Raw genomic sequence first — 72,089 nt, forward strand, 5'->3', positions numbered from 1 at the left:
TTAATGGCATTCCAGTGGTAAACAGCCTGACCTACTTGCCACTGAATAGTTAATATGCCAAGGCATATTTTAAGCAACCTTTGTTTCTTTTGGGACCCAAGAAGAGCTTAGCTTCTCACCCTTGCCTTTGAGTTTTTTAACAGGAGGGAGAAAAATGAGAGATCCAATTATGTACATATATCTGGTCAACTCAAATTGATTTTATATAATGAAACAAGAAATTGGGGATGCCCAGGTGGCTCAATCGGTTGGGCATCTGCCTTTGGCACAGGTCATGATCCTGGAGTCCTAGGATCGAGTCCCTCCTCGGGCTCCCTGCTCAGTGGGGGGCCTGCTTCTCCCTCTATCTGCTGCTCTCCCTGCTTGTGCTCTCTCTCTCTCTGACAAATAAACAAGTAAAATCTTAAAAAAAAAAAAAAAAAAAGAAAGAAAGAAAGAAAGAAAGAAAGAAATTGAGTTTCCCCTTACAAGTTTATTCACCTGTGTTGTTACCCAAAGGAGCCTTACTTTAAGGACTAGGACATTCTCCCTGCTCTCTCAAATAGAAGTTGAGACTCCTTCATGGGCTCCCATTCCTTCCTCTCCTGTTACTTTAAGGTTATTGCAGGGGATGGAGATGGAAATGCTTCTCTAATATGTGGGCTCATTGTTGAGATTGATAGGTTTTACCCAAGTGGACTGATCAGTAATACGCCACCCTTATCTCAGGGACTGGGGACATTCTCCATTATTGCAAAACACCTCCCTGACAAGTTTTCAGTACTTGATTCTAAGAAAGGCATTTGGGTGACTGTAGTGTACATGCTGGAATTTGCTCTTTTTTTTTTTTTTTTTTTTTTTTTTTTTTTTGGCATTTCTCCTTTTCCTTCCGATCCCCTTTCCTACCCAGGGACCATTATGTTCTTCCTTTTTGGAAAGGAAACTCTTAAATTTCAACCTACGGTCATCCTTGGATTATTGGACCTTGCTCCTCATGTCCTAAATAATTTCTTTGATTTATTGATATTCCCATCTTCACACAGATGCTTCACTTGCTGTCCCTTCAGCGAACAAAGTCTGAGCGATGTATCTTTTACTATTCTCAAAGAATCAGTGATTTCAGCCATTTCTTTTTCTTAACTTTATATTTTGTTCCAGGGGCTTCTAAATCATGTGGAACTGAGAAATGATATTTGATATACACCGCTAGGATCCCATAGAACTGAACTGAAATGTACAATTCGGGGTTTCAAAAAGAAGGGGGAAATAACAGTCTTGAGTTGTTCTCTTAAATAATATTAAGATTAGAATTAATTTTAACAAACATGGTAGCTTTCAACGTCCAGTGGAAGAGGATCCATTGGGACACAATGTGACAGTGTTTCTGAAGAGAGTGGGCTGAAGACGGCTAGCGCTTTATGCACATCTTTCTTTATGGGGCTAGACTGACATGGCCGACAGGGTCTCCACAATTTCCGTAAGGACAAATCAGTACATTTTTTTTGGGGGGGGGAGTGTGGGAGGGTTGAGAGGCACCCTTGACAAGGGTGCAATCCACTAGTTAAAATGCTGTTATCTGGTCTTTCCCCATCTAGTCACAGCCACTAGACCTTTCTATAGTATTCCTGTCTTTGATTTTTGGTTAACACTTTCCCAGACAGATCTGCCAAAGGGGCATTGTCAGCCAGCCAGAGAAAGCCTGTGTCCCAATAAGGATGTCACCGGTGAGGGCTTGGCCACGGGGTTCTTCGGCCGCCCTGCTAACGTCATCACTCTCTGAGGTGAGGTGTGGATGGAGAACATATGATCCAACAGTCGCTGGAGGGCAGGTTTCTTCAACTGAAAGTCAGAGCTCTTTGTAACATCAGTTGGGATTTGGTTGGAAAGGAGCCTGTACCGTCCGTATGGTTCGTGCTCGCTCATCTCTGGATTGTTCTTGTGAGGAGTGTTCAAGGTTTCATGGCTTCGCTCCCTCCCTGCTTCGATACCAGCAATAGTGAAAAGTAGAGAGACATCACTGCGATGTAGTTTATAATGTCACATCCAAGGAGAAAAGGGGGAAAAAAAGGTGACCAAGCGGTATTTCTGGCTTGAGGATTTGGGGAATTACCAAATAGTTGAGCTTCTAGTAATTCAGGAGATGCAGCAAAAAGATTTCTGTTGTTAAGCAGGAGGCGAATGATCTAGCAAAAATGTACCATTTCCAGGCCAGGCAATTAATATCCTTTAAATCAACTAGGGAAGGAAGGGAGCCCAGTCAAGGTGTTGTAAAATTAAAAAAAATAATATATATATATGTATATATACACACATATATATGTATATATATTTAATGTGTGTGTGTGTTTTAAATTTCCTTTTGTATTAAAAATTATGTTAAAACTGAATTTCTTTCGTGTTTCCAGACAAAACCCGGGATAACCGAATGTCTTGGCCTTCCTGAGTAGAACTGTGGGCGTGATTGTCAAGTAACTGTTTAAAGATGCTTACAAGAGGTATTTATTTCAATCAGGACCTAAACTTGTATGAAAGCCCCTTTCTTTCCTTCCCTGCTTCCGCTGCCACAAGTGCTTCTACCCAGATGGGTATCAGAAAGTGGGATTCAGGTTCGGGCCCTGCTGAGCCAGGGGAATACTCGGTCTCCTCATTTAAAGCAACTGGATTTTTCGCTCTTCGAATGTAGGAAACCTAATTACACCCTGGTAAATTCTCTTCAGTCTACCAAACACAGAAAAAAACAGTGACAGAATCTAAAAGGCCAGAAAAGAGAAAAGAGTCCCTCAGACCTAATGAATCCAAACTAAACACCTCTCCACAGAAATGTCAAACATTTCTCTTAGCACAAAACAAGGCTTAAAGAATGCCCTGCTTTTGTCTCTGGCCTAATTCCTTAAGCAGAGAGGGGGATTTTCCTCTGGGAGTGTTATTTCACAAAGAACGAAACAGCAAATAAACAAAAGACTCTCAAAGAGAGAGAGAGTATAAATAAAATTCATGACTCTTTAAAGAGTTTACACTGAAAGAATGTGGGGGATTATTTACAATTAAAGCATAGCCTCTGGAATACAGTTATTATAGATATAAAACAAAGAATAAGAGTTCATTTCATTTTGTTCACAGGAAAGTGCACCTGACTACTCGGAGTTTGAAAAAAAAATCACAAAACTTCACTTTCTCAAGTTCTTTCTCTTATTTTTGTTGTACGCACGTGTAAAACTTCTTACGTGACGGACAGAGCGTTTCTCATTTATTTATACATTCCTTTTAAAAGCGGCAGGTGATACCTACTGCTATTTGATTAAAAAAAAACCCAAACAGGTCGAGAGACAAAGTTCCAAGAAAAAGTTTTGTTGTGGATGTGTTTACAAGGAATTATCCACATTTTCACACTTTGAAAATGAGCGCTTTCGGTGGCAAAAGCGTCTTCAGTTGAACAAAGGAAAAGTCGTAAGCCACTAAGAAAAAAGTTGGAATTAAGAGAAAAGTAAGAGAAAGAACAGATTTAGGACTATCTGGTTTCCTGGCAAATCATCCGATAACACAATGGGGTTGTTAATAACAGAAATGGGGGAAGGGGTAAGTTGAATACGAAACAAATGCAAGATTTTGGTATTAATGTAATAGGCAGACAGAAATAAATGGTTATTAAGATAAGAAGCAGAGGCTAGAGAAACCACTTGATTATAAATTATAGAGCAATTAGTCCCCTTTTCAAGTGAGTGTGTATGCGTGTGTGTGTGTGCGTGTGTGTGCGCGCGTGTGTATTAGGCATTTGAATTCTAGTTTTGGTGTGACTTAAAAAAAAAAAACGCAGATGATAATGTTAAAAGCCATGAAACGGGGACCCCTTGGACAAACGGCGTTTGAAGGTAGAGGTCTAGTAAAAGTATGGTCTTCTTAAAAGCTTCAGTCATGAGCCTGGGAGATGGGGTGAGGATTTAAGCCCTTGCAGAGTTTACAGCAAAGTTTAGATTGAGTCTTATCCTGACGTGCCTGTCTCAGTGAAATGTCTGAAACATTTGGCCCCACGAGATTAAAAGAACAGAGCTTATATTTAGCATCTGCTCCCCCCCTCCAACTCCAACTTTGCTACTAATAAAATTCAGCTCTATGGAAAAGAATTTGAATTCCAGCTGGGCAGTTTTCAAAATAAGATGAAAAGTTAAGCAGGCAATTGGTGTGTATTTAGGGCTCAAAACACCTTGCCCCCTAGAAGACTTGAAGGAGTTAATCCCTTCTCAAGATAATCCACTAAAGAGCATCCTTCATTATGATGTTAAAAGCAAGGATCAGTGCTGGGGAGTCTAACAATAGGACAGGGGGCTTTTCAGTCCCAACCACATTCTTCCTAGGTTAGAAACAGAAACTGCTGTGATTGCAGCAGAAAAAATAGAGCAGGACTTTTCTCTTATGTTAAATATTCAGATGGAAGGAAGGGGAGGGGCGGGGGGGGGAAACGTACCACATGAACTAAATTCCTCATTGGATAGTTTTTCTTGGAGAATTAATATTTCAGATTATTTTAAAAATTGTACTCTCATGAGAGGAAAACAAGTTTTTAACTCCACAGTTTGGGAGCACTTTGAGTTCCTGCAGAAGTGCATTTTTGATGAAATCATACTCAATTACATGCCCCCTCTCAGCTCACTACAGCCCCCCACCTTGATATGTTCAATGAACACAAAACTCACTCTAAACTTTTTACCAAAGATGCAAGCTGAAGTTATTTGGTCAAAATTTGATCCTGTGACGCATGATGTTTCCAACTTACGGCCAGATTTGATTTCTCAGAGTCTTAATCATTTTCCATAAGTGAGAAGACAAAGTATTTAGTGTTTGTAAGCAAATGAATCTTAAAAACCCGGTTTAAAAATCTCGTTTTCACTATATTTTAGTACATTTCATTGTGTTGATAATACAATTTACTGTTTGTTCTTGCTCTCAAAATATTGTGTAAGAAGGTAGTTTTAAAACTAAAAAGGATTCCTATAAAAATCTTCAATATAAGCGCATATCTTAGGTAACTCAGGACGGCAAAAGTTGGCTATCCCAGGCTATGGGAAATGTTTTTTTTTTTCTCCCCCTTTTGTAAAGTGTAAATACATTATTTTGTAAAGCATATTTGTTTTAAGGAATTCATCCTTACCAAAATTGAAAAAAGACAGGGAAAGTTTTTTTTTTTTTTTTAAGTGTGTTTGAAGTGGAATCAACCCGCAACTCATGAATGTGTGTTCGTGTGCTTCGCCTTCCATGATCTCTTTTGTGTTCCTATGGTGTTCCAGGCATCTGGGCTCTGAAGACCCTGAGCTCTGGTTGCAGCCCTCAAGGGGCCGAAGGTGGACAAGCACAGCTCTGGGGGTGTGTGACCGAGCATGCGCTGGAGTGGTAGTAATCATCAGAGCTAGAAGAAAAAGAGAGAAGGGTTGATGGGATTTGGACTTGGATGAGTTCAAAGAGCCATCTGGAAACACTGGGAAGACAAAGAATTTGAAAGGGAGAAAGTAGGAATGCTAAATAAATAGAAGCCCTTGAAATGTGGTCGAAGACCTGCTATTATATAGAGAAATATCAGGAGCTAGTATTTCAAACAGGATTTGATTAATATTTTATTTCCATGAGAAGCACCATGAAAAAGGAAGGACTTTCGAGGTCAGAATTGTGGCACTTATCAACCGTAGGACTTGCTTCTCTACTCTTATTTATATTCAATGAGAATACTTATGCCCGCACTATAGGCTAGCATGAAGATTCTCAGAGACGGACCATCAAAGCCTACTTTAATCATGATACACTGGTGCTAAAAACAAAACCAAAACCAAAACCAGAAACCTGGAGTTGGGCAGACTCTGTAGGTGTTCACTATGTGACTTGGGCAGGGCCCCTGCTCTTCCTAAGCCACAGTTTGTTCATCTGTGAAGTGAGAACGGTACTAACTCAAAGGGTCGCTAGGAAGATACAATAATATGGTCCATAAGGGACTCAGTGCGTGGCTTATAATAAGCTCTTAATTAAGTTCAGTCAAAGCTGCAAACACATATATTGCAGAATGTCAAACATAGAGAAAATGCATTTGAAAACTTAGATTCTGTCTTCCTTTGTAAATGTAGGCTTCCATATTTTCAAGTCATATGCAGAGGGTCAATTCAAGGAGTGCAAGTGTTACTAAGATTTTGCTCTTATAGCCAAAGTATTTTCCTTAGCCCATATCCCTGCAGCTGAATTTTATTAAAAAGATGTAAAAAGTAAATTAATTAATGTGAACTCTTCCCTTCATCATACATTGATTGAGCCGCCATTCATTATGAAAATGAAGCAGGATTTATATAGTTTACCTTTTACCTGTTGTTACCTCATTTAATCTTCCTGACGTTTATGTAGAATATTAGTCTCAGTTTTTATTTTAATAGATGAAGAAACAGATTAAAATGCACCCAAGAGCACCGAGCTGATGAGTAAGTGGCAAAGCCAGAATTGAAACCTCAAGGCTCCTAGTTTGGATATCTTCTCCATGGAACATGGAGACAGCATTGCAGTCTTCTTCCACTTGGTTCTCCCAAAGCCCGACATCCAGGAGGTTCTAGGAGATGCTGGTGGGCTTGGACCCTCTGCTTTCATTAGCTGCTTTGTGAATGGAGCCTCCTGGGTTCCACCATTGTTCTATGACTAATCCTACCCGTACTGTCCACACGGAAACTACACCTACTACCACTGTCTAGAGGAAGGCTACTCTCCTGATGGAACCGAGGGATTCTGCTAAGGATCTAAACATACTGTATGTGCACAGGCCCTAAGACAGAATGTTCTATAAGTGAATGACCTAGACTTTTGCCTTGAGAAGCAAGTGGGGTTGGATTGGAAGAAAGCCCTGACATTACTTAGGCAAACTATGTTCCTGGCAAGCAGGCCGAAGACTGAATCTGAGTATTTTTCACCTTCCTAGAGTACCATGCATCAGATAAGTGTTCAATACTACTAATTGAATTGAATTCATTTGACAAAATAAAAGAAAAAAAAGTATGGGTCAAGAAATGTTCTTAGGTTAAGAAGCGATCTTGAATTCACAGCTTAATCAATAATGATTTGCAGATTCATTATTTCCCAACTTTAAGTGGGTGCTGCTGTCTGCTTAGTTATTTTTAAACCTTTACTAGATACATAAATACTTTCCTCTTTAATGAGAATGAAGCTGGGCAGTCTGTGCCTTATCATGAAATTCCATTTTACTCACAAATGTTTTAGTTTAGACTTTTAAAAAGTCATTAATTTATTGCCTTTTTTCTTATCGTCTTAAAAAAAGGGAGGAGTATAAAGGAAAGAAGCTCTTATTGGCGAGAAGACAGAACACATTTCCATCAGTCGAGCCAATAATTCAAGCTGCTGATTATGGCAATTAAGGGCCAATCTGGAGAAAGGTGGACAGCCCTGGGCTACACAGGGATGGATTTTCAGCAGTGGGAACCCAAAATCTTTGGTGAAATGGGGAAAATATTGTGCAGATGTAAGTAAACTGGGACATTGACAGCCATCAGAAAATTGATCACCTAATGTCTTTTGTCATCAGCCCCTCTTCCTTATGACTGCATGTTTCTGTACGTGCATTTGACTTTAATTATTTTATTAAAAAAATTTTTTTTGATCATTGAAGTGTAGTTGATATATAATGTTATATTAGTTTCAGGTGTATGATGTAGCAATTTGATAGTTCTATACGTTGAGCAATGCTCGTTTTAAATGCATTCTTGAAAGAGATTAATAGAGATAGTTTTCAAATAAGTACTATTTATTAGCAATAATAGAACATTTATATCCCATAAGTACTCTTGCTCACATCTGTATTTTGAGGCAAACATCAAGTTGACATGCAGTAAAAGCCGTATTTTAATAGATTTTTTTTATTTTCGAAAAACAATAAATAAGGTGCTTAGTTTAAGTATGTACACACTGGCTGCCTACCAATTAAGATGTTTTAAATTCAATTAAATTTTAAATTATGAAAGCCACGAGGGGCAGCGCAAGGATTCTTTTTAACATCTAAGAAATTTAAATGTTTTTTGAAAATTACAGAAATATCCAAATCAATCACTTTTTAAAACTAAAAAAATAAATAATTAAAAACTGAGAGTTATTAAAGATGAACTTTTTTCCCCTGTCACTTCGCAGAGCTGAATTAAATATCTCCTATCATAGCCAGAGATAGCTTTTCTATGTAAATACACCTTACCAACATTTCTCAGATTATTTTAACATCTTCAATCTTAGACCCACAGTGAGAGGCAGAGTATAAAACGGTCCCCAGTAATCCTTGCCTGCTGGTATTCATGCTCTTGCATAATCCACCCCCCACCCCCTTGAGTGTGGGTCTGCGTCTTACTTCTAACCGATAAGGATAGAGCAAAGGTGAAGGAATATCATTTCTCTGATTATATTATGTAAGATGAGAACTTCTGTCTTCCAAGCCAACTCTCTTCCTTGCTGGCTTTGATGAAGCGAAGTGCCATGTTGGATAGATCTTTGTGGCAAAAAGCTGAGAACAGCCTTTGGCCAACAGCCAGGTAGGAACTAAATCTTTCATCCCAACAACCCAAAAGAAATTGAATGATGCTAACTGACGACCACATAAGTGATCTTCCCAACCGAACCTTCAGCTCCGGTGAAATATCAGGTACTATGAGATCAAGATGCCAACATCCTGAAAGAGAGAACTTAGCTGTGTCCAGATTCCTAAGCCACAGAAAAGAGATAGTAAATGTGTATTGTTGAAACTGCTAAATTTGTGGTCGTGGGTTATGCAACAAGAGGGGACTAATGCAGGCAGATACATACACATGAATGGACACTATTTGGTTTTTGAAATAATTGTGTAAGTTTCAAGTGTGCAGTGTATTAATTTGATATATATTGCAAAAATGATTACCACCATAGTATTAGCTAACACCTGTGCCACATCACATAATTAATATTTCTTTTTTGTGGTGAGAACATTTAAGATCTACCATCTTAGCAACTTTCAACTATATAAGACAGGATTCTTAACTATAATCACTATACTGTACTGTAGATCCCCAGAACTTACTTGTCTTATAGCTGGAAGTTTGTACTCTTTGGCCAACATCCCCATTTTCCTTCATCTGCAAGCCTTTGGCAATCATTCTAGTATGATTCTATGCATTTGGCTTTTTTTTTTAGATTCCACATATAAGCGAAACATACGGTATTTGTCTTTCTCTGTCTGACTTATTTCACTTAGCATAATCCCCACAAGAATCATTCATGTTGTTGCAAACAGCAGGATTTCTTTCTTGTCTCATGGCTAAACATTATTTAATTGTATGTATGTATCATCTTTTTTATCCATTCATCCATTGATGGACGCTTAGGTTGTTTCCATGTCTTGGCTATTTTGAATAATGTTGCAATGAACATGGGAGTACATCTCTTCAAGGTCCTGTGCTCATCTACTTTGAATATATACCCAAAAGTGGGATTGTTGGATCATACAGTGGTTCTATTTTTAATTTTTGGAAGAAACTCCATACTACTTTCCATAGTGGCTGTACCGAATTACATTCTCACCAACAGTGCACAAGGGTTCCCTTTTCTACAGATCCACTCCAGCACTTGTGATCTCTTGTCTTTTTAATGATGGCCATTGTGATAGATGTCAGGTGGTATCTCATTGTGGTTTTGGTTTGCATTTTCCTGATGATTAGTGATGTCAAGCACCTTGTCATGTACCTGTTAGCATCTAGATGCCTTCTTTGGAAAAAAAAATGTCTATCTAGTTCCTCTGTGCATTCTTAAATCAGATTGGTTTTTTTGTTGTCATTGAGTTATATGAGTTATTGATATACACCTTTTGAATATTAACCTGTAATCAGATATATGTTTGCAAATGTCTTCTCCTATTCCACAGGCTATCTTTTCATTGTATTGATGGTTTCCTTTAATATGCAGAAGTTTTTTAATTTGATGTAGTCTCACCAGTTTATTTTTGCTTTTATGGTCTTTGCTTTCTGGGTCAGGTCTTTCTTCCTTTTTTTTTTTTTTTAAAGATTTTTATTTATTTTAGAGAGACAGCACATAAGGGGAGGAGCAGAGGGAGAGAGAGAGAGAATCTTAAGGAGACTCCCCGGTGAGCACGGAGTCTGACTTAGGCCTTGATCTCACCACCCTGAGTTCATGACCAGAGTCAAAACCCAGAGTCAGCCGCTTGACCGACAGCACCACCCAGACACCCTGGTTTTTCTTTTTTCAGCAGAAAAATTTCTGGAAGAATGTTTATGATAATACTATTTTTTTCTTTGGATGGAGTAAAATCAGACAGACAATATTAAACTATCTGGGTTTTCTTTATTTTCTGCAAGGGATATGTCCTGAAATGAATGTTTCAAGGCTTGTATTAGGTTCATAGCTTGAGGTGAATTGAGACTGTTACCTATAGGACTTAAAATATATTCCAATCCAATTTCCAGGCCTATCCTCATTGTCTCAAGTATGGTTGTGTGAAACGCTTCTCACTGTGGTGTCTTTTATTTTTTTATAATGAATAAATTCAGTTCCATTTTTTTTCATTCAAGAAGAGGAAAAGACAGGAATATCAAACCATACTCTCTTACTGGCTCTTAGGGATCCACTTAAACTTTAATAAAGTTTAAATTTACTGATGACATCAAATGCTTTTGAGAGCTAATGAGCATTCTCTCCAATGCTATTCCTCCTTTATCATATAGCTATTTCAATTCTTCTATTATCTAAAACACATGTCTAACTCCTAGTATTTTTCTGGAAGTAAATTTTTAACTGTTAAATAATGGAAAGCCCAAATATGTATGATCCTTTTCTATAAATCGAACTATGTACAATGTGGTTACTCCCTGGATTCATTAAGACTTATTCTCAGCAAAGTTTGTGCCATCTTAATCACAGTGATCATCCAGAAGGTGACCAACAGTAGTTGAGCAAGTTGGCTACTGTACCGGGGATACATATAGCTTTAGAAACAGTGAAAATATGTGCATTCAACAAGCCACATAAATGTCGCTCTTCGGAAAGTACCAACTGGTAATCATTGCTTTTGGCGCTAAGGCACATTGATTTAAAAAGTCTGGGAAATGTGTCCGTACACATGAAAAAACTTCATGACTTTTCCTTTAATCTTCATTTTTACTTTGTTTTCTAGAAGAGTTCCATGTGACCTGTGCCGACATAAGGCATATTCAGAGCCCTTGGCTTTCTAGTTGGCAGAAACAAACATACACACTGCCAACACCATAGTACATTTACTTTTTTATGAAGTTGAAAGGCTCACAGGACTCGGACATGATTGGAAATTGCATCATAAAGTAACTATGAAAATATAGTTCACTTTATTCATAATCCATGTATCTCACAATCTCGCTGAAATGGCCTGTGTTTCTTAACTTGATCACGCCACCTTCCCTCTCTTGGGCACACTTGCCTCCAGCCTCTCTTATTTATTCCTTAGTGTCATGGCAGGGGTCTTTCCTAAGTGGGCTCAGACACTCCAGCAGAGGAATACTGTTGTGTTTCCCAAAAGAACAACTTGCATGAGACCCTTGGTCACCAGGGCAGCCTTGCCACAGGGCCATCTCACCAACAATTTCATGACACATTCCTGGCCGTGCACAGAATATTTTACCAAAGACAAGCAACCAGAACACGATGCCTGCACAATAAAGCCTCCCCCCCCCAGCTTCAGAAATGAGTGACAAGAATTTCATTAGTCAAGGAGATGTCTATTGAAGCAATGCAACAGTGATTTTATTGCCGCTAAGTGGGAAGCTTTATTGTGTATGTATGTGTTTGCTTTTAATCATTCCGTGGTACTCAGACGGGTGGTATAGAAATGTAAAGATAATGTTTGTGAAAGGTTCATGCTGTTGTTTAAAAACATAAAGGAATAAAACTTAATTAACAAAAAATAAGTTCTACTGTTGTGTAGCCTATCTTGGAAAGCTTGAGGATAATAGAAGAGATTTTCTTATTAATTATTAATACCAATCATTAGTTATTATATCCTTTAATCTGGAAAGGAAAACAAGAAACCTGACATTCATCCTGAACAGTTGCTTTTGTTCTCTCGAATTTTTATGGAAAAGGGACATCATGGATTTCGAAGGCTGTCTTGTCTTATATGAATAGGCCCTCTTACTGCATTTTTGGACATCCAAGTACCCTCTCGCCTTCAGAATCCCAGGGCACAGCCCAGGGAGCCTTGTCCTTGCAAGCACCAAGTGACCCATTGCTTCCCCTGCCCCAAATCCACAATACTTGTTAATCAACAACTTTTGAGGCATCTCATTTTATTCCAGTTATCTCTCGCAGTCTTAACAGTGTCTCTTTGGTACCCAGCATACGTATCATTTCAAGTTTCAGTTCTCAAGTCTGATAAAAGTAATAAACCCACACTGCCAGCGGTGGCACATTAAGCTGGTAAAATGGGTTTCATCTTAATTGGATATGAGCACTGTTATCGCTAATAACCCCAGGATACTTCTAATTGGACTCTCTCTCTCTCTCTCTTTTTATTTTTGAAACACTAATCGCATTGACCAGCCTAATTTCTTCATCCCCCCACTCTTCGAACCCAAATTTTGAAATGCAGTATAGAAATATTCTCATTTCAGGAGGTTATTTCAGTATTATTTCTTTGTATTAAGCCAAAAAAGGTGAATGCTTTTGTAAAAATAAATAAATAAATAAATGGTTCCTTTTTAAGTTTTCACAAAAAAAGAAATGGTAGGAAGACTCTGCTATTGGCATCGCAATGATGTCTTTAATGTCGTTCGGTTAGCTGCCAGCTTCACCTCAGGACACTAAATTCTCAATTTTGAGTCCTTTTTAAAAGATAATGGTTTCCTCTGTTGAATTATTTAATGTAATTTTAGCTCAAGTTATATATCAGGAAAAAACCACTATTTTAGAAGTTATCACATGCGCAAATATTAGATTTTTGTCTCATCTTGATTTTACAAATATTGGTGAATATATATGAACATTATAGGAATCTGGATGTCACGATTTTGGTTAAGAGAAAAAGGATGTGACAAGACTTCTTCCACAGGTAGCTATAGTTTGGCTGCTTGTAAGCACACACTGACATACACACAAAGGTAGGAACACTCGATTCCACTATTCCATGAGATCAACTTGAAACTAAATTTCAACACGCAAAATCAACCCAATATTTCTTTGTATGAGTCTTTTCAGAGTCGGTAGGCACATCCTTGGCACCAACAGAATAAGAAAATAAGAGTCTTAAGAGGGGTTAAAGGAATGAAAAACAACAAAAAATTTTGGATTTCACAAACCAGCAATTTTTTCTTCGATAAGTATAAAAATGGAACACTGCATATGTTTTAATTGTTGAAAAATGTCATGTGAGCCATCCACTGGCAGAAATAATTCATTTTTAATGGACATCATAATTTTTCTTGAACAATATATATTTTTATCGGCTGAGTGCGGGCCTTTATAATTATTATTACTATTCCATATAATTAAAAGCCTTTATGTAGATATCATTAAATAATTATAGATGTGCGAAAGAAATGCTTACCATTTTTTCCAATCCATAAAACGATGATCAGAAAAAGTATTCATTAATTTATATTTACATTTTTAGCAATTAAATTAGCAATACCTGAAGCACAGATGAACGTGGGTGAAAAGCTTTCATATAATCTTTTCTAATATCAAAGATATAGTGACATCACATATGCCTTTTATGTTGACTTGGAAAATTATGCATCATTGTGCCTCTGAAAGGCATTTGAACAGACAGTCGTGTGTTGTGTGTATGTGTGTGTGTGTGTGTAATATATGTGTATGTCTTATATGCGGGAGAGATGGTATATTATATACACATATATGAATGTGCATATATGTACATATATGAGACATATAAGGTGTATACAGAAGAAAGGATATACATATTGTATAAAACAAACATATATACATGCACACATATGCATATGGTGGTGATGATAATGATGATGATGATTTTATAGCTGGCAAACATTTTAGTTCCTCCGGGACTCATTCTTGTTTTTCTTCAGTTTAAAAGACCAAAATTACATAATTTCCTAATGAGATTTTGGAAAGAGTGAAGCATATCCAAACTCCAACATAAGAAAGGGCACTCCTCCACTTTTCTTGAAGGAAGATGGTAGAGAACAAACTCTCCTGCTCTATTTCTCCCTCTCATGGTGTGATCTCAGAGGGATTTGTTTATTCTCCATCCATCAGTCAACCAGAACTTCTGGAATGCCGGAGGTCTCTCTGGAAGACACTCTGCTGGTCTCTGTGGAAAACAGAGACTGATGGTGGATGTGTGACACATGCGCTCTCTCTCTTTTTATATATACGTTGAGAGAGAGAGTGAAAGCAGGGCAGAAGGGGCAGAGGGAGAGAGAGAATCTTAAGCAGACTCCATGCCCAGTGCAGAGCCCAATGCGGGGCTCGATCTCACGACCCTGAGATCAAGACCTGAGCTGAAACCAAGAGTCAGACGCTTAACCAATTGAGCCACCCAGGAGCCCTGACATGAGCTCTCTTCTTAATGAACGCATCATCTGGTTGTAGAAACATTATCCATACATTTAAAAAATATGATTGAAATGTAAGGTGGAGTATAAAGTTATATATGCATCATCAAAACTAGTCATAACTACAACTTTGACCAAAAACTTTATCAGGAAGGCAAAAGAAAGAGCTGCAATTGTATGTAGTCTTGCTTTGGGTATATGGTCTTATATGTGTTTTACATCCGTTACTCTAATGTGCGCATTAAACATAGACAAAAATTGCAATAAATAATGAGACAAAAATCAATATTCATAAGAGTTCTAATACTCTGTTGCTATTCACCCCGTGGGGCCATTTCCCAACTCTCAAGACAACTGATACAGACAATACATGATTTTTTGATGCTTGTTGTGGGTTAGGTCATTACGTTCCACTTCACTGGTGTGGTAGTCCATCCTGATGGAAGACAGAGGGTCACAAAAAGCATTTCCAAATTATCAGGGGTATATTCTATCTCCTACCATAACTGCAGGTTCTACCATTCCTTGCGCTATAATGACTTTCATTTTCACAGGACATTTCCATCACCTATACACCAAACAGTTCCTTCCCAAGGTATCAGACCTTACTTGTCCCACCTTTCTCCTTCCCAACATTCCAGTCCCTTGTCTTCAATTTCTGCTCTTTCCTTTCTAATCTCATCAAAGGTGCTAGATTCAGCCTCTTTCCTAATATCCCACTTTATGGTCTGAAAAAAGTCAAGTACCTTGCCCAAGCTCAAGCAGACTGTGAAAAGCAGGGTAAGAGCTTGTGTTGCCTCTACCATTGGTATTGTCTTTCGCTTAGAATCAATGTGATGATGATATGCAGAGTATTCATTCAACAGGCCACCTGTTCTGGGACCGGCATTGTACTGGGCCGTGAGGACACACTGGTTAATAAGATGGGCTAGGAGCCTATAGAATAGGAAACTCATATTCTAAAAGGGAAGGATGTGAAATAAATAAGCATGCAAAAAAGGAACAAGGAAATCTCTGACAGCTCTAAGAGTTCGGTAATTCAAAAGAAAAGAACCTTGAGTGGTAAGATAGATATTTGCTGGGAGGTGGGGTGTATTATTTACGTGACCGGGAAATTGTCTCTGAGGATGTGGTATTTCAGCTGAAACCTGGATTATATAAAAGAGCTGGTGTGAAAGCATGGGGACATTCCAAGCAGGTTGTAAGACTTTCAGGTAGAAGTAAACTTGTTGTGTCTAAAGAACACAGAAACGATTATGGTGGCTGGATCCTAGCGAAAAAGGAGGAGAATAGCATGAGATGAGGTAGGCACTGTGTAGGACCAGAAAAACTGGGATGAAGTTTGGATTTCATAGTAAATGCAGTAAGAAGTTGAGGGAGATTTTTAAAATGGGGAGTGACATGGTCTTACTTACATTGCTTAAAGATCACTCTGCCATGTGGAGAATGGATTCTAGAATTAAGGAAGTAGCGAAAGGGAGACCAGGTAGGAGGCAAACAAAGGGAGCGTGATGGACCAGGGTTATAGCAAGAGAGTCAGAAGAAGTGGTGATGGAAACAGAAGGATTCTTTGGTTGGGGAAAGAAAACAGTCAGGAATACTAGTCTGGGGCTAGAGTCATACACTAAGTATACCGAGTACGCTGTCACAGACTAAGAAGAGTGAGAATGGAAGTTTGAGGGGTGGGGAAACCATGAGATCTGATTTGGCCACAGTAAATTTAAGATATATATTTAAGATCTAAGTAAAAGTGACCAGTAGGCTGTTGGATTCGAGTCTGGAGCTCAGTGGAGAGGCAAGGTCTAGAGAGACCTTTGCGAGTCAAGAACCGATAGATGGTGTTTAAAACCAAGAAATGGAATGAGAGGGGCCCCTGGGTGGTTCAGTCAGTTAAGCATCTACCTTTGGCTCAGGTCATGATCCCAGGGTCCTGAGGTCAAGCCCCGCATTGGGCTCCCTGCTTAGCGGAGAGCCTGCTTCTCCTTCTCCTTGTGCCCCTCCCCCTGCTTGTGCTCTCTCTCTTTCTGTCAAATAAATAAATAAAATCTTAAGAGAGAGAGGGACGAATGGAATGAGACCATCAAACATGAGTGAAAATACACAGACAGAGAAGGGATGAGAGTCAGGGTTATTCCAGCCATTACAGATGAAACAGGGGAAGAGGGTCTAGAGGAGGGAGCTGACACAGAGTGGCCAGTATGGTATACCTCTGTGCTTTAAAAAAAAAAAGGCGCCCAGTGGCCCCCAAATTGTATTTGCTCAATCACACCAACATCTACGTGAGTGTATGCCCTGGGATAGCACTAAAGTAGATTTGGGGCTATAAAAATAATTCAGACTCAACCACCTATTGGGAAAGAAAGATGGAAACATAAATGTTTGCAGTACTGTTCAGTAGCTTGCTTTCTTTCCTTGTCCTCTTTAGACCTTAACACTGCAACATGACACCTGATATCTTAGCAAAGACAACTCCAGTGGGGGCATCGGTCTTCTGTCCTCTTTTCCAGACTTTATCACGATGAGAATGCAGACACCTAAAGACGTGTGGGGTGAGTTGATTGACCGTTTTTGAGACGCCATGAAGACACTTAATGCTCTTAGGGGGAGGAGGAAGGAAGCTGCAACAGATCGGCTGGGTGGTGGTAAGGCCATAGTGGGAGGGGAAGGGGCCCTGGGAAGAGGGGTCCAAGTTGAGCCCAAAGTGAGTTTTCTTCCCAGTTTCTAAGAGTTTATACCCCCTCCCTACCTCCTTGCCGTTGTGTCCCCTTATGTTCTGCTTTCCTCTATGGAATGTTAATTGAACTAAACATACCCCAACCATATATTGTGTTTATTACGCAGGTAACGTAGATTCTCCAGTAGTTTTTAACAAGACTCTGTATGTAAAACAGGGGTGAAAACTCAAAACGCCTCATCTGACCAGGCAAGTAAATAAATGATCATAGCTACCATTTATTGCACACCTACTGTGTGCTGGGAACATTTTGATGTTATTTACACATATTATTTCATCTAGTCTTTCCAAAAGCAGTGAGTGAAACAGCCTTGGGGAGTCAAACCCGAGACTGGAGGAGAAGCCACGCCTCCATCTACCATTTGCACGTGAGAAAGGGGGTCCTGATGGTACATTATCTATAATTTTAAAGACAGAATCTCTAGATTGAAAAAATATTGGATATATATGTATATATACACACATTATCCATATACGTATTATACATGTATTAGATATGCATATTATTTTATATATGCATGTTATTTTATATATACATATTTCATATGTATGCTTTCGTTTGTATGTACATTTTAGTTTATATGCATACTTCATTTTACGTATCATATCGTATCATACTCTGTGAGAGCCAAACCAGGTGCGTTTGTGGGCTGCTTCTGAACTCAGTGGGTAACCTCTGGGGCATAAGGTGTACAGTCAGTTCAGGGTTGGTAAGAAGAGCCTTGGAGTTGGGGGAACCGTCATATGACAGGGCATCTGGCTCTTCATTTCATTGTTCCGTGAGGCCCTGGATTGACCTAGAAGCTAGGGCTACGCTGTCAGCTAAATAATGCTCTGCTGGGCTTCGGCTGTGTATGTCTCAGGTTTATTGCAATATTAGGGGCTCAGTTAATGCTGTAAGAACTGAACTTCGAGCTGCACCTGCTCACAGGGAATGGGGACCACACAATGCTCTTCCCTACTTCCGACCTCCATGGGAGCACCTGACCCAGCTCAAGAACTAATTATTTATGTAATATCTACAAGCCAATCTATGCATTTTTCACACTAGGTATAAATGCTTGATAAGAATACAAATGGGTAGCCTTAAACGGGACATTTTCAGGTTGTCCCCTTAAAGGGGACATTTCAGGACAGGGATCGGTGCCTTTTAGTGGCTTTTAAAAGGTGTTCTTTGGGGCTCCTGGGTGGCTCAGCCGGTGAAGTGTCTGCCTTCAGCTCAGGTCCTGATCTCAGGGTCCTGGGATCAAGCCCCACATCCGGGTCCCTGCTCAGCAGGGAGCCTGCTTCTCCCTCTCCCTCTGCCCCTGCTTGTGCTCTCTCTTTAACTCTCTCTCAAATAAATAAATAAAATCTTAAAAAAAAAAAAGAAAGGTGTTTTTCCAAGCCCCAGAAGGCTGAAAGAGGGAGGATGAGGACACATCCTTCTCCTTCCGCCCAGCACCCCTCCATAAACTGCCCTGGCTGTTTATTTTTGCTATCTAACTGAGGCTCTGAATAATATTTCCTTTGAAAAGGGGGGTTCTTTGGCACTGAGAAAAGTTATCTGGAAAATTAAATTCTAACGCTGAAGTTTTAAGCATCAATTATTTTTAATCTTCACTTCCTGTGAAAGTCGTGGGTTTTTTTCCTGCTCATGAATAAATCCTCGAAAAATAAAAAGATGCACAGAGAGTAGCCACATTTCTCCCCCCCAGGCATAGAACGATAGGATCCAAACTTCTCAGCTGGAATTCGGGGATGGTGAGTCTCCCTCTAAACTGCTAACACGAGACACATACTATTTTCCTGGCAGGATGCTATCGTGCCATCTGCTCCGGAGCGCCATGCCAACCGGATGGGGCCACGCAGGAGAGCCAGTGGCGCTGGGAGTGAGGCCCGAGTCAGCGCGAGGACCCCGCTCGTGCAGCAGTCCCTGAGTCAGAGCGCAGGCTGAGCACAAGAGATCACATTTGTGGATACTGTAGAGAAAGTCCTAGCAGCAAACATCCCGATCCTGTGCCCCATTTCCCCGTTCACCTCTCTTCTGGCAATCCGCAAAGCTGAACCCCACATAGACCTGGCTATCTGGGGGTTACTGGAGACTTCCCTGTTTGCATTTATCCCTTTTGAAAAAGAACAACTCGTATCTTTTTTCTTCCCTTATTTGCCCGTAGGGAAACCATTGCAGCCAGTCCCCAGAGCAAATCTCTTCACTTTGCAATTGAATCTTGGTGTATGATCAGGTGAGGTCGGGGGTCATAGAGCTAAAGAGAAACAAGTAGGTGCTTGACTAATTCTTAGACCTTCCTTTGTGTGTTCTCTCTTTGTCTCTTCTTTTGCCTCCCCTCCCTTTCTGTTGACTTCTGCTGAGTTCATTTTCTGGAAATCAGAGGGCCCATGACCTCAGTCCAACGCAGGCATTTTTCCCAAAGGGGGTGGGGGAGACCTGCAGGGTGAATGGTTACTGATACTCCATGAAGCTGGGCCATACACAGGCGTCTCCCCCCCGCGTGGCCGTGTGAACTATGTGCGTGCAAGCTCACGTTGTCCACGGGCTCTTCAGCCGTGTTATATGCTCTAGTTCAAAGGCCACTTTAATTATCTGGTTCTGACTCCCCGTGAATATCATTAATTGAAAAATACCCCCACTGCATTTATTAAGTACACTGTGTGGCTTCCTTGATCAATGTGGGGTTTCATAGGCGTTTCCAACTATAGGAAAAGACTGTAGGGTTTCCACTGCTCCCTCTGGGAGTTCTTAAGAGCTATGAGGACCCCAATTTGGGGGCCACTGTTTTAAGTGATGGCATCCTGGACAGGAAACCCAGAGATTTGGACTTCGCTGGATCTGCAGCTGAGGACCTGGCCTAGAATCTTTCCTTTTTCCTTCGTAAAGTGAAGTACAGATGCAGTTTTAGGTAAGGCCCCTTCTGGACCCATGGTTTTGCTTCTCCTGGATCTGTGCCCTGGGCGAGAGATGGGCAGATATCTACCTATTTCGGGGCCATTTCTAGCTCCCTCTCCAGCCAGAGCTGCTTCTGATAGGAAGCGTGTAGCCCTTTCCCCATTCCACATGCGTAGAGCAGCAGAAGAACCCTGGGAATCCTGAAGGAGATCCCAGAGGTGTGCAGGAAGGAACCGAAGGCCAGAAATGAGATCTTCTGCTTGGGAAGCGTGAATGACCAGCAATGCACCTTTCTGCCTCGAAGAGCTCTCCGCGATTAAATGCCTCTGAACCTGACGACATCAAAGACAACTCAGGGTGTGGGGCTGTGTTGTGGGTGTATGATACCTGTTATCACTACTTAAGTCTTTCTTCAAACATGGTATTGAGTCCAAGAGTCTACTTAATTATTATTAAACTAAAAACATGTTACATTCCAAAGATATTTTGGAAACAATAGATTTGGATATTTACTGGTGGCTTCCAACATTTCAACAAACTTGTATTTAGGGAGCAGCTGGTGTCTGCAAGCCTGAACCATAAAACTGGTGTTTAGAGATGAAGCTGATAATTCTCCCACTCATTTACAAGATTACACTTGGGGGAAAGATTTCACCTGAGCGCATCTCATGCCAGAAGCCAGAGAAATGCACAAACTTGGGAAAACCTGGGACGTGTGTGCCATGAACTTAATGTATGGGGTGATTTTTGTCTGGGGTAGAAATAAACAATTATTGAGTGGATGTGCATGTGGCGAAAATCTGATTGCCGATGGGAAGTGTGTGTATATGTCAAGAATGACATTGGTGGTAGAGATCACGATAAAGTAACCCAATTGAAATCTAGTGGGAAAACATCTTCTAAAAGTTATAGTAAATTCTTAACCCGTTGGACCACTTCTACTGGAATCAACAGAATGAATCTCACAGGTCTTTTTTAAAAAACTCTAAATTCCACGATTCTATGTAGACCAAATTAAGAAAATGTTAAATGGGATATGGAGCAGTGCATAATCCTTGCTACGAGTGAGTCAGTTTTGGCCTTAAGATACAACGGTTTCATGCTCCAGTCATGTCCTGGAAAAGAAGTTCTAATTCTAATTACTTAAACTAAAATAATGAGTGTAGTTTTATTGCTATCATAGGTGAATCTAGGATCCGAAGAAACGTTTACATGAAAAGCAACACATCTCTACTTCTCTCCTGGATGGACATGAAACAGATGGGTAACAGGCTGGTGACCCTTAGCCTTCGATGGTGTGAGGTCAGGTGGGGAGGTGGGGAGGATTTGCTCCAGGCTGCACTCCCCATGGCAGCCCTGACCACATAACCCCTGTCGGTAGAATGGCCACAGCACAGTACTTAAGCTTAGAGATACACAACCTGTCTTTCAATCTTAATCATCTCTGTGTCCTTTTCACCAGTTACTCCATTTCTCCAAATTTCAGTTTCTTTCTTTGTAAGTAGGTAATTAAAATTGCTTTTCTGTGGGGATTAAATGAGATGATAGGTGTCAAGTGTCTGACACACAGGGAGTGTCGGAGAAACACGCTAATGTTATTATTGTCATCTATTTATTTTACTTACTTACCTTGAAACTAAATGAAAAGTTAATTTGAGCACTTTACGAAAAAGTCCTTGCATGAACTCAAGCTATCACTGGTGATAGAATTATTTTTCCTTCTCAAATTAAAACTTTTCAAAACACCAATGAGAGGAGAGATTATCTATAAAGACTTGAAACCTTAAGTTTTTATTTTCGGCATGTCTTGGGCCTGCTTACTTTTTCTGTTTTTTTTTTTTTTTTTAGTATGTTATGAGCATTACAGAATTGGAAAAATGATTAACAGCCTAAAAAAATATAGGCTTTATAAATCCACTTAGCTTGAGAATGACTTTCTGGGGCAACTGGCCTTTCCAAAATAAATTTGCGAACTGCATCCTTATAAAAAAAAATTGGAATTTGGCGAGGCAAAAGAATTTGGGCCGTATCAGCTTGTCATTCCAAATTTAAAAATATTTAGTCTTACTTCAAGATAAATAGCAACAATTGAACTTAAGCCACCAAGAAAAATAAACATACAACTTCTTGAAAATGTACAAATAACTAGATGGTTTAAAAAATGTTATCAGGACTGTCTTTACCGCTAACAAGGTCTAAATGAAGCCGTGGCCATAGATAATGTTTGTCTCTTGCGTTGTGACTGTCCTGACAGGGGGCTGCCTAGTCGGGGGATAGATGAAGCTCAGCATTCACACGCCTTGGGAGCCAGGATGGAGAGACTCCAGCTGTCTGCCAACAAGAACCTGGCAGATCTTTGGCAAGGTGGTCGACAAGTCCTACTCTGAGATATCGGGAAGGCTTGGGGAGAAGGTAAGATTGGAACTGAGTCTTAAAGAATGGTAGGACAAGATTATACTGTCCCCCTCCAGAGATAACAATGTTCTTTCCTTCCTCCTCTCCACCTTCTCCACAGACCCACTTGCTTAGAGGCGTGAGGGTTGGAACCCACAGACAATCATGGCAGATGGGTGATCATAGGAAAAATCAGCTTGACCCCTGAAAGCCCTGACTTGAGGGTAGTAAAAACCAGTATTGAGGGGGAGCCTGAGACTGATGATGATTTCCTGAGGTGACCTTGTCTTCCTCAGGTTACCTGATGAAGGGCAGAGCTCTGGAGTGAGCCTTGAATTTGAATCTCTCCATTGCCAGTTGTTACCTATGGCCCTGGGGCCACATGCATGCTGGTCTTTGACCGACGTCTTTCGCATTTGTAAAATAAGTATGTGAAAGTTGGATTATTGTGAGGCTAGGTGATTTATTATTATAATAATTATTGTTATTATTTTTTAGTCTGCAGTCAGCCAAGTACATTACCCTGATAGGTAGTTTTATTTATATACTAATATTTACTTTGAGTCTAGTTTCTTAATGAACTCAGCTAAAATCACAGGTGCCACAGACCTATGTCCTAGGATACCCTATTAAATCTAGGACACTTCTTTTGGAGTCAGAAATAAATTTTTAAAAAAATCTCAGGAACCTCTGTTACCAGTGTTTAGTTGGATAATCACTTCAAGGAATATCTGGGGTCATTTTGTTTACAGGAAATGGGTTTAAGAGAATGCTTTTAAGGACATATTTCTTTTCAGTTTGTTATAACTTTTTGGTACTCAGTACCCAGAGTTTTCCATATTAAGATTTATTCTCTCTAAAAGCATTAGTAAGTACAGAATTAAACCATCGGGTAATAATTTAAATGATTGTGATGAAAAATGTGACATTTTTTAAAATCCAAATTTCTAATAATTTCCTGTTGTTTTAAAACTCGTAATACTTTTCGAGTTATAATAATCAAACTGGAATTTTAGTTCTAACCACAAGTAACGATATCTCAAGCAGAAATTAGAGAACACAAAACAAAAATTTTGAAAAGAGTCTGAGTTATTGTCAGAGTGGCAAAAACTGTGAAAAAATAAAAATCTCCATCACTTGGCTGTTTTGACATATTTTCTCCTGCTGATAACACAAATATGAAAGAATTGACTGGATATGTCTGATCTCATACAATTAACTAACTTAACAGAACAGCTACTTGCCTTACATCTATGGACCCCTGGATTGAGCAAACAAAACTTAATCTAAAATAAGAAGAACCAGGGGCTCCTGGGTGGCTCAGTCAGTTGAGCATCTGCCTTCAGTTCAGGTCATGATCCCAGGGTCCTGGGATCAAGCTCCGTGTCTCAGGCTCTTTGCTCAGCAAGAAGCCCGCTTCTCCCTTTCCCTCTCCCCACCTCCCGCTCGTGCTCTCTCTCACTATCTCTCTCTCTCTCAGATAAATAAATAAAATCTTAAAAAAAAAAACCAAAAAGAAGAACCAGATTATACTTTATGCCTTTTTCCCTTTATAATATTCAAGAATGTTGTGGTAATAGTTGTTGTAGCTATTTTCATTGACAAACTTGAGATTGTTCTGGTAACTGGTCCAGCTCCTGACTTCAGAGTGAAACACGTGGCACAAACTGGGAGGATCATATTCCCCATTCCCTGAAACCAGAGTGGCTGGCACAGAGTGCGGCATGTGGCCCACGCTGGACCGATCAGAATTCTTTCCTGGGGTTTGTTTTGCTGCAACTAGCAGAGCATACAGGTCTTTCTTCCTGGGTTGATAAAGATATGACGCCATGACTCAGGATGTGCAGTAAAGGGCTAACCTTGCCTACAGAAAGGTTAGCCCATTTGCCCCCAGCTCCAAGGAGGCAATCTCGAAACCCTTGGAGTGTCCTGATTGATAAGAGTGTCTTTGTTTACCTAAAGGTCTTGAGCCAGGACAGATATTCTATGCTAACAATGTAATTTTTGGTGGAAGGCCTTGGGCCATGTGGGCCAAGCTCTAGAGGGGTTAGAGACTAAGATGATTGACGTGAGTGATCAGCCTGTCTACATAGCCAACTCCTAATAAAAACTCTGGATAACGAAGCTTGGGTGAGCAGTATTATGTACATGTTGCTACATATTGTCACTAAGAGTAATCTGTGCTCTCCAATCACGCCATTCCGCGGGGACAGAACAACTGGAAACTCCGTGCCTAGTATGTGTTGGTTCTCACCCTATGCGCCTCTTAATCTATATCCTTTCTCTGTGATAAACTATAACCACGAGTATAATGACTTTCCTCAGTCCTGTGAGCCCTCTACTAGTGAATTATTGAAACTGAGGGTGGTCTTGGGGAACCTCTCTGACATTATATGGGACATCTGTGTTCTCCATCACTGGAGAAAGTTCTCCACTATCCCGGTGAAAGGCTCAGAGAGAGAAGCAGAGATGAGACATATGATAGACGAATGGAAGAGACGAGAATGAGAGAAAAAAGTAATGTGTGTCTGGTTCTAATTCTTGAGACACTTCAAGGTGCCTTAATCATTTAGTTATTTCTTTGAATCTGTGGAATACCCCAGTATATTTCCAGGAATCCAGTCTCTCTCTCTCTTTTTCTCATTTTCCTTCAAAGAGTTTATACTGCATTCTTGAAAGTTTTTAAATTACTCTATCATTTTCCAATTTCAGTTATATTTAGCTAAAACTATGTCATTTTCCATCCTTAGAGAAGTGAGTGTGATTAGTAGTAAAGTCCAAACAAAATAAAGCCTTGTAAATATTTTTGGACCTGTCAACAAAGTTATTGAAAAATATACTCATTTCGAGCAAATTAATCTAGAAATGTGTACATTACTTTGATAGGCCTCTTGAACCCTCAAGTTATTTCTGAGATGCTGTTAGAATAAGAGATTTGAAAACAGAACTTAGTATATAGTATGCTAGTTTCATACTTTTTGTGAGAATTTTCTAATAGATAATTTTCCGCATTTTGAGCTCTCAGCATTGCTTTTATGAAATAAGAGATAGAGTTTCATTTGTCTAGGGATCTTAAGCTAGACATCAGTGATGATGCTCAAAAGAGACTATTCTAAACCCAAAGAGACTGTTTTTATAGAAAATGTTACATTCTTCCACAACTAAATCCCAAATATTAGCCCACAGAAGAGCAATTAGCAAATATGTCATCTATAAAAAGTATGAACATTTAGACATTTATATTGTTACTATTTATCATTCCATTGATGGACAATGGACCACATTCATTTTGTGCCTGATACCAGGCCAGGAACGATAATTGAATTTCCGCAAGTATTATCAGCATTCCTTGAGCTTTATGGAAACAAAAGGAACTTTCTTAATTTGATAAATTTATCTACAAACACTTCAAAGAAAAATAATGTTTGATGAGAAAGTATCAGGAATATTCCCTTCAAAGTGCAGAATAAGACAATGAGGTTCCTTATTACTGTCTCTAGATCCTAGACAGCACATTATACAAGTAAAAGAAATATGAACCATATTACTGCAATGAAAAATTACCATGATTACAGGCAGTTTCAGTTTTTTGAGAGTGTAAAAAATTTTGGAAACTTGACCGGCACAAGGTCAAAATTCAAATATCAATACATGTATTTAATTGTGTGGTTAAATACCAGCATGACCCATCAGAAAATACAATCTTTCAAGGATTCCATGCCCAATACCCACCAGGTATCGAAGAATAAATCTAAGAAATGGATGATCTGAGTGGAGATTATTGTACAATAGTATTGAAAGGACACAGAAAAGGACTTACATAGGTGGAGATATATTACATAGATGAGAAGATTTATTTTCCTAAAGAGATCAATTATACCAAAACTAATCTAAAATTTTCATTAAAATCTCAACCCCCCCCCACACACAGAGCTAGTCAGTTCATATGGTACTAGTTCTTGCATCTTAAAGAGTCAGGGCCCAAAACAGCCCAGGTGATTAAGAGAAAGAATAATAAGCAACACACACCTAGTTAGGGATGCACTTATTTTAAAGCGATCATACTCAAAGTAGTGTTCTGGTGGTAAGCTGAAGGTCTCTGAAACAGACCCACATAGACATGGGGAGTGGATAAGAGGTGGTCTTGCACACCAAAGGGGAGAGGACAGGCTTGCCTGTGAAAGGAAACAGATAAAGATGTACATAGACAAAAATTAACTTCAGCTGTTCAAATCAGGAAGCAAAGCTTTAAGATTCTTTTATTTAAAGATTTTATTTATTTATTTGACAGTGAGAGAGAGAGAGCACAAGCAGGGAGAGCAGCAGGCAGAGGGAGAGGGAGAAGCAGACTCCCCGCTGAGCAGGGAGCCCCAAGCCGGGCTTGATCCCAGGACCCTGGGATCATGACCTGAGCCCAACGCAGACAGAACCACCCAGGCACCCCGAAATTCTTAGACAAAAATGAAAGAATATATTTATGATGCCATGAGAGGAAATGTTTTAAACATGAAAAGTGCAAATCTGAAGAAGATTAACGAATTAGATTAGATTAAATTAAAATTCTTCTATGAAAACTCTTCTCTTTGTTTACGGACACCCCATAATATTTTTAAAACCCTACATTCTAAGATTATAGATTTTAATACTTATAATTCCTATTAAGGGCATATTAAAAAGTCTTCCAAATTAATCAAAGATAAGTAGTCCCTAGAAACCTGAGCAAAGGATATGAACGTCAGTCATGAAATAGGGTGCCTGACTCAATAAGAAACATTTGGAAGAAATGCATCCCTTCCCCTTGCTCTGTGATGAGGGGAATACAGATTAAAATGACAAAGACAGATTGTTTCAAACTCAGCAGATTGGCAAAAAAGAAAAAAAAAAGGAACCTGAAAACACCAAATATTGGAGAAAATGTGAGGAAAAGGGAGGTTTTTTTCTTTCTTTGTTTTTTTTTCTTTTTAGATTTTATTTATTTATTTGAGAGACAGGGAAAGCAAGAGAGATCACAAAGGGTAAGGGAGAAGGAGACTCCCCGTTGAGCAGGGAGCTGAAGGCGGGACTCGATCCCAGGACCCTGGGATCATGACCTGAGCCGAAGGCAGATGCTTTTTTTTTTTTTTAATGTTTTTTTATTATATTATGTTAGTCACCATACAGTACATCCCTGGTTTCTGATGAAAAGTTCGATGATTCATTAGTTGCGTATAACACCCAGTGCACCATGCAATACGTGCCCTCCTTACTACCCATCACCAGTCTATCCCATTCCCCCACCCCCCTCCCCTCTGAAGTCCTCAGTTTGTTTCTCAGAGTCCATAGTCTCTCATGCTTCATTCCCCCTTCTGATTACCCCCCCTTTCTTTATCCCTTTCTTCCCCTATCTTCCTAGTTCTTATGTTCCATAGATGAGAGAAATCATATGATAATTGTCTTTCTCTCCTTGACTTATTTCACTTAGCATTATCTCCTCCAGTGCCGTCCATGTTGCAGCAAATGTTGAGAACTCGTTCTTTCTGATAGCTGAGTAATATTCCATTGTATATATGGACCACAACTTCTTAATCCAGTCACCTGTTGAAGGGCATCTCGCTTCCTTCCACGATTTAGCTATTGTGGACAATGCTGCTATGAACATTGGGGTGCATATGGCCCTTCTCTTCACTACGTTTGTATCTTTGGGGTAAATACCCAGTAGTGCAATGGCTGGATTAGAGGGTAGCTCAATTTTTAACTTTTTAAGGGATCTCCACACTGTTTTCCAGAATGGCTGTACCAACTTTCATTCCCACCAACAATGTAGGAGGGATCCCCTTTCTCCACATCCTCTCCAACAATTGTTGTTTCTTGCCTTGTCTATTTTTGCCATTCTAACTGGCGTAAGGTGGTATCTCAGTGTGGTTTTGATTTGAATTTCCTTGATGGCTAATGATTTTGAACATTTTTTCATGTGTCTGTTAGCCATTTGTATGTCTTCATTGGAAAAGTGTCTGTTCATATCTTCTGCCCATTTTATGATTTGTTTATTTGTTTCTCGTGTATTGAGTTTGAGAAGTTCTTTATAGATCTTGGATACCAGTCCTTTATCTGTAGTGTCATTTGCAAATATCTTCTCCCATTCCGTGGGCTGCCTCTTAGTTTTTCTGACTGTTTCCTTGGCTGTGCAGAAACTTTTAATCTTGATGAAGTCCCATAAATTCATTTTATCTTTTGTTTCTCTTGCCTTTGGGGATGTGTCATGAAAAAGGTTGCTTTGGCCGATGTCGTAGAGGTTGCTGCCTATGTTCTCCTCTAGAATTTTGATGGATTCCTGTCTCACATCGAGGTCTTTCATCCATTTGGAGTTTATCTTTGTGTATGGTGTGAGAGAGTGGTCAAGTTTCATTCTTTTGCATGTAGCTGTCCAATTTTCCCAGCACCATTTATTGAAGAGACTGTCTTTTTCCCACCGGATGTTTTTTCCTGCTTTATCAAAGATTAGTTGCCCAAAGAGCCGAGGGTCCATTTCTGGGTTCTCTATTCTGTTCCATTGGTCTATGTGTCTGTTTTTGTGCCAGTACCATGCTGTCTTTGTGATCACAGCTTTGTAGTACAGCTCGAAATCCGGCATTGTGATGCCCCCAGCTTTGTTTTTCCTTTTCAACAGTTCCTTGGAGATTCGGGGTCTTTTCTGTATTCATACAAATTTAAGGACTATTTGTTCCAGTTCTTTGAAAAATGTCCTTGGTATTTTGATCGGGATAGCATTGAAAGTGTAGATTGCTCTGGGTAGCATGGACATTTTAACTATGTTAATTCTTCTGATCCATGAGCATGGAATATTTTTCCATCTTTTTGTGTCTTCCTCAATGTCTTTCAAGAGTGATTTATAGTTTCTAGAATATAGGTCCTTTACGTCTCTGGTTAAGTTAATTCCAAGGTAACGTATGGTTTTTGGTGCTATTGTAAATGGGATGGATTCCCTAATTTCTCTTTCTTCAGTCTCATTATTCGTGTATAGAAATGCAACTGATTTCTGAGCATTGATTTTGTATCCCGCCACATTACTGAATTGCTCTATAACTTCTAATACTTTGGGAGTGGATTCTTTTGGGTTTTCCATAGACAGTATCATGTCAGCTGTGAAGAGAGACATTTTGACTTCTTCTTTGCCGATTTGAATACCTTTGATCCCTTTTTGTTGTCTGATTGCTGTTGCAAGGACTTCTAGTACTATGTTGAATAATAGTGGCGAGAGTGGGCATCCTTGTCGTGTTCCTGATCTTAAGGGAAAGGCTTCCAGCTTTTCCCCATTGAGAATAATATTTGCAGTAGGCTTTTCATAGATGGCTTTTATGAGATTGAGAAATGTACCTTCTATTCCTACACTCTGAAGGGTTTTAATCAGGAAAGGATGCTGTATTTTGTCAAATGCTTTTTCGGCATCGATTGAGAGGATCATATGGTTCCTGAGTCTTTTCTTGTTGATATGATGTATCACGCTGATTGATTTGCGAATATTGAACCACGCTTGCATCCCAGGTATGAATCCCACTTGATCATGATTGATAATCCTTTTAATGTACTGTTGGATTCTATTAGCAAGTATCTTGTTGAGGATTTTGGCGTCCATATTCATTAGGGAAATTGGTCTGTAATTCTCCTTTTTGAGGGGGTCTTTGCCTGGTTTGGGGATCAAGGTAATATTGGCCTCATAGAATGAGTTTGGCAGCTTTCCTTCTGTTTCTATTTTTTGAAATAGCTTTAGGAGAATAGGTATTATTTCTTCATTGAATGTTTGGTAGAATTCACCAGGAAAACCATCCGGTCCTTGAGTTTTGTTTTTTGGAAGGTTGTTTATCACTGTTTCAATCTCTTCATAATTAATTGGCTTGTTTAAAAAATCAATTTCTTCCTGTTTCAGCCTCGGTAGTTTATATACCAAGTTTATAAACTTGGTAGTTTATAGTTTATTCCTGTTTCTCTTGGTAGAGAAGGCCTCCATCTCTTCCAGATTGCTTAATTTATTGGCATAAAGCTGTTGATAAAAGTTTCTAATAATCCTTCCAATTTCATTGGTGTTGGTTTTGACCTCTCCTTTTTCATTCATGATTTTATTAATTTCGGTCCTTTCTCTTTTCTTTTGGATAAGTCTTGCCAGTGGGAGTGAGCCTTGAATGGCTATGTATTTCCCCCTTAGGACTGCCTTTGCAGTATCCCATAGGTTTTGGACTGTTGTATTTTCATTCTCATTGGTCTCCATAAATTGTTTAATTTGATTTTTGATTTCCTGGTTTATCGAGTCATTCCTGAGCAGGATGGTTCTTAGTCTCCAAGTGTTTGAGTTTCTTCTTGCATTTTAGATTTTTCTATTCTTTTGAGTGAGGCTTGGATGGCTATGTATTTCCCCCTTAGGACTGCCTTTGCAGTATCCCATAGGTTTTTGGACTGTTGTATTTTCATTCCCATTGGTCTCCATAAATTGTTTAATTTGATTTTTGATTTCCTGGTTTATCGAGTCATTCCTGAGCAGGATGGTTCTTAGTCTCCAGGTGTCTGAGTTTCTTCCAAATTTTTCCTTGTGGTTGAGTTTCGATTTCAGAGCGTTGTGGTCTGAGAATATGCACGGGATAATTTCAATCTTTTGGTATCGGTTGAGACCTGTTTTGTGTCCCAGAACATGGTCTATTCTTGAGAATGTTCCATGGGCATTAGAATAGAATGAGTATTCTTTGGTTCTGGGGTGTAGTGTTCTATATATATCTATGAGGTCCAACTTGTCGAGTATGGCATTCAAAGCCTTTGATTCTTTGCTTAGTTTTTGCCAGGGTGTTCTGTCTATTTCTGAGAGTGGAGTGTTGAGGTCCCCTACTATTAATGTATTTTTATTTATATGTCTCTTTATTCTGGTTAAGAGTTGGCTTGTGTATCTTGCTGCTCCCCTGTTGGGGGCATATATATTTATAATTGTCATATCCACTTGTTGAATACTTCCTTTAAGAATAATATAGTGCCCTTCTGCATCTCTAACAATAGTCTGTAGTTTAAAATCCAATTTATCTGATATGAGAATTGCTACCCCAGCTTGCTTTTGAAGTCCATTTGCGTGAAAGATGGTACTCCATCCCCTTACTCTCAGTCTGAATGCATCTTTGGGTTCGAAATGAGTCTCTTGTAGACAGCAAATGGATGGGTCATTTCTTTTTATCCAATCTGCAACCCTGTGGCGTTTTATGGGATGGTTCAAACCATTTACATTAAGACTGATTACTGAGAGATATGATTTTAATGTTGCCATGTTGCCAGTAAAGTCTTTGTTTGTATTGGCTGTGACTTTCTGTTCTGTATCACTCTTGGGGCCTTTTTACTTTTATAGAACCCCCCGTAATATCTCCTGTAGGGCTGGTTTCGTGGTTACAAAATTGGTTAGTGACTGGCGATTCTGAAATGTCTTTATTTCTCCATCAATTCTGAATGAGAGCCTTGCTGGATAAAGGATCCTTGGCTGCATGTTTTTCTCTGAAAGAGCTTTAAATATGCTCCCCCAACCCTTTCTCTCATTCCAGGTCTGTGTAGACAGGTCTGACGTAATTCTGATGCTTTTGCCTTGGTACGTGAGAAATTTCTTTGCCCTGGCCGCTTTCAATACTGTATCCTTGCATCTAATATTTGCGAATTGCACTATGACGTGACGTGGCGTAGGTTTGTCGTGGTTGAGCTTGGGAGGGGTCCTCTCTGCCTCTTGGACACGAATGTTTGTTTCCCTTGCTAGATTAGGGAAGTTTTCAGCTACAATTTGTTCAAATATCTCTTCTAGACCTCTGTTTTTCTCCACCCCCTTGGGGATGCCGATGATTCTAACATTGGATCGTTTCATTGAGTCAGTAATCTCCCGTAACCTACATTCGTGGGCGTGGATTTTTTTAAGACCATCTTCTATTTTCATTTTTTCCTCTATTAACCCATCCTCCAATTCACTAACCCGTTCCTCTGCTTCTGCGACCCTGGCCGTCAGAGCCTCTAGTTTTGCCTGCATTTGGCTCATAGAATTTTTAATTTCTGTCAGATTCGCTCTCATTTCTGTCCTTAGGGATTCTATATTCTCAGTAACCTTTTCGTTAATAGTTTTTTCAATTCTACTCATCATTTTGACCATCGTTACTCTGAATTCCATTTCTGATAATTTGGTTACATCCATATCCATTATTTCTGTGGCAGAGGCCACAGAATCACTGTCTTTTCTTTGCTGGGGGGGGCTTCTCCTTCTTGTCATTCTGATGAAGAGAGGTTGCGGGGTTTCCAGAGCCCAAATTATTGACTGGGTCCCAGGCCGTGCCCCTTGTTTTATAGGGATCTTAGGGATGTGGGCTTCTTCTTTAAAGATTTTATTTATTTATTTATGTGGCAGCCAACCAGCGAGAGAGGGAACAGAAGCAGGGGAGTGGGAGAGGAAGAAGCAGGCTCCCAGCGGAGGAGCCCGATGAGGGACTCCTTTCCGGAACGCCGGGATCACGCCCTAAGCCGAAGGCAGGCGCTCAATGACTGCGCCACCCAGGCGCCCGGGTTGTGGGCTTCTTGATTTTTCAGCCTGCCTTCTGTGTTCTGGGGGAGGGGCCTGCCGCGCCGATACTCAGGCAACCCTGTTTGGGTAGAGTCTCCGTGTCCCCTGCGAGGGGGGATGGGGATGGGCACACTGTGAGCCGGTATTTCCAGGCTTTTGTTCTCTGGCGGCTTTCCCTGGCGGTTTGCTCTGCCTCTTCTGAGAGTCAGAGCAGCAGTGGCAGAATCTCAGCCTCTGTCTCAGAACAGAGGGATCGCGGACCATTCTCCACTGGGCCCCTCTGGCCACTTTAACTCCGTTTCTGTTGGTGCTGCTCAACCCTGCAGCATCCCGGGATGTGCACCCCACACCCGGCGTCCCAGCCCTCACTTCTAGGGCCAGCACGTCTCTGTCCTTAGTGTTTCTAACACCGCCAGCTGCCCCCGCATGGGCTCCCGGAGCTCCCGGTCTCAGTCTGGTTCCAGTGACCGCACCTGAGCTCCGTTTCAGTCTGGTGGCACTGCACCCGGCTCACGGTCTCAGTCTGTTCTCTCGCGGATGCCGGTCCACGAGTCCACCCGCTCCCCCGTGCAGGTGGCTACCGCTTTCCGGCGTCCAAATGCGGCGGCTCCCTCCCCCTTCTGTTTATCTTCTGATATCTGTGCGCGGTTTCACGGCTCCCCGCTTCGTACCTCAATACTCAGCACTGGAGATGTTCATTTGTAGAGATCCAGATGTATCTTCCTGCGTCTCAGGCTGATTCCGTGGGTGTTCAGGCTGATCTGGTACCCATCCAGCTCGACTCAGGGGACCGGCTGAAAAAGGGGTCCCCTACTTCTCCGCCATCTTAACTCCCTCTCCGAAGGCAGATGCTTAACCGACTGAGCCACCCAGGTGCTGAAAAGGGAGTTTTCATATACTGTCGTAGGGGCTGTAAATTAGAACAATCACTGTGGAGAATAATTTTATAATATATATCGAAGCAGAAGAATCTCATTCACTCTGACCAGCAATTCCATTTCCTGAAGTATTACGTTAGAGAAAGCAGCACCCTGTACATCATAGCTTATGACACTGAATAACTGGAAACTACCTGAAGATATGTCAACAGAGGAATTCATGAACACAGTTTATTCCCACAAGGAATGCTATATAGCAGTTACATTATGAAGTAGTTGTCCCAGTAGTTCATTCATTGACTATATCCTCCATTCTTGCACCCCTGGCCTCCTTCTGTGGGGATTTTCTTTATTTGTGGTTCCCTCTCTTTGGAACATTCTTTCTCCCAGATACCTTTATGCGTCATTCCTGTGCTTTACCTGGTTTTCTGCTCTCATGTTACCTCCTTGGAAGACCTTGTGTGAACACACTATACAACATCGCACCTCCCTGACCTGGATCAACCTTTGACCTCCTATAGTTGCACGGGGGCTTCTCTTTGCCCTACAAAAATAGATTCTGCTTCTGGGAGGGCATCTGTCACTCAGGGGACAGTGGGTTAGTATTCTTTGAAGCAATACATAGATACCAACTTAGATGTTTCTGGGCTCCTTCACGCAATTTAAGTGCCCCCTCACATTCATGTTTCCCTGTGGAAACAGACTGGGAAGGTCTTCCTTCCTACTCCAGACCCTCTCCCAAAGCCCTGGATGAGCAGAAGCATGAGGGGCAAGAGGACAGCATGAGAAACCCTCCAGCCTCCTTGCTCCCTTGCAGGTTGCTTTCCTGGGACCTTCCACGAGGTGTTGTGCATGAGGACCAGGGACTCATCCAGGAATAAGAGAGAGAGAGAGCTGGCCGTGCCCTCTGAGAGCACTATGGAAGCATGAGCAAGAGAAAAAGAGCCTGTGCTCAGATCCCAGTGAACTTGTCTGCTTCTCCTTGAACTTTTTGCAATATCATCTATGCTGGAAATGATCATTTAAAGCCACAGTCTAGCATAATGTTTACATCCCGAGGGTTGGAATTGGAGTCATTAAGTCTTTCAAACAACAAGGTAATGTTCAACTACTGCTCTTCTAGGAGAGGGTGTCATTTAGCACACGGCAGGGTGCTGATGCGAGCTTGTATCCTGGGAACGTGGAAGGCTTGGTACCTCTTCTTTAACCTAGGGTTCACCTTGTCTTCCCTGGAGTAGCCTGAGAATGCCATCTCCTGAGTTTCTTAAGTTACATAGCTAAATTTTCTTTGAATTACTTGTGTTAATGGAAAGAATACAGGCTCCGGGATAAGGTAGACCCGGGTATGTGTTGTAGCCATAGTACTTCCTAGCCATGTGACCTTGGGCAAGTTGTTTCATTTCTCTTGATCTTCTTTCCCTTTCTTCAGCTAAGTGATGGAATTATAAAAAGTCTCCTACCTCTGGGTTTAGGGGGTTGATACATAGAAATAGTACATGAAAGGCACCACCCCGGTCCAGTCTGGACAGGCAAAAAGCGTACTTTCTGGCATAGTTCCCATCCTACCTCTCTCTGTGGACGTATTAATTCTCCATCGTACAAATCACAGGCAATTACATTGAAATGAACGTTCTCTTCCACAAGCCCAGAGCTGGGAGGATTTTGTTTTTCCCCAGTTGGCTGAGTGAGGTAGAGGACAAAGAAAAGCAAGTGATGTTAATAACCTATACCGCTCACGTCTTCACGGCGATCTTGTAACCAGATAACTTTCTTCTTGCTGCATGTGTGAGCTAAATCTACCTAGTCAGCGAAGAAGTAAGAACGAAATGACATGGGAAGAAAGGCTGCCTCTGGATATGGAATATCCTTGCCCGGGAGAAACTTAAACAAAAATTAAAAACGTAAGTCTTCATTTTGAGGGATTTCTCTATAGCCGGTATTCAGAATCATACTGATAGAGCTCCATTACACATCAACCCGTCTAGAAACCCCTCATCCAACATGATCATCTAACAACTAAATGAAAGAACCCAGATGATCACTTCATTTTGATGAAGAAACCCACACTACTTAAAGATTAATTTGAAGTAAAGAGGAATGAGTTTTAACCCCCTTCCCCATGTTTCAGAGCCTCCGTATAAAGAATGGTCATTCTTTTCCCCTGTATTTTTCGACTGGCTGGGTTCTCTTTGCACCTGGAAGTCCCTCTGCTTGCTGTCTTACAGTGTTGTGGGGTTAGGTGTAGTGGGACCCGGATTCAAGTCATGGCTCTGACACTTCGTAGATGTATGACACCAGCTACCTTCCAGTGTTTAGGAAACTGAGCCCCGGGGAAGTTATGGCTGTCCTTGTCAGGGTCTCGAAGGATTAAACCAGATAATTTCTGAAAAACATCTGGGATACAGCAGGTGCTAAATAAATAAGATTTGCTCTGGTTACTGTTAATCATGCTCGTCTCTGCCCTTCTCTCAGGAAAAGCTTGGGGCGACCTGTCACCCTCTACCTCTCTATTTGTACTCAACAGGCTAAGGAAGGCAGCCAGCCTGATTCTGGTACCCGATGTCAAGAACTGCGAACGCTCGCAGATTTAGAGGTTTTAGCTGCATATTGGGTTTTTTTTTATGATTTTATTTATTTCTTTATTTGAGAGAGAGAGAGAGCAAACATGAATGGGGGGAGGGGCAAAGGGAGAGGGAGAAGGAGATGCCCCATGGAGCAGGGAGCCCGATGTGGGACTCGATCCCAGAAACCTGGGATCATGACCTGAGCGGAAGGCAGATGCTTAACCGGCTGAGCCACCCAGGCGCCCGCAACATACTGTTTTTTAAAACATTCTTGACGGGTACTTGGACATAGCTGCAGCTTGGTAAACAGGTTGGTTCACTTGTTTAATGCTCCAGTCTAGACTCCTGGTTACTGCCTTCTCATGTACTCCTGACTTTCAACTTGCTCCACTCCACTATCATCCTTATATACACAGAATGTCCTCCTCGGTCTTCAGCCAATTCAGGTTCATTATCTGCAGATATTGAAATTGAACCTCCTCAAGACAGTTCTTTTATTTTTTTTTTAAGATTTTATTTATTCATTTGACAGAGAGAGACTGCCAGCGAGAGAGGGAACACAAGCAAGGGGAGTGAGAGAAGAAGAAGCAGCCTCCCAGCGGAGGAGCCTGATGTGGGGCTCGATCCCAGAACACCGGGATCACGCCCTGAGCCGAAGGCAGACACTAACGACTGAGCCACCCAGGCACCCCAAGACAGTTCTGCATGGTTCCGTCATCACTCCTGCGCATACCCTCTTCTAACCTTTATATAATCTTGGACTAGAACAGTGATTCTCTAGCTGGGGGTTATTTTGCTCCCCACCCAGGGGACATTTGGCAATATCTGAGGACAGTTCTGGCTGTCACAGCTAGGTGAGAGCAGTGCTAATGAAGAGGCCAGGGAACTTACTGCAAAGCACAGGACTGCCCCTGCTAACAAAGACTTAGCCAGCTTAAAATGTTAAAAGCCCTGATTTTGAGAAACTCAAAGGTAGGGTGACTACAGGCTTTTTCAATCAAAGTTGGACATTCTGGGTGCTCTTCACCATGAAGCTTAGATAACAGGTGTAACCTGGGACTTGGTATTGCAGGTATATGGGATCTGTGGTCCCCTATCTTGAGTTTGTTTTCTTTGGGATCGATCAGGTACTGTTTGTAAGTATCATTTTAATTTGCTTTCTTGACTTGCTGTTAAGCCTTTTTCACCAGTTAGACTCTGAGCTCCCCAAAGACAAGAGGTGTGGCCTCTGCATCTTTCCCTTCTCCTTCTAAGGCTTTATACAGAATCCCTACTTGATAAACCTTCTTGACTGACTGTGCTTATTTGTAATCTCTGCTCACAATTGGGTCCTTGACAAAACCTACTATAAACTTCTCAACCATCAATTATATTATACATCAAAAACGTGGGTGAAATGATGGAGAAGAATTCAACAAATAGCGTTGCTCATAATGTAGAGAAGATTCTACCTTCTATGATATGTAATTTGATGAAATATGCTAAGCAAGGTACAATCCCTATAATTGGTACTCATTTAAATTACTCATGTTTACTGTAAATGTTTTTACTGCAAAAAATGTGCTTCTATTGAATTAGATAAAATTTTATTATTGAAAGCATGGTTAAACAATTAAAACGAACAAAGATATATAAAGTTCCCCAAATCTTGCTCAGGATCGAGTAGATATATAATCACTATTAGTTCGGTTTGCCTTCCATTACAGATAACGCTTCAACAATAATTTAAAGCCATTTAAGTTGCTTTATAAGTTTTTAAAGTATTGATTCTAGGGGATTTTTAAAGTTACTAAGATGGTTACAATTGGTTGGTATAGGGGCGCCTGGGTGGCTCAGTCGTTTAAGCATCTGCCTTCAGCTCAGGTCATGATCCTGGGGTCCTGGGATTGAGCCCCTGCGTTGGGGTCCCTGCCCAGCTGCTTGTCCCTCTCCCTCTGCTCTCCCCCCACCCACCCCTGCCTGTGCACATGCGCTCTCTCTTTCTCTCAAAATAAATAAATAAATAAATAAAATCTTAAAAATATTGGTTGGTATATTAGTTTTGCAGGGCTGGGTAACAAAACACCACAGACTGGGTGGCTTAAATGACAGAAAGTGATAGTCTCACAGCTCTGGAGGCTGGAAATCCAAAATCAAGGTGTTAGCAGCTTTGGTTCCTTGTGAGGGCCATGAGGAAGGATCTGTCCCAGGTCCCTCTCCTTTTTTTTTTTTTAATAATAATTTTTTTATTATGTTATGTTAGTCACCATAAAGTATATCCTTAGTCAGGCCCCTCTCCTTGGCCATTTGGAGACATCTTCTTCCCTCTATATGTATATCTGTGTCTGAACTTCCCTTTTGTATAAGGACACCAGTCATATTAAATTAGGGCCCATCCTGAAGAAGTCTTTTTAGCTTGATTACCTCTGTAAAGACCCTGTCCCCAAATAAGGTCCTTTTTTCAGAGGTACTGGGCACTAGGACTTCAACATTTAGGGGGGTCTGCTTCTACCCATCACAGCTGATAATGAAAGAAATGCCATAAAGAGATTATGAGCTACATTTAAATTTTATACAAAGAATGATTTTATAGTACCTTACTATAAAGAGAAAATTGGGGGGTCACTACAGTTTGGAAATATGAGTGATTAACTTCATATTTTGGGCTACTGGATAATACATTAGGTTTATCCTTAAAGATATGGAAAAGAAATTTCCTGAGGAAGTCACATAGATAAAAATATGAACATCTTTCTTCCGAGCAGCTCAAAATACTTCGCCTGCTTTTAATTTCCCCCCTCTCAAAATCTCTTGGGTTGGATATGGGACATCCCATAGGTGACAAAACCGAGGTGAAAGGAAATGAGATCATTGGTTTCACACCATCTTCCCTTTCTAAAAGCAGAAATAAATTTGTTCTCTGCATTTGCTTTATTGGAGGTATGTCTGCTTGACGAGTTAGAGCATGCCAAAGATTATGGGATTCCAGGACTGTTGATCTTTAAATGGATTGTATTCATGAAATAATCAGGGTGGGGGCGGGTCTCCAGGGCAGTCCAGGGATCTACTAGGATGGGATCTGCGCCAGGTGAGGGCTGTGGCTTTCTCGGAGCGCAGAGAGCCGCCGTCTGCCCGTTACATCAGGCTAGGAAGAGGAAATTCAAAGATACATGCCTATCTTTATATAAATTTATGTATATTACATGTAATGCATATATGCATTAAAGATACATAATACTTAGGTTTCCTCTTCCTAGCCTGATGTAGATACACATGACATGTAATAGGAATATATTGTGTAGTTAGAGTATAAAACATGTATAATATTTCCCTCTGTCTGACAAGAATGGTGGACAGGGAACTGGCTCCCCACCCCATCCTACCACTCAGTTTGCTAGTGGACTTTAGGCAGGCCCCTTAGCTTCCTGGGCCCCTGTTTTCTCAGCTGTAAGATCAGAATATCAGCTTGGGTGCCGGCAAGGTCCCCTACATCACAATCTGAACAGGGAGGGAGATTGTTCCAAGTATTAAAAGCAGTTCTCCCGTGGTGAACCCTCCTGCTGCATGGACCCTCAAAGAGCAGTAATTGGGTAACCTCGTCCCGGCCCCTTGGCTTATGAAACCTTGTTGGGGGTGGGGATGCGTCAGTGTTTCTCAAACAAAATGAAGAATTCTCCAAGACACCCTAGCGCTGACCTCCTCACCTTGCCCACCAGCCGCCCCTCCCCTTCCCTCGCCCCTCCCCGGGCCCCCACTCCTGGGATACTCATCAGCCCAGCGGAGGGCTGGCCGCAGCGGCTCCGGGGTTGACGCTGTGAACTCTGCAAGTCGGAGAGCGAAAACCTCCGCACCCGGGGTTTGCCTTTTCCGAACAGTTTCAGCGATTGTTCAGTGCAGGGAAGTTAAAAGGAGCGGGGTCGAGGACTGAGCTATTTAAACAGAGGCCCCTTTATCTGCTTCACCCCTACCGCAGGGCAGCCTCCGCAAGTTATCAGAGTGTCATTAACGGGGACAGCTGCTGGTAAACAAGGAGGATGTTGACACCAGCGCCTCAGTCAACAGGAATTTAACTTTAATCTGTCCCTTTGCTTAAAGAAACACCACTCTCTTTCTCTCGGTACCGCGCATCATTAATTTATCTCCGTCAACGTTCCGAGAGAAGGCTGGCATTGACTCAGGAAAACCCGCTGGGATAGAAAATTAATAAGGTGCTAGGGACATTCACCTTAGGTCAATTCGAGGGGACACGGAGAGAAAGAGATGTTGTTCCGGAGTTCCCTGCTTAGCTGGAAACCGATCCTACATATTTATAAAGGTGAAACTGGAGGGCTGCCAAGCGCCTGCATTTAAGTCATTAACAAATGTTTCTCTTTAAGTGGACACCTCTTGTTCTAAATATATTTGACAAGAATGCAAAGAGTCATCTGGAGGGCACAGAGGGCACCGCTCGGGCCTTCGTTTGCACGGCCGGCGGGGCTCGCAGGCCTGGCCCGCGCCGCTCCCGGCTCCCCGCTCGGTGCCAGCCGAGTTCACGTCGCCGGTGGGCAGGCTGCCAGCGCCAGCAGCTCCCCGCTGTTTAACGACAATGGATTTACTGCTTCTCTGCATATTGGTGTTATTTTGTATAAACAAGGTTAACAGTCCTTTTAAATTAAATGCACCACCTGGTGACTGAATGGGTGACCTTGCCAGCTCTCTTCACCTGGCTCGGAGAAGCCCAGGATCTCGTTCTGATTTCTACCTGTAGCTCGGGATGCGATCGCCTTCCCTTCTTATTTGAAGAGGCGGCGTTGTCCGCTCCCTCGCGCTCTGACCCGGCCTCGGGCGACCGGCACCCCCGGAGGCGCAGGTGCGCCCGGCAGGTGAGCCCTGTCCGACCCCCTCGCACAGTGCGCAGGTCGGCTCCAGGCGGTGTCCGGAGTGTGCGCGGCGGCCGCCGGCCCTGGAGCTCCGGGACCGCCCTGATCGGGCAGTCGGTGTCACAGGAGAGTGACAGACGGCCCTGTGGGCCCTGCCAAGGCTGCCTCCAAAATAGGGATCTCCAGAGGGGGCAACACCGTGAAAAGGGTTCTTTGTGTTTCACTCTCGCGTGGTATTGCTCTAATATAGGCCTCGGCACTCTCCCCACCCTCCAGGAATTTGAACACCTGGAAAAATTCTCCCGGCTTTACATGTGAGGAAATTTAATGGTATAAACAAAGTCAGCAGGAAGCCTCCTTTGATATGGGAAGGCGGTGGTGCCGAGCTGAACGGCTTGAAAGACTTTGCCTGGGAACGTCCCCTGCAATGCTGAAGGATGGCTCAGAGTCGTGTAGGAAAATTCAGACACAGAGTGGCACTGCTTTGGATGCATCTAGAAACTTCGTCCAGAAATTTCAAGCAAAAGACACTTTAGTTATTCATTGAATGAAAGGCACCTTCTCACTCCCTCCTTACCACTTGCCACCCCCCCACACACCCCCAAAGAGGGAGGAATTATTCAGGAGTGCTTGCAGTCCACCTTAACCTGAATTCTGGACCTGTTTGGCAGCCCTATTGCTATGCAAAGAAAGAAATCAGATCCGGAGAGGTGCGGTGACTTCCCCAGGGTCACCTGATCCAGAACCCAAGTCCCCAGGCCTGGAAGTCCAAGGCAGTTTTTGCTGTGTTCCCACGGAGTCCCTGCTCTGTCTACCCAGAATGTGTACTATGAGCCAGAGACAGTGGAAATTCGTTTTTGATCTTAGCAGCATAGAAGTCACTGGTTAAACAGCCTCTCCCCAAGGTTTTCTTAGCAGTTCAGATTGGAATAATGGAAATGTCTCTCTAATTAGGCAGAGTAAAGTCACTCCAGTGATATAAATTTCATTGCTAGAATTCTAACAATTTTATATAAATTTTATTAAAAAGAAGTCTGAATACAGATTTAGGAATACCTTTCAATGGGTGAGGTAAAATATGTCCCCTCTTCCAAAATTTCCCTGATGAGTAATTTATATGTGTGTGTGGTGGGGGTAGGGGGGGGTGTAAAGCAACCCAATATTGATGAAATCCATCGTCTGTACTCAGTAGGGGCTGTGGTCTATTTCTAATGGCATTAAACATTTAGTGTGGACATACAGGGTGCTGGGTTTTCGGGAGCACAGAAACGAACAAGGCACAATCAGGAGCTTGCTTAGTTAAGGAAAGATGGAGAGACTCAATGTATATATAAGAAACCTCTGTAGTTGGGGGTGGGGGCAGAGCTGAGGGCTCATAACTCTGGGCGTCCAAGCAAATTTCACAGAGCAGAAGTGCTTCACCCTGGACTATTTCATGTGTGTTACTGTGAAACAAGTCAGAAGGAAGATATTTACCTTAGTGATTACCTGTGGTGATTACTGTTTGCCAGGCATTCTCCTCGATACTTGGCCTAATCCTCATAACAGCCCCACGAAGCAGGAACTGTTATCAACTCCACTTTCATGTGGGGAAAGTGAGGTGTGGAGAAATTCAGACATTTGGCCAATGTTTCATAACGGAGAAATTCAAACCCAAGCAGTCTGGTTTGAGCCCACATTATTATGCTGCCTCTGGATGATTCCGTGGGCATTGTATGGACATAGCCATATATTACTTTCTTCCTTTCAAACAATCTATTTTCTAGGAACTAGTTATCATAATGGGACACATACTTAAAAATTACTCATTGCCAGACACTACTGTGGGCTTTTTATACAATCCTCTCATTATCTTCTCCTCCCAAAACCCTGTAAAATAGAGATTTCTTCATCTCACAGTTAAGGAAACTGGGCCATTCGTCACCATGATGGTCTGCATCATCATCAATGTCCTCGTCATCACATGAAATAAACTTATTGCAACTAAATCCAAAGAGTAATTCAGAAGTATCAGATCTTCTGGGACAGGAGACACTTCGAATATTCTTCTCCACTGGAAGACCAAATTCCCAGACTTTTCACTTAGAAATATAAGGCACGGAGACTGTCATGGTAAACAACCCAGGAAACAAGATAGGCCCATGAAGACATGGACATCTTTACAGTAGAAGGGGGCTTTGTGGAGATATTAGAGCAAAAATTGCATGAGGGAAAGACAGTTGAGAACTGGAGTTGTCAGGAATATAAGAGGTCATTTCTAGCTAATCCTAAAGTGACCCTTCTTTAGGGCAAAGAGATTTCTGTTACTTTGTGGAAGCTGTTATCGGAATATAAAGCATATTACTTCACAATAAACTAGTTCTTTTCTTGGATTACTCACCACTGTGACCTCCATCCTCCACTTTTCCTACTGAGGCAAACATGGCCCGCTTACTCTCCCTGCCCCTAACCCCTAGTAAATCTACCTTAGGTCAGAAGAGCAGACCACTTCTCTGAACCTCAAACCAGGTTAGGAAATGAAGAAGTGTTACCTGGTTAGTGTTTGGTTTTGTTTCAGTGCTTATAAGTCAGATCTACTGATCTTTCCAATTATGAAAAAATAATACTATATAATAATAAAGAAAATTGGGAAAACTATAGAGCAGAAAAGAGACACTCATTGAAAATACCACAGCTGAAAATACGTTGGCATTTTTCTCTTCCAGTCTTTTTTCATGTGAATTTTGGGAAGAAAAATTAGGATCACGGTCATGAGGTTTTGAATGCTACTTTTATACTTCATAAACATATTTCACTATCACGTATTCTTGAAAATTTGTATTTTCAATGATTATATAATAGTCATTATTAGGATTTATTATAGTTTTACATAATACAGATTAATAATTCCCCTATTCCTGGATACGTAGGTTATTTCTAATTGTTGCTGTTAGAAATAATCTTGGCTGCCTATGTGATTCGCCCTTGCCCACATGGATTGCTTACAAGTGAAGCTATTAGATCAAAAATCGTGCACTTTTGCTGTCTCATCTGGAATATGAACATGCCTAACACATGAATGAGTTTGGCGGGGATAGGATAAGATTCGAAAGTTGAAGTACACGCAAATTTTGAAGCTATATTTGGTAACTTTTGTAAAAAAAAAATATATATATATATGCACATTTTTTCCTAAAACTGAAAATTACGCTAGATTGTCTTCTATATTCCTCTCTGAGACTTCCTTTGTATCATATGTTGCTTCCTTTAAGGTTGGATTTCTGCCTTTTGGATGTTAACAGGGGGAAAAAAACATATTGGAGATGTTAGAGCTGAACATAACCCACCACGGTTTGGAATTTCTCTAAGGTAATTTAGAAATTCTGGTTTGTCAAGTATCTAGTCTCTTTTGTATTTTTCAAGAAGGCAGGCTAGGAACAGCAGAAGATTGCTATTAAAAAAAAAAAACACTTTTACCAGAATTTATAAACTCTGGAGTAATAAGCTATTAAGTGGTACCATTATGGCCCCAAAGAGACAATATGAATTTCTAAGGCATCTGACTTTGTCTTGCTTCATGGCTAAATGAATTTGCATGGCCACTTTATTTTTTAAATTTTATTTATTTACTTGTCAGAGAGAGAGAGAGAGAGAAAGAATCAGACCACAAGCCGGGGGAGTGGCAGGCAGAGGAAAAAGCAGGCTCCTCGCTGAGCAAGGAGTCTGATGCGAGACTCGATCCCAGAACCCTGGGATCATGACCTGAACAGAAGGCAGATGCTTAACCAATGGAGCCACCCAGACGTCCCTGCTTTGTTACTTTAAGTGGAAGTTATGTTTGACGGTGTTTATTGTCAGAGCTCCTGGATCACCCCTACCCCTTGCTTATCTATCGCGGACTCCAGCTCTTCCTGTGGCATGGCCACCTGTTATGCCACCACTCTGCCTGGCCCACAGTATGCTGGATGCTCCCAGGGAGCCTGGTATCCCAAAGGACCTGTCTGCATCCCTTCGTATCCGCTGTGGTTGGGTGCTCTCAGCTTTCCGCTTGGCCTTGGTCAAAGCCACCATACACTCCACCTCTTCAGTTCTGGCCCGGATGCCTTGCTCCTGAATACAAATAACATTGGAGTGGGAAGCTTTTCTACTCAACTACGGACAGCGTTGAACAGATTTCACTTTAATGAAATGAAGTGGAGCCTGAATTTATCTGGAAATGTGTGGAATCAGCAGAGAGTAGTAAACACAAGTCTAGGGAAGTGGAAAACCATTGTGTACGATTTCGTGTTTTTCACTCCCCGCGGGCATTCGGGCATTATTGTAAAGAACCGTGTTTTCAAACCTGCCAATAACAGAACAGCTCTTTATTCATTGTGGATGAGGCTTCCATTGGGAGAGTTGAAGCTCTCGTTCCTTTTTTGCCAACTAGAGAAGCTCTTCACAGTTTCGAGCTTCTGTTTTCTGACTCCCACACCATAATGGGCGATGTTAGATGTATTTCCCATAGGATAACCTCAGGGCTTTCTGTGGGCAGTCAGACAGTTTCTATGGGGGCTGCTGGTGGTAGCGGCATAAAATGACAGTTCACCAGAGGAACCACCCCAAGGAAAGGGGAAGTATCTGCATCCCGTCCATCTGTCTCTCCTCTGTGCGTATTGTTGCAAACAATAGAATCCACTCAAGTAAGTTTACGCAGAAAAGGGATGTAATAATGAAAATTGGTAGCTCATAGAATCACTGTTGGGGGGGAGATTGCTGCAGAAACAGAATTGAGGCTAAGTTTCCAGAAACATATCCCTCATCAGGCCGCAAAACCACAGCATGAGCAGACAATCGTCATGGCTCCTTCATGAGCAGAAGACTCTCAGAACGTTTGCAACCCTGCTGTGCCCTCCAATGATGGAGGCCAAACCTACTCTGGGAACTCAGTGTTGCAACCCAAGGCTGGAGGCTTCTGTTGCCACACGCACCCAGAAAATGGAAGCTCCACCAGGAGTTTGAACAGAATGCTCCTAGCCGTGCGTCTCATGCAGGCAGCGCCATGGGAGATGCAAGGGACGCTGGGAATTCGAGTGCTGATTTCGCCATTGGGGTGTGGGGCATCGCAGTAGAGATTCTCGGGTTTTGCCCTCCAGCATACACGTTTATTCAGCAGGAAGATGTCCTCCCACTTCTAGACGTGAGCTTGCAGCCTAGCAAAGTGGTTGACTACCTGGGCCTCAGAATCAGTCAGACATGGGTTCCAATCCCGGCCCTGCCTGTTGCTTTCTGAGTGAGTGTAAGATGTCACTTCCCCTGTCTTTCTTTCTCCTCCGTGCCTCAACTTCCTTATCTGCAAAATACACTGACTACCACATACCCTAGAGGTATGTGACAAGAATTTCAATGAACATCCATGTAAAACCGTTAGTGTAGTTTTTTACAATGCACTGAATTTTCAAAATCTGGTGGTTGTCGTTCCAATTACTAGTAAGGAGGCTGCAGATATATGGTTTGAAAGGGGGAAAAACCCTTGTTACCAAAAATCATCTGTTAATAATAATGATGATGATAACAATAATCCCACCAGTAACAAATCAGCCTCTACCCAAGCCACCCAAGTTCATCTTAACGTATCTTACAAGATATTCATACAAGGAATGATATGGCCATAGCTGAACAATGGGAAAATGTGAGTCGAGATGCTTCCTCAACTGTTTCCAAAATAAACAGTTACAGGAAGCTCACTCCCCTCTACATGAGAGCTTGAGGGAGGGGGGGAGACGGAGGAGGCTCTGTTACTCTTCATTCTCTGCAGGAGATGTGGGAGCGGATCGATACGGGCCTAAGTGTTTTAGCAGCACGTTTATTGAGTTTGACAGCAATGACAACGTAGTACCCCCAAATCAAATGACGAATGGACACGTCTCTCCCTCTCATACACACTGCTTCTATTTTCCCCTCGAACCTCCCAAGTGAACGCCAGTCATACAAAAAGCATGCCGAGTGGGAGTTGAGATCCACCAGGGCCAACATTACCCAGGAATTCCAGATTTCCAGAGTCGCAGAGGGGACCTTCGCTAGCCAAAGGAGAAAGAACAAAAAAGACTGTATGTTCAGTAGTTATGGGTCAGATCGACTGGGAAAGGCCTGCTTGGCCACAGCGTTATATTTCTTGCTCATCAAGCCGTGTCTCTTTCCCGTGGTGTGGGCGGCAGGCAGAAGGAAAAATAAGCAAGCAATAGCTAAGTCTACTGTAAATTTACATAATAAAAGGCAAAACTTTTTTTAATGCTTCCACGCAACTGTTCGAAGTCCTATTTCGATGCCATCCCGTTCCCCCTCTTTGCCGATACCCAGATGTTTCCACTTGCATTGGGGGCCCCGGCAGGCAGCATCCAGATGTTTTGAGGGGGCAGAGGAAGTTCTTTCATTTGTGGGAAATTCGAGAGGTGAAGATTCATTGACTCATGTAATATTAATCTTCCTACACCCGGAATTTGGAGTCGAGCTGCTTGCCCACTTTCCCAGTCCTGTGTGGGGTCATTTCACTGGAGTGGGATGGTGGGGGAACCCATGGGGCTGGGATGGCATGAAGAAGCTTCCAAAATATCTACCACAGTTGGATTCGCCCTAGGCAACTCCTTCTGTTCTTCGAAAGGTCATTTCGTAGACAAGGAGGCAACGTCAGGCCAGGTCACCAGCACAAATCCACGCTGGTTCTCCTGTAATCTCTCCAAAGACTTGCTCTGGAATCAGGGCACTCCTGTACTAGAAACCTGCCAATTCTCAGCTCTCTAGAACAACAAATCTTTACCAAGCAAATCTTTTCGGTAGCTTTTGAATCTGGGATTCAGTTGTATTTCATCTTCCTGCCCCCCTGCCCTCCTGCCTGTTCACTCTGTCCCAGCTAGACTGTTCTGTTACTCAGATAATCTTTGCACACTCCTGCCCGCAAGAGCGGGTGGATGGGGGGGAGGGTTTGCATCTGATGTGCCCTTTGTCCAAAATGTTCTTCCCCGGATGTTCCCATGGCCCTGACACATTTCATTCAGGTCTCTGCCAAGGGTTCCCCCCTTTTTTTTTTAATTTTTTATTATATCATGTTAGTCACCATACAGTACATCCCCGGTTTCCGATGTAAAGTTCGATGATTCATTAGTTGCGTATAACACCCAGTGCACCATGCAATACATGCCCTCCCCACTACCCATCACCACCAAGGGTTCCCTTTTTGGAAAAACCTTCCATTTCCGTGCTGGGTGAAATATCAGCACCCTCCACCACTTCCTGATTTACTTCTCTCCTGCCCCGCATTTCCTATCACCTCCTGACGGAGCAAATAATGATTTGCTTAATTGATCCTGCCCGTCCTTCCCTACTAGAGTCTAAATCCTGTGTGGGCAAGGCTGGAGGCTGTTTTGTTTCTTGCTGCGTATCCATGGCCTAGAACCCTACCTCACACAAGTCGGGCCCTTTATTAGCAATATTGTTGTTATGCTTATGTTTTCATGCAGTTTATGAAAGATTTGCTCATCTTCCAGGGACATCAGTGGGACTCCTGTCCTCTTCCACTCACAATGGCTCTCTTCCTGAAGAATTAGGGGAGAAATAGGGGCACCTGGGTGGCTCAGTCAGTTAAGGGTCTGCCTTCATTCAGCTCAGGTCATGGGATGGAGCCCCGCATGTGGCTCCTTGCTCAGCAGGGACTCTGCTTCTCTCTCTTCCTCTGCCCCTCCCCCTGCTTGTGCTCTCTTTCTCTCTAATAAATAAATAACAAAATCTTAAAAAGAAAAAAAGAATTAGGTGAGAAATGGAGTGAGCTATTTCCTAAGGTGTTCAGAGCAAACATTCAATGGTCAGGAGGCAATTAAGGACTTTGCCCTTTTGCTGCGTCTTTGGAAAGTGTAACCACCTCATTTAAAAAAAAGAATGAATAACAATCCTGGGGGTCTAATGCACAGCCTAGTGACTATAGTTAATACTATGTATTATATATTTGAAAGTTGTTAAGAAAGCAGATCTTTTACAAGTTCTCAGCACAAGAAAAGAAATTGTAATTATGTGTAGTGATGGATATTAATTTGACTTATTGTGGTGATCATTTTGAAATACAAATCATTAGGTCATACACCTGAAACTAATATAATGTTATATGTCAATTATATCTCCCAAAAACTGAGTAATAGAGACACTACATCCCTATCATCTGAAGTGATGCTTTAATGTCCTTTTTTTCAAGAGCTGAGCTTCCGAGGAAGCCTGAGAACATTTCTGTCCCTGCCCCAACTCCATCCATCTGCCCTTCTGGGCCCAGCATGGCATCAGATGTATGACCTCTACCCTGGAAATTTCAAAATCATTCAAGTGCTATTTTTTTTACCCTGTAAATATAATCTGATCTTTTCCTGAAATTTCATTTTAAATACGTGACAAACTTAAATGCCTTTCCTTTTTTTTTTTTTCAGCTTTTATTGGTCACCCTCCGTAAGAATCTTCTGGACTTTGTACTTCATGATTGCACTCTGAGGTGGCTTCCAGTCTGATTCCTCGTTGCTTTGATTAGCCGTGAAGACACCGAACCCTCAACGTAAGATCCCTGTCAATATTTGCAAACCCAGTGACTTATCCCTGGGGCCTCCATCTTACAGCACAGTAGGGTGAGGTTGCTAACTTCCAGCCCTCCATCTCGAGATGGCAACACCCTGCTTTGTTACCTTTCAGGATTTCTTACAAGTTGCTAGGATATGTGTTCGAAGAGTGTGATTGCTTTTGTGTGGGACGAAATAACAAAGATAATAGGGTGAATGTATTTCCTAAAATGAACCATCGAGTTTCGATTTTGAAATTCTCTTTGTCAAAATGGTTTCCTTCTCAGCAAGTTACAGCTTTCTGTGTAGGAAAAAAAGAGCAGGGATCTCGCCCCCCCCCAAAAAAAAAGAAAAAGAAAAAGAAAAAAGAAAAAAAATGTGCACAGCACCCTCAAGAAACATAGGGAAAGTGAGTATTAGCTATGGATACGCTGACTCACCGTGCCCCAGGTATTGACCTAAATTCCCTCTGATTATATTAAGGCCAAAGGAGGGCATTTTAGACCTGCAGTAAGTTCTGCAGTCTGACACAGAAACACACTGACTCAACACCTTCTTAGGTTAGAGATTCAACGTTCGACAATTGCCTTTCAAGAACGGAGCAAATCCTAGCAAGTCACTGTCCTTGGTTGAATGATGCCCAGAGAAAAGAAAAAAAAAATTGAATCTCCTTTCCATTTAAGCAGTTTTAATTCCTCAAGTTAAGGAGAGAAAATAAAGACGTGCGATTGGGAGTCCAAGGCCACCCTCGGTTTTCTACTGAGTTTTACCCCAGCATCTGCTCCGATTTCTTGTGTTCTAGCATTTCCATTGTTCAATGTTCACCTCTTTTTATATTTGGACCTTGACGACACAAATGGAGATACTGTGTAGTCTATTAAAATAGGATAGATAGCTCACGGTTTATTATTCACAATTTTTAAAATCTGTATTTTTTGCTGTTAATAATTATATTGGAACTTAAAATCCGAGGCATCTTCCACCAAATGGTCTTGAATGATGCTGCCATTTGCTTAATTGTGCTTTTGGTAAATCAGTTGCAAGAAAAAAATCTCTTGATGGAATTTCAAAGATCTCTTTTGTAGAAACACTGGGGTCCTGTAATTGCTTGAGTACAACTATCCAGTCTGAGAGGATGACCTTTCACCTCCTACCCAAAAAAGAGCACTCTGGAGAGAGGGGTGCCGTAATCTGGGTTTAAGGCTTCTTACCAACGTGTCGAGAGCCCGTTTCCTGGGCCACACATGAACAGTGGCCAGAAAGCCCAGTTTCACCATTAACTTTCGCACTTGCCGGTGTCGCTCTTGAGAAACTCTCCTGCTTTCAGTGAAGAAAGGATCTTACCCAGGACCCCCTCACCAGATGGAGATGTGAACACAGGGAATCTCATAATCAGTTTGTAGGAAACTGTTCAGAGGGAGAAAGGACAGAAGAGATTAGAGCTCAAGGAGCCTGGCAAGTTCAAGGGTGGTTCTAGAGTGGGCAGTAATGTCACCCATAATTCATTTGAGCACCGGGAGAACGGCTGAATCCTGAGTCTGACCTTAGGACACCAACTGGAATGCTTCTCCGGGAACAAGTGGACAGAGATTTCACCACCTGTTGAATGAACTTTTAAAGCAAGGAATGGAATGACCTTAAAATGCTGGGTTCACCTTGGGAGACGTGTTCCCACACTTAAATGAAAAAGTAGAGCCTGGTTTTGCAAGAATAATTGAGGAATGGCAATGTGTGCTGTAAAGAAAGACCATTTCTTACATTTTCTTCTTCCAGGACAGTCAACAGAGAAAAGTTCTGTTTTCTATCTGTAAAAACCTAAAAATCAGTCTAAAAATCCCCACAGTTTGTTTGTTTGAGGAAGAGCTCGCTTTTATTTGTCCATGCAAACTCAAGTTCTCAGTGTGGATTCTCTAAGTTCTAGTAAAAACTCTTCCTTAGCTTTGGGCTCAGAGTTTTGTTGGCATTTCCATGTGGGCAACAGAGAAACTTCGGTTCTGCTTTTCCTCAGAGCGTCAGGGTATGGGTTGGAGGAGTAGACTTGGCCTTCTCTGTTTTAATGACAGTGTTTCTAGTGAGGCTGGGGGTCAGTGGCTCCAGGTTCCCCACCTAGGCCAGATTCCATCAGGGTTTTTGATCAATTTTACATACTGGGTTTCCATAAAGGTTCTCTTTTTCCTTCAAATTATGGTAACAGACATATAACACCGACTTGACCATTAGTGACGGTGTTGGGTCATCATCACTAGGGGGACATTTTAATCACCCCCAAAGGAAACCCCATTCCCATTAAACAGTGATTTCCCATCTCCCTTCAGCCCCCAAGCCCTGGCAAGAACCAGTCATCTGTTTTTTGTCTCCAGGGATTTTGGGACTTGTTTTTATATTTCATATAAACGGAATTATACAGCATGTAGCCTTTTGTGTCTGGCTTTTTTTTCACGCAGCATGATGTTTTTAAGCTCATTCATGTTGTAGTATGCATTAGAACATCAGTCATTCTTTTTTGGTGGACGAATAACATTCCATTGTATGGCTCTGCCTCGTGTTTTTTATCCACTCTTCAGTCGATGGGCATTTGGGATGTTTCCATCTTCTGGCTATTATGAACCAGGCTGCTATGAACATTTGTGTACATGTTTTTGGTTGAACATCTGTTTTCAACTCCTTCAGATATATCTAGGGATGGAGTTGCTGGGTCCTATGGTAATTCTCTGTTTAATGTATTGAGGAACCCCCAAACTGCTTTCACGGTGGCTGTACCATTTTACACTCTTGCCTGCCATGTATGAAGGTTCCGATTTCTTCACGTCCTGCCAACACTTGTTATTGTCTCTCTTTTTGATAGCCATCCTCGTAGGTGAGAAATGGTATCTCACGATGGTTGTGAATTACAGGTCTCTCATGGTTAATGATGTTGAGCGTCTTTCCATATGCTTCTTGGCCATTCGTATATCTGTAGAAACGCTTTCTTTTGGAGAAAGCGCTTTGTATTTTCAGAAAAAAATGTGGTAAATTACATGGCCATGAGCTGATTTTTCTAGCTCAGCCTGGTCCCTTGGAGAGACCGCCATTGGCCTTGAAACAGAGAGTTCTACCTGCTGGTGCCTTGTCATGTCTCTTGACTTTTGTAGCTAAGATTTGTGTTCTCTCCTCTTCCTTCTGTCCAATCCTTTAGTACCTCTTCCATCACCAGCTTGATCTGTAGCTTTGCTCCTTATATTTATCCTGACATGGATGTTAACAGCACGTGATCCAGAGTCCAACTGTGAGAGTTAAAATCTCATCAACTCCACTTCCAAGCTATGGGACCTGGAGGGAATTTATTCCCTGGGTCTCAGTTTTCTCTACTTTAGAGCATATGTACGTAGTACCTGCCTTATAGATTTGTTGTATTAAAGAAGGTAATGTCTATAAATTACTTTGCCTAGAGCTTAAACATTCAATAAGAAGTACTTTAAAAACATCACACCTCTCTCTCTCTCTGCATTCTAGCTGCCTTGGACCGACAATCTCACAATCCCTCCTAGGTCTCCTGATGGAGGCTGGATAATATGACTTTCTAGCGTCTTTAAGATACTCTAGGTTAGGACCATCTTTAAAAGCATTGGGACTCAATGCATGATACTGAAAATCATGTGAATTAGCCCCTTGATTTAGAATCTGTTATGCTGCAGTTCATTTCTGGTGGTATAATATGTTTATTTCTGAGCAGGATGCTTAATGACATCATCTATGTTTTACTGAGTGCCAAACGTGTGCCAGACTGTGTGCCATTAGGTGCTCGTATATATTGCTAATCCTAGTAACGATCCAGAAAACTGATGTTACAATAGTCCTGCCTTATCCACGGGGGACACATTCCAAGATCCCAGGGGATGCCCGAAATGGTGAATTGTACCGAACCCTATATATATTATATTCTTCCTATATATACAGACACACACATGATAAAGTTTAATTTCTAAACTAGGCATAGTAAGAAATTAACAACATTAACTCATAATAAAAGTGATCAATTAGAACAATATTGTAACAAGAGTTCTGTGAATGTGGTCTCTCTCTCTTAAAATATCTTACTGGACTCTACTCACCCTTCCTCCCGTGATGATGTGAAATGATAAAATTCCTTCACGATGAGATGAAGTGAGGTGACTGACAGAGGCATTGTGACACAGCGTTAGGCTACTACTGACCTTCTGACCATACGTCACAAGGAGGATCATCTGCTTCTGGATTGTTGTTGACTGCGGCTAAGTGAGACCCACGATAAGGGAGGACTACTGTATCACCTCTTTTTTACAACTGAGCCTAAATGGAGGTTCAGAGAGGTTAAGTAACTGACCCGAGGTCTCAAGATAGGTTCATAAATAGCAAGGATAGAATTTAACACCAGGTCCACCTGACCCCAACTTTTTCTGCTCCTTCCTTGTCACCACTCCTGAGAGTAGAGTGAATTGCTAATTTAGGTGCTGCCTGGAATGTCTGATATTTAAGCGGAAAACTCTGAAGGTGCCGGCACCCATGAATACTGACAATATGACGTCCCAACGGTAAGTCTTGACCAACTTAGTTCCTCTTTGCATCCTTCCCATTCTCCTCTCCAGTCATTCTTGCTTCTTCTTTCTACCAGATGATGATGACACGCAATAATAAAAAAAGAGAAGAAAGTTCTGCTTTACATATGGAGGTAGAAATTGGGTGTGTGTCATCTGTTGGAAGGATTGGGAAACGATCCTCCAAGAATTAAGAGCCTTTACCTGAATCAAAAAGAACTTGTAGAATTAGGATTTTGTGTACATGTGTACCTGGTTCCTGAAAAGCTACAATATAAAGCAAAGGTCCTACAAGTTTGTTAATGAAAAGAAGGATGTTGCCTGGGATGAGGAATTCACATTTGCAGTGTTTAATGTAAAGCCAATTATAATATGAAATTAAGGTAAATTCAGCCTTAAGTCATTCAGATAATTAGATAAATAGAATTTATATTTAATAAGGTCTAATTAGCATATTTCTGTATCATAAATTCTAAAAAAAGATAAAGAAATTTACTATCCACTTTCTTTCCATATGGGTCTGAGGTGGTAAAATAAAATTTCATCTTGGGTACAATTCATCTGCTACAACTTCCCAAATAATGATTTCTATATTCCTTGTTTGACAGTACAAACAATGTCATCCTAGGACCGTTGTGGGTGGCAACTGAGACAACTCTGGCGCTCACCTGGGCCTGAGCTCCAAGCGGAACCCTCCCCCACTTGGCACCAGAATGCATTTGTCTTACTATCTTTCCTTTTGACTTCTTCCTTTGTTCTGTTTACCTGTTTACTACAATTCTCATGTTATCTGGGTGTATTGTAACTATAATTCCTGTTGACTTTTTTTGTGCCTTTAATAGAGTAAAATAAAAAATATATAGTGTAATACACACTTTGATAAGTTCTGGACAGGATACTTGAGCTCTGGATGTCTCCAGCGTGTCAGGTTTCCCATGGTAGTTAAAAAGCTGGATTTTAACCCTATCCAGAAAGAATAATTGAGTTGAATGACCTCATTTCTTAAATTCCTCAGGCCATGGTATATTCATGGAAATGAGCAAATATTGGAGAATTCTGTATCTTCCAGATGCATCTATTGGTAACGACTCCTATTTAAAATGGCCAATGGGGCCCAAGTTTGGAGAAACAACTGAGATGACTCCAAAATTTATGCAATGTTAATACACTCTGAAAGATATGTAATAAAAATACAAGGTTCAAATTTAATAGTCTTTGAACTAAACAAAGTACTTTAGAACTTCAATAAATTAAATTGAAGATTAAAATTCGTATTTATATCTTTAATATTAAAAATTTTTAAATTCAATAAGAAATTAACGATGTCAGGGTTTGGGCAGGAAAGTGTCCTGTGCAGCCATCACGTGCATTCTCGCCTTGCTTTGTCCAAACGATGTCAGAAGTGTAGTTGACAGTAGCCTCATGAGAACTTTTCTTTCAGAGCTTTTTGTAAGTTTACTTGATCTTGGGCCCATCTGGACGTTCAAAAGGACTTTGCTTATCTGCAAATGAGCATACTTCTGGGCACAGCTGCGAGAGGAAGAGCCACCAGGAGCATGGGCCATAACTGGGTCAACCTTTGGCTGGAGTGCATAATAAATAGGCAAGGGCAGCAGAGAGCGGGTCAAACATGGCTTGAAATGTTGCGATGAAGTATAATCATTTATACTGTGACCTCAGAGGATTCTTACTCTGTAAGAGTTGACTATAGGGCCCTGTTAAAAGATGTCAAAAACAGCTACTCGCACACACTTGTGAAATAAAACCGATTTATACTCACACAGAGGGGTAGCGATTATAAAGGACCAAGCAGACTGCAATTTACACAGCTAGATCGTTTTGATTGAAAACGGAAATTCCAACAGAATGTTGATAAAGAAATTTCACATATTGTTCCCCATTCCTTCTAAACTTAGTTTTAAGCTGTAAAGTCTACGCATGTATCTGTCTACACAACGTACATCACTTAGCCACTTTGGGCCCAGAGGGATGTGGGTGGATCTGGCAACTTCTAGGGAAAATTCCCCGAGAGGAAATCGCAATGCAGCAGCAAATCACTCTTCTTTGTGTCTTTTGCCTTTTTTTTTTTTTTTTAGTGACACAAGTTTTGTTCCTGGTAGCAGCTCCTGAATTCATCTGCTAAAGGTTGCTGCAGGATTCCAGAAAAAGCAGCTATTAGCAGCAATTGAACACTTGCAGGAGAAACAATGCCCTGGACCCCAGTGGGGTTGTCATTTTGTCAAAGTGTGAAGCTGTGTTTGATTTTACGTTACCAAGCCTTTTTCCGAGAAGGAAGTTAGAACGTATTGCTTCTAGAGAAGGGGGAAGGTAACACAGTTTTGAAAAAATGCAACACCAGGTCACGTCGGGGAGAATCGCGGTGTTTACTACCTACTGGGAATGAGTTTCTGTTTCTGAACTCTCCATGACTTGGTGTGTTGCTGAATTGAGAAGATTGGAGGCCAGAGAAGAGGTCCTTGATTTCTTCGGGTCCTATCTGTATCCCTACATGCCACATTACCAGCCACTGAGGTGTGTGTGCACGAAATGCCCAGGGAATGAAATATACGGACAAAACGAAGGAGGGAGGGAGCAAAATAAAGTACTCACATTAAAAAAAAAATCAGTAAGACTTAACCCTCTTGGTAATAATCGTCTAGCAACCTTACATATAGAATAGCAGGACCAAGCAATTGAAAACAGAGTCCACATCCTTTTCTTCCTTTAGGGAAATGGGCTGGGGATGCCACATACGCTCTCTGTTCTGAAATGGAGATATTTATTTCTCAGATCGAATTAAGTTAAACTTTTAAAAATATTACATTTGGCACTGTAGGAGTCAGTGTTTTCCTTACGTGTTTTTTTTTTCCTTTCCCCAAAGATTACTATTTTTTCCCTGCCAACCTTCGAATTCAAACGGGGGTTCTCATGGCTTTGGAGTTTCTGTTTGCATCATTAGTCAGAAATCCCTTTTAAAATGGGCGAATTAATTTGGAAGAATTAGGTTAACAAGTCCTGTCTGAAGTGCGCTGGTTTACGTTGTGGTTTGTGGTGAGTTTATGGAGGTTTTGCAAGAAAACTCCAAGTGCTGAAAGCAAACCTCTCTCAGACCATAGTGCCTCTCTGTACTAAGCACAGAATTTCCTTTTGTGGTCTGAGGTGACGTGGCTTTGGATAATAAATATCTGTAAAAAGATTTCCTGAGGTCGACTGCAAGACATCATTGACACTTTAAGTAGTTGATTGCACGGCTTTCCACAATGGAATTTGAAGCCTTTTAAACATATATATATATGTATATGTGCGTGTGCGTGTGTGTGTGTGTGTGTGTGTGTGTGTATTAAAGTAACATCACTTTGTAATCATGTCCTAACAGATAATAATCATCTGATCCCCTATTAGTTCTAATACTCCACACTGCTTTTTGGTTTGTGGGCCAAGAAATCATGCATCATTGTTTTGTATTTCTTTCTTTATCCTTTCATTATCTTGTGTCTCCAACTTTTAGACCAGGAAAATACAACCTCGTGGCTCCTCAGTTATCAGAGTCCCATTAGGAGTTTGAGAAAGAAACACACACACACACACACACACACACACACACACACACACACGTAAGCACGCACGCACCCTCCCCCCCACGGAAACCCGCAGCATGCTCACATTAACTGTGGGAACTGGTTTCCATTAATGTGTAATCAAGAAGCAGGCCGCCCATTTACCTTGAAAACTAGAAGAAGAAACCCGTCTCTCTCCCTATATGCTCTTTCTGATGATGACTTCCCATCCCCGCACCCCCCACCCTGCCACCCCCCTCGCCAACCTGTTTGTCAAACTTGGCTTATCAGAGAATAAATTCTCTTTTTGTCACAGACCCGGTAACGAATCAGGAGAGGTGGATTTTTTGTAATGAGGTAAAATATTCCAAAAGCTTAAGGCTCCCATTGCCGTTGACCTTTAAGGCATGTTGCAGCAAAAAAGTTAATTCACTTTGCACATGTTGCGAAGCAACAGGTGGTAGACAACCACGGGGGCTGCCTGCATTCCTCCGTTTGCAAACTCCGGGCCCCTGGTATTCTGGGATTTACACCACCTCCCCCCAGGTCCTGACTGACAAGCTAATCGGTGTGCTGGGAAGCAACGAGCTATTGATTGCACTGTAACAGAACACCACCCCGTCAATGAAACTGCAATGAAATGCTTCAGCGCCGAAGAAAGGGAGGCCATTGGACTGTAGGGCAACTGGAAGAAATTTGCTTGTAGGTAGTGCGGCAGAAATGAAAAGGCTCTCAGGAGCAGGGCCTTGAAAAGCCAGGTTATTAAAAAAGCCACAAAGCTGGAGTCTGGCTGAGTGGAGGAAAATAGTTATGGCTCAGCTAGGCGTATCTAAAAAGGAGAAGGGAGGAGGGGGGACAGCTTTCAGAATTGCGTTAATCTCTCGAGTGCTTAATTTCTTTTCTTTTATGGCAGCTTGTGGTATAGCAACAAGTATTCGAGCAGTTAATAATTTTAAACAGTTTAGCTTTCCTTAGGCAATATATCTTTAGCCTTAATTAAAATTTTATTTTAGTCGGAAAAATATTAAAATGACATTACGATCCATCCTCTATGATGGGAAATATATGATGGTATGAATATTTTATTATACAAACTATTATTAAGCAGCTGCTGACATATTCTCTCTTGAGTTCCACTTCAGTTGTTTAGAAGGCATTCACTATTTCTTAATAATGCCCCATCAGCTTCCCTCTGAAATATTGGAACGTGCCATATTAATTAGACACAGAGTCCAAATGCTTATGATTTTTTTTAATACATTGAGAGGAGATGCATAAAGCAGAGCGAGGTGTTGGAGCATTGGATAATTCATTGAGAAGGTGAGACTTTGGAGAGAAATAGTCTTGGTGTAAACCCAAGCATTTGTCACAAGCCACCACACAAATTGAACTTGGCCATCCTGGTTACATGTCTTACGCTGGAGGAAAAAAAACAAAAAAAAGAAGACATCTTGCACCGTCACCAAAGCCAAAGAAGAAATACAGAAGCTGGAACTGATTTGTCTGTAACCTTTATAACTTTTTATCTACCTGTTCTGAAGTTGTGTGTGGGTGTGGGTCTGGTGTATGGAATTTTACTGGTAAAACATATCTCTGGAAATTACCTCTAACCTCCAAGTAGACTGAATAACCATCAATTTTCATCTATAGTTCCGTCTTTCATCTCTGCATGTAGGGCCTACCACGATGGCATGGAAGGGCTCCTTCAAACTAATTAGATTAATTACAATTTCCATTGTGTGTTAGAAGGACACACTTATCATCTCCCTCCCTACTGAAGCCAATAATTGATTGGATAGTGACAGGTTGATAAAATCCTCCTCCTGCCAAGATGAAGGAAGGCCTGGATCCAGGACGTCACCGAGGATTCGTTTTTGAAGCTGGAGTTGTTTACAGTGCTTGTGACTTTGAGGATGGAGTCCTTCAGTCTTTGCATCTTCACTCTTTGAAGAACTGGCTACACTGTGTCTTCTAAACATAGCTAGTGTGTGTGCGTGTGTCAGTGGGGGACAAGGGACAGGAAGAATGGGGTAGAGCAGATGTGCGTGCGTGCATGTGTGTGTGTGTGTGTGTGTGTGTAAGGAAATGGGGCCACAGGGGAAGGGACAGTGAACCCGCAGTGAGGACGTGTGGGTTTAAGTGCCAATCTGGCCACTAACCAGCTGTGCACCTTGAGAGATTTACTTTCCCCTCAAAGGGACCCTATTTTATGATCTATAAAATGGAGAGGGAGGATTTATTCAATTAATATTTATTGAACATCTACCATATAGCATGAACTCTGGTAGATTCTGAGGATTCAAAAGTGAGCCTAGAGAGGTGGCACGTGCCCTTCACAGCGCTTTGAGTCCATTGGGAGAGAAAACATTAATCAGATGTCTACATTAATGCAGTGAAGTTCCAACAGCCAGAACTAGATGGCAATCTGAGAGCATGGGCGGGGCAGGGGGGGGATCTAACCCTTCAGGGAGGAAGTAAGGCTTGAGCTGAGGTATGATGATTTATTGTCCAGGTAGAACAAACAGAATGTGCAGGGGAGAAGTGAGGTGGGTGCCCAGGATTGGAAGATACACAGCAAGGCAGCAAGGGCAGGGGGATAAGGTTGCAGAAGTAAGTATATGGCAAGAGGGTACGTTATGGTCAGATCTGAGTAGGAAAAAAAAAATGTGTGGGAACTTGGAGGAGAAGACGGAGAGAGGAAACAGGTCAAGCAGGTAGGTAGTTCTTACAGTTGACCCGTCAAGACTTGACGGTTGCCCACACTCAGCGGACAGAATGAAGAGATATTGAAGAGACACCACTGGAAGCACTTGGTGATGAGTTAGGCTTAAAATTTAATGAGAACACGTCCTCCAGAATGGGCCTTCAGATGGAACGATCCATTGGTTGGCGAGATCCTCGGTAGACTGGGAACACTGCAAGGGGACCAGATCTGCAGGAAATGATCATGAATTTGGTTCAAGACACAAGAGTTGGAGGGGGAATTTGATCCGTCAAAGAGGATAATGAGATGAGCCCTAAAATCTCTGTCACCTGTTGAATTCTATGATGTTCTGAGATGGATTTGTTCACAGAGGAGTGCGTCCCAGATCTCATTTGGAAGGGGGCACGAGGCCGTGGAAATGCCATCAGCTTTTCTCACAGATGGGGCCCCAACCTCAAGTAGCAGTTGGTTGGCTGAGTAACAGTCATGTACCTCAACTTCAGTTTCCTGGTATCAATTAGGGCCCTGCCATCCCTTTCAAGGGTGAAATGAGCATTAGAGACACAGTTGGCACCATTTCTAGCTTGGTACCAGACACAAAGAAGAGCTAGACTTTTTTTAAAAAACCACTCCAAAGTTTGCTGTGATGAGGGATTCATCCATATTGTCCTGTGTCAAAAAAACCCCACATATTATTCCAGACTAAAGGCCCTGTATATGAAATCCACTTGATAAAAGATTACTTGTAGGTAACAAGAACTATTGTTTAAGGCCCAGGTGCCCTTGATCTCGGGCTATTCTGCGCCACGTATGGTACTCAACGGAGTCAAGTTACGCGTAAGTTTCCCCAGAGAAAATTCTTGGGTTGAATTCGGTCTGATGAAACTTCTTTTTTGGCGGTAACACATAAGCAAGATATGTTTTCCCATGGGTTCTTAGGAAAGGTAGTTTCTGGCCGCTGGCTGGGGTGCCACACATGTCCCCCCTCTGCGTAGGAACACATGTCCCCGAGCCAAAGCGACAGAATGCAAGTGCTCTGGGAAGAAACTCGCTTCCGTCCTTGTGTGTATAGTAGACGTGTCCGTGTGAACACTCAAAATCTGGGCACCTTTATTATTACTTAAACATCGCCCAGAGTCCCCTTCACTGCCACTGTTTTAGTCACCTCATTAAATTTCTTGTGGCCACGTCTGTCCTGGCCTGGAGGCTGAGAGGTGACCCACCACACCACGAAGCCAAGATCAAGACTTCACTTTTAAACTTCCCTTTGAAAAAAAAAAAATGCAAGGGAATTTTGAGAGGTTTGAGGATTCCTGGAAACTCATTTCCCTACGCTACACAAAGCTGGGCTGATTATTTCAGCACTTTGAAAAGCTTTTTGACTTTTTACTTTCTAATATAGAAGAGTAAGAAGGCTCTGCCCTCTGTAAACTCCCTTATTCCCCCAAACATTCCGAATTGCCTACATTTCAGTTCCAATTTGTTATTATATCCAAATGCCACACGTGCTTCGTTCATTTAAAAAGAAACCCTATTTAAAAAAAGAAACTCTATTTTCTTCCAGGCACTTAAAAACTTATTAGCTATCTCTCTCTCTTCTTCTCCCCAAGTTTACTTACTTGTTAGCAAATTGGATTAGTTTCATCAATTAAAAGAGCTGTGGTCATGGGCACAAAGCTAACGATTGTTACAGATACTTGCTTAACACTGCAAAACTTCCAAGGTTTGCTGCAAAGGATTTTAAAAATCGAGAGGAATTAATCTGGGCTATCCATGTTAACTCCTGCTCACAGGGCTTGAAACCTCACCTTGGGTCCCCCACCTACGGATAGGTGAGCCAGTTAAAATATTTGAAATTTGGGGGGAAGATAGAGAATGCTGGCCGTTTTGTGAAGCAAGGAATGCATTTTCCTTTCAATTTAGCAAGTGCTTATCGACCATGCAAATGATCAATAGCTTCTGGATCTATTAAAATGACCCAATCCTGCCTTCAGAGAGTTTTGCATTCCCCCCCCCTGCTTTCCAGTGAGGTAAGAATGTGCTTACGTGAATAATTGGCAGTTGAAAATATGCCAGCTTCATTCATGTGGAAAAATTAAATTTGATATTGAATTGAAGTTATTTAATGCATACAAATATGGTTTTCTTTATTTTTTAATGATGTTGTCATGCCTATTACAGCCAACGCATGATTTTCTGTATTACTGGAACACAGGGAGAGAGTGAATAAGTGACTTTGTTGGCCAATCATTTCAACAGACTTTCCTGCTGGGAGTTTGGAAGATTCCAACTGATCTCTGATTTCTACCTTTACCTGCCTGAAGAGCTGCTAGTAGAACGGTGACCAGGATCAGCAGTGGGGAAGGCAGAGGGGGACCGAGGGAAATAAGGACCCACTGGGAATTATTCCCTGAATAATAATGGGACATATAAACATTGGCTGAGAAAGAAATGGAATCTGGCTGTTGAGCCAACAAAGCCTTTTGAGGATTCTGTTTTGATGGAGAAGTGAGGACTTATGTCAACATTTGGAATTCTGCACTACTTGGGGAATTAATCTACCCTTCCCAGTGCTATATATGTGTTCTATCAGCACCAACAAGAAAAGAAAGAAAGATTTGATAACACTCACGTTCACTATAGTTACAAACTTTTCCCACTGGAATTTACCCCAGCCTTTTTGCTCCAACTGCCACTTTCTTGGCTTCCTAAAACACAACCGCTGCTGGGTCTCTTGCGTTTACCCCATTTTTTTCTATAGACTTTGCTCACCTCGAATATTTCTTTGTTCTCACGAGTGCCCTTCTGTTATCTTTCTTGAATTACTCACTTCCTTACCTACAACCTATCAGCTGGTGACATCTCAAACCATGGCCAATCTACAGACTTGCTTTGGTCAAGTTCTCTTATTTCTAGAGAGAGAAATAAGCTGAAGCTACCTTCACACACACACACACACACACACACAGAAAAGAAGAGAAGGGGAGAAAAGTGAAGAAAGATGGTAGATCATGGGAAGAGGGACTAACTCAGCGGCTGGGAAAGAGGAGAAGACCCAAGATGCCCTCTCTCTCTCGGTTTCTCTCTCTCACTGGCTCTAGTCACTGCTCACCACTGAGGACTGCCTCTGAGGATGTACTTCATTTTCATATCTGTGTATCCTTCTTTCTCATGACAAGCTTCCTGTGTTTCCTTGTGTCTTTTAAGACTTTGGAGTTTATCCACCCCCAGTTCAAGCTACCCACAAAGACGAACTTGAATTGTGATCTCAAACATGAACCCTTAGGTGACTCCATTAACTGTGGCTGCTGAAATGTCTATCACAGACACATATGCAGGGGGACCGTTCCCTGTAGTGGCAGGGATCCCTGGACATACAAACATTCATCCTAACATGTATGTTACAAAGTTGGCTCTCTCGCCTATGTTCTCAGCTTTAACGTATTCCCAGAGTGGGACTGACCATCCGTGTACCTTCAACCGGGCAAATCTCTCTACCTTTTCCATTCCTACCAAAAGAAAAACAAACCCAACACAAACATTATATCACTGCTTCTGTTCTCAGGTTCAACATCTCAGTTATTTGTAACCTGTCTTAGTTCATAATTCCTTGTTGTCACCTAGCCACTACACCACATAATTGTTGTAAAATGCCACATAGATCCATTTCCCCCCACCCCCATTTCCATCACTACTCGAATTCCGGTTGTTTTCACTTCTTCTCTGCATGATCACGCGTATTGCCCAGCTGCCTTTTCCTTTTACGATTTTCTCCTCCATTTAAGTCATTCGTCAGGGATGGAATGTTGGTGTGCCTCGGAAATTCATATGTTAGAGCCCTAATCCCTAATGTGGTGGTTTTAGGAGGTGAGACATTTGGAAAGTGACTAGGTTTCAATGAGGCCATGAGGGTGGAGCCCTCATGATGGGATTAGCGCCCTTATAAGAAGAGGAAGAGACACCAGAGCTTGCTCTCTCTCTCTGCCATGAGAAAGCGGCCATCTGCAAGCCAAGAATGGAGCTCTGTCCCCATAAGCCCAATGATTGGCACCCTGACCTTGGACTTCACAGCCTTCAGAACCGTCAGAAATAAATGTCTGCTATATAAGTGCCCTGCCCCCCACCCCCAGTCTGTCATCTTTTGTTATAATAACCCATGCTAAAGAAGACATTATTCTTTCAAATAACCAGCTAAAAATTCCATTACCACCATGATAGGGGATATCTGGGGATTTACTTTTGTGGTCCATTGCTTTAAATTTACCTTGTTTACTCTGAGATCCAAGCCTGTTCTTCCATTATCTGGTCTTCTGACTTCACCCCTATAAGAAGAATTTCTTCACTTAGAGGCTTGGCCTCCTCCCAGCCCTCATGTCCCCACGGGTGGCTAGGTTTTGCTCAATTGAATCCCTTGTATGGAACCGTTTCCCCTAATGAAAATGTTTCCCATCATTACGGGCTTTACGTTTATGGTATTAAAACAGTGCTTTAGCTTTTAGTAAAAATAGCATCTTTGTCTCTATTTTACTGTGTTTTCCATTAAAATGAAAGTAATCAGCTAAGTTCACTTACTGTCCAATACCTTGCTTTAAAATGGTTGCATTCTAACTCCCCTCTCTAGAAGCCCAGCGTGAGGTTGCCTCTGGAATCAACCACATCATCAGTATCCCCCTTCGGAGGCAACAAGTCTTCCATGATTACGTGTGAGAAGCTAAAGGAGGGTGGAATTTAAATAGACCAGAACCCTTGAAATATTCCAGAAAGATGCCAGAGGCCCTGCACTAAATCAAGTTGTCTGCACACAATGCAGAAAAGTGAGGACATTCGCTTTGGGGATGAAAATCAACTTAATTTATTGAAAACCGCATTCAACATCAATTATTCACCATTCATGGTGAACTGCTGACTCAACTATTTTTTTTTCTTTATGGGGAACAATTCGAGGTCTCCTTCAAAGCCAGCGCATGGGTCCTTGGCTTACTGTAAGCTTTCGATGAGCTGTGATATCAGAGCTGGTATGGTCCATAGCAGCTGCTAATGCGGTACACGCCGGTCATTTGCTGTTGACAGGCATTAATAAAAACCTAATTTGAGGAAATTATGAAAAACCTACTCATTATGCAATCTGGTTTATGTTTTGGCATGTGGCAATCATTGGCTTGATAGTCAAAAAAAAATCCTCATTTCCAGAGCTTTATGGCCTATGTTTCCATTGCAGACCAGCCAGAGGGAGACCTCGCTTCTCCCACGTGTGTTTGATCTCCTAATTGGCTCAAGACATATCCACAGGTTTGCTTTATGATGCTGCAGGCCTCAGCCCGAGCCGAGGTGTAACGGACACAGGAATCCAGCTTTGCCCTTAGAAATCGTACTTCGCTATTACAAGAAACTTAATTCTGACCTGTCCATCAAGTGCATTCACCCCAACTGCATCCACGCTTAACTTGTTCCTTATGGTCTCTGTGGACGTTCTAGTGGCGTTAGGAGACAGATTGCCCAAATCTGGGAGAACAGTTCCCATTAGTTTCTAGTTTGCACAAAGGACAAGTACAGAGTGACCTTTGCACGACTTGTACGTCCTCTGGCCTTGACTGTAGCTAATAAATAATATGTAAAACATTTGATCTTTTTTAATTAAAAGAGACTTTCCTATTAATGGTGCCCTATCAAATTTTGTGAAGATAGAACATCCTAACATTCTGTTAAGTCAGAAAGGGTTAAGAAAACTTCAGAATAATCTGGCTTTAGATTCTGGGCTGTTGTTATTTTTAATATTAAACTTTAAAGAAAATAGTTGGCAATTTTGCGTCTTCAGTAAAGAATTGGTTCCTCTCAGTGGCCTCTGACTGATGTCATCATAAAAGTTCCCAGATAAACAATGATAGCAAAGTGTAGCCTTAAGCTAGTCAAACAGAAATGTTCCGGACAAAGGCCGTCCTGTGTTATCTGCCTTATCTTTTTCTGACTTACCATATGCTGCCCTAGTCCTTCCTTTCTCCCTTTCTCCCTCCTTCGTTTCCTTCTCTCCTCTCCCTCCTCCTTCCCCCTCCTGTCCCTCCTCCCTTCACCCCTTTCTTCCCTCCCTCCCCTCCTTTCCCTTTCCACCCTCCCCTCCTCTCTCTTTTCTTTTCTTCTTCTTCTTCTTTTCTTTCTTTCTTTTTTTTTTTTTGGTATCTGATTCTGATCACTCTTTCTTTGTCATATGCACTGACTTTTGTTTCAATCAGAAGTTCTTAAGTATCAACTGAAATCCAAAAGCAGGAGGTATTTCTCTGCTAATACTACAAAATAGGACTGATTCTCTCTTTTTTTTTTTTAAGATTTTTTTTTTTTTATTTATTTGACAGAGATAGAGACAGCCAGCGAGAGAGGGAACACAAGCAGGGGGAGTGGGAGAGGAAGAAGCAGGCTCATAGCGGAGGAGCCTGATGTGGGGCTCGATCCCATAACGCCGGGATCACACCCTGAGCCGAAGGCAGACGCTTAACCTCTGTGCCACCCAGGCGCCCCAGGACTGATTCTCTTATCCCTTCAATTCATCAGTAGCAAGTCCATTCTAAATAGAAATCTGAAGTAAATTAAACACACAGGAAAGGCAGCATTTCCATTCTTCTATTTTCCAAAGTTCCACCCCTGGAGATCTGTGCGTAAAACTTCGTGTCTTCTAAAACTGGAGGCATTACAATTCCTCTGGGAGAGGTAATGTTTTTAAAACTTCCTTTATCATAAATTATTGAACATACACCATAGAATGTTAGGGTCAAGGAAGCTGACATGATCTTGGTACACTCTTTCATTTTGTAAAAAATCAACTTTACGTAGGTCTAATTTACAAATGTATTAAGTGTTCAGTTCGATGCACTGTGACTAACATGAACAATCAAGATATGTAACATTTCAAACGTCCCCCCCACCCCATTTCTCTCAGTACCTTTCTAGAATTTTCTGTAAGTGGTATTATAGAATATGTGTTCTTTCGTGTCTGGCATCTCTGAATCCACGTTTTCAGATTCATCCATGCTGTGACAATTGTCAGTAGTTCTTTCTTATTGCTGAGCAGTATTTCATTGTATGGCTAGAGTCTGATCCGTCTGTGCATTCACCTGTTGATGGACATCTGTGTTGTCTGGAGCTATCATAAACAGAGCTGCCATGGACATTCCTGTTCAAGTCTTTGTGTGCGATATGTTTGTATTTTTCTTGGGTCAATACCTCGCATTGGGATCACAGGGTCCTATGTTAGTAAGAATACGTTTAATTTCATAAGCAGCTGCCATTTCTTCTCCAAAGTGCTTTTACTCTCTTACACACCCGATCCAATTGTTCCATATATTTGCAAACACCTGCTATTTTCAGTCTTTTAAAATTTTAACTATTCTAGTATGTGAGTAGTGGTATCCCATTGTGGTCTTAATTTGCATTTACTGGATGACGACTGCTCTTGAACATCTTTTCATTTTCATTATTACTCATGTGCCTTTGTGAGGTATTTGTTCAAAGCATTGTCCATTTTCAAGTTGGGTTTTTTTTTTTCATTATTAAGTCATAAGAGGTATTTTTTTTAAATGAATGTTGGATACATAGTGAATATCTCTTCCAAGTATCTAATAGCATAAATCCTCATCATTATTTTCAAAAATCTCTCAGTTATTTTCAATTGTCTATTCCTTCAGATGTATTCTGTAAAGATTTTGTTATGTTTAGAAACAATTTACTTTAAAATTAAATTAGAAATTATTAAATGTCATTGAAATGATTCAGTGAACTTCAGGGAAGCTAAGCAAATTTATAATGTTGTCTTCCCTTCCAGTCCTATGACTAGAGGTCCAGTATGACTTCCCATTTATTAAACTCATATTTTAAATGAAGTTTTAGGTTCTTAATATAGTCCTATAATATTTTTGTTAATGCTGAAATATTTTAATATTTATTATAATGTAACAGAGATTTTCCTACTGCATTGCATAACTGTATTTCTAGCTCAACTATTTTGCAAGAAAGTTGCTCATCTTTGAATATTTATTGCATTATCTGGGACAGATCATCTTTCAGTAACCACCCCCAAATCTTAGTTCGACACAATAACATTTATTTCTTCATCAGGCAAAGTCCCTTAACAGGGCTGGACGGTTCATCAGGGGAGTTACCTCCACGTGCTGACTGAATGACCCAGATTGAATTTACCTTGGGACACTGCTATAGAAAATAGATGTTTTCAAAATTGACTTAGCCAGGGAAAGGGACATTGCAGAATTGAGTATTGGCAAGAAAATGCTTTGGCCTAAAATGGACATGGGTTACTTCTCACATTTCACTGGCTAGCACTAATCATATGGCCGTGACCATCTATAATGTAATTAGGAAGCCAGACACTCAGAAGTAGAGGAGAATAGGGGCGCCTGGGTGGCTCAGTCCGTTAAGCATGTGCCTTTGGCTCAGGTCATGATCCCGGGGTCCTGGGATTCAGCCCCACCTTTGGCTTCCTCCTCAGCAGGGAGCCTGCTTCTCCCTCTTGCTCTGCCACTCCCCCCTGCTTGTGCTCTCTCTCTCTCTCTCTGTGTCTAATAAACAAATAAAATCTTTAAAAAAAAGAAGTAGAGGAGAATGGGATATTTGTAAACAATGGTATGTCCTCCATATTTATTTTGTTGACAATTCTTTTATTAGGTGTAAGATTATTTTCTTGAACTTTTGGCAGGTTCCCAGTGGTTGTTTTCATTAACTTTAAATAATTTTGTTGCCTCCTTCTAAAAGAATGTGGAATTGGTGAAAACTTTCAAAATGATTAAAATTAACAGTAGTGGTATGAGGACATTTTAATCTTTCACTTGAAGCTAAAGGGCATATCTCAAATGTTGTACCAGTAAGTGTGAGCTTTGCTGTCACTTGGCATAGAAAACTGGAGATGGAAAGAAGCTTCAAAACATAATAAAAATAACTTGTATTAAAAAAAAAAGTATGTTGATTCTCCACGTGATTTTTCAAAGCCTATTCCAGTAATTACATACTTTCCCTTCCTTGATCACTTGGTCTTATGAATATCAATATGTTGTTCTATGTTAAAACCATCCTTACAGACGAAATCATTCCTGATTTTGTCTTTTGCTGTGATGATATATTTGATTTAATGGGATTTTATACAATAATATTTTTTCTTAACATTAATAATTAAGATTCACTTGGAGCTTTCTTTTAGTGTTATCTTTGTTACTCTTCAAGGTATCAGGAATTATTGCCTTTAAAAATGAATTGAAAAACATTTTATCTTTTTACATGCTCTAAAAAGCTTATATAGTATGGGAAAAAGAAAAAGAAATGCATCTATCAAATTAGATAGATATCTTCCTTGGAAGTTAATCACTGGGAATTTTGTGATTTCTTCTTTTATCTTTTGTCTGTTCATGTGCACACATATTCAAAACTTCTTATATTGATTTTGATGATTTATACATCAGTAAAGTTTCTTTTTATATTTTCAAAGTATCAAAATTTTTCTGTATTATTTAATGTTTTCATTAAAAAACTTTCATATTCAAATTTTTGTACTTATTTTTTTCTTATTGTAACTAGACTTGACAATTATTGGTATATTCCCCTCAAATATCAATTCTTAGTATTTATTTTTCAGTTCCACTAAGTTTCATTATTCTAATTTATTGACATATTACCTTAGTTTTATTAGTCTTTTTCTCCTACTTTCTTTGGTTTTCATTGTGTTGTTCTCTTTCTAACTTTTTGATTTGACTTCGTATTTTTTCCTGTTTAGTAAGTGTTTGCATCTACAAATTTGCTTCTAAATATATCTTAGACTACATTTATAACCTGATGTTATTTAATAGTCATATATATATTTTGTCTAATGGGCTTGTAATTTTATTTTCCTTACCTATTTGAGATTCTCTAGTGGGTAGGATGCATATGCTTTTCAATTATTTTGGTTGTTAGGATGCAATACTTTGTTATTAATATCTAGCTTAATTGTGTGGGTCAGAAAATGAAACAGTTTCTATTTACTGAGTTTTTCTTTGAAGTCTAACACTTGCACAATTACTATTTTTTTAAGGATTTATTTATTTAAGAGAGAGAGAGAGAGAGAAAGGGTGGAGGGGCAGAGGGGGAGGGAGAGAGAGAATCCCAGGCAGACTCCCCTCTGAGTGCAGAGCGGGACGCAGTGCTCGATCTCACCACCGTGAGAGATCCTGAGCTGAAATCAAAGGTTGGATGTCCAACTGACTGAGCCACCCAGGCGCCCCACTTGCACAATTATTGTAAATCAGTGATCCCCATATTTTAGGGTACATAAGAATCCCTGAGGTGTTTATTGACATGCATGTATCTAGGTCCTCCCTGGAGATTAGGATTCATTAGAGCTGACGATTTTCATTTTTCATAAATAGTCAGTTGATCCTGGAATAGCTATATTCAGAGAAATGCAACTATAAATGATGGAGTGACACCTGAATAAAACCCATATTGTCCATTTGGTGGTGGTGGGGGGGACAAAGTTCCATATTCCATAATGGGTTTTAATTGTATTTTTCAAATTCTTAGAAATGACTTTAGACATTATAAGGAAAATGAGATTTAATACAGAAGTTAAGTGTTTACAAGATCACTGAAAGTGCTCAAGGGATGGGACACAGGTGGCACCTTTCAGAGAAGCTCCCAGAATACCAAAGAATGGACCCAGCAGGGAAGCTACTATTTCTGAGTCCACTGCTTCTGTTGTCACTGCCTCTTGATGCTCAGGAAGCTGGAGACAATGGAAACTAGGACACTGCTACCATCACACCTCAGCTTCTGTGGTCTAGTTTACAGATAGAAACAGCCAAAAAGGAGTCAGAGATCTGACAAATGTAACATCTTCCTTCTGCCTTCCAAATCCTGTATGATGAGTGCATCTAAGCAACAGGACTAATCCACGTCTAGAACTGAAAAGGAGCCTGAGGGTGATAGCTTTTAGCTCTCTAGTCTCTCCCACTAGAAGCACAGTGGGGTAGAATTCGAAAGCAGCAATGTACAGGTATAAACAATATGTTTTAAGGGTGTAGCAGTGGCCCTGAAGTAGAAAGAAAGACATCTAGAAGGAGAAATCCATGCTATGGTATATGGTGTATATGGTTTATGATGGAGAGGGTAAATTAAAGATGGCCTCAAGATTTTTGCCATGCAAGACCACTAGATTGGGGTGGCCACTGAACGAGACACAGAAGTCAAGGAGCAGGGGTGCCTGGGTGGCTCAGTTGTTAAGCGTCTGCCTTCGGCTCAGGGCGTGATCCTGGGGTCCTGGGATCAAGCCCCACATCAGGCTCCTCTGCTGGGAGCCTGCTTCTTCCTCTCTCACT

The 72,089-nt window shown here is 41.3% G+C and overlaps 2 long non-coding RNA genes across 3 annotated transcripts; both read left to right on the forward strand.

Annotated features, from left to right (window-relative positions):
* Positions 1–415: 415 nt before the first annotated feature.
* Positions 416–17,025, forward strand: LOC103660006. The gene is made up of 3 exons (XR_567658.2): positions 416–1,760; positions 2,385–2,474; positions 16,972–17,025. It is a non-coding gene; the product is annotated as an uncharacterized LOC103660006 (long non-coding RNA).
* A 3,071-nt stretch (positions 17,026–20,096) lies between these two features.
* On the forward strand, positions 20,097–57,705 carry LOC103660005. 2 transcript variants are annotated; one of them, XR_567655.2, is made up of 6 exons: positions 20,097–20,180; positions 21,351–21,431; positions 22,422–22,579; positions 49,808–49,929; positions 54,379–54,480; positions 56,580–57,705. It is a non-coding gene; the product is annotated as an uncharacterized LOC103660005 (long non-coding RNA). The 2 variants fall into 2 exon arrangements; XR_567656.2 differs by lacking the exon at positions 56,580–57,705 and adding an exon at positions 55,092–55,322.
* Positions 57,706–72,089: the final 14,384 nt, after the last annotated feature.

This window comes from Ursus maritimus, unplaced genomic scaffold (assembly GCF_017311325.1).
Source record: "Ursus maritimus isolate PB19 unplaced genomic scaffold, ASM1731132v1 scaffold_27, whole genome shotgun sequence".
In the NCBI taxonomy this organism is placed as follows: Eukaryota; Metazoa; Chordata; class Mammalia; order Carnivora; family Ursidae; genus Ursus; species Ursus maritimus.